The following is a 60948-nucleotide window of genomic DNA, read 5'->3' on the forward strand; positions in this document are numbered from 1 at the left end:
AGTTTCAGTTTTTTCTACACAAAGGCACAGAGTATGGGAAACAAGCAAGATGAATGGGAGCTTTTATTACAGGATGGCAAATATGACCTAGTTGACTAGTAGGCATTACTGAAACCTGGCGGGATGAGACTCATGACTGAAATGTAGGACTTGAGAGTTAATCTGTTTTAAACGTGTAGACCAAACAGGTTGGAAGGATGTATATGTATATGTAAAGGATGTGTACACTCGTGAATAAATCCATGACCTGGAGCATGGAAGACAGATTGAAAGTATATGGTTAAAATTCTAGGAGAGAGAAATAACAGTGACCTCCAAGGCAGACTGAAGACTTGGATGATGCCTTCCGAGGGTAGATTATGAAGCATTCCAAAAGAAGAGATATAGCGGTCATAGAAGACCTCAACTTTCCCAATATCTGTTGGAACTCAAACGCCGCCAAGACTGTAAGGTCTGACAAATTGCTCCATTGCCTTGGAATTCAAGGTTTCTTTAACAGATTGGAGAATTGGGTTAACAAAACGAATTTCAATAGGGAGAAATGTAAGCTTCTGCACTTAGGCAGGAAGTACCTACTTCACAAATATCAGCTGAAGGACACCTGGCTTACTAGGATCTCGCCATCTTAGTGGAACTCAAGCTTCACTTGAGTCAAAGGTGTGATGCAGTTTTTACTGTGTGTGTGTTTAAACCTAATTCTTTATTGGTTTAATTAAATCTGCCTGTAAGCTGCCTTGTTGCTCCCTAGCACAGAAAGGCAGAGAACCTAAGTTTCCTTCAACAGATTCACAAAAAATGGAACACAGCAAAACGCTTTGGTGTCCAACTCTCATTGCAGTGTTGTACCAAAATACTATCAGCAAATTCTGGCCTTGGGGTTTGCAGTCAAGGAAATCAACAAGAATTCCAATCTATTACCTAATGTCACATTAGGATTCCACATCTTTGATAGTTACTTCAGTGAAAGGATGACCTACTGGGCCACTTTGGAGCTGCTCTCTACACACTACAGATTCGTACCCAACTACCAGTGTGACAAACAGAAAAATCTGATGGCCATCACTGGGGGACTTGACTTTGAGGTTTCCCTCCACATGGCAGCCATCTTAACAGGCTACAAGATTCCCCAGGTAAGAGTCAAACATGGTGACTTCCCCTCATTCTTCTTTCCTCTGTCCTGTTGAGAAAAGTTTTGCATTCCATCATAGCCCTCTTGACAATTTCAAATTGTATTTAATAAAAGCTTGAGGAGGAGAATTGCACCGCCTTCATCCATTTCCCAACCTTTGCATGTTCTTCAGAGGGTAACAATGGAGCATTTTGCAGATACAGTTGAACACACCTAGTCTATGTATACGAACAGCTTGGTCTGCTGGCCTTAGGTAGACTCCAACCAGGATGAATTACAGAGGCTGCTCATCAGTTGCTCGTACATTACCTTAATTGATTTGACCTGGAGAGTTTGGGGCTGTCACTGGTGCTGTCAACAGCTCACTGGTTATCTACCGAGTGAAATCAGAGACACAGAGCGAGCTTTTATATTCTTTTACTTTAATCCACAGAAAGACATGGAAGTACACTCTCACTCTTGATCTGCTACCCAACTAGATATTGCTTCCTAGAAATCAGACCCCTCCTGCTGCCTATGGTGGCTGCTAAGAACAATTCTCTTTTGGGTTTTGCTCTGAGACACACAGAACACATCTGGTCCTTTGGGAAGGAGGGGGCTGTGGCAAATTCTTCAGTGACAGCATGTCACTTGGCTGCTGTACTGTTTCTAACGCATCTGACTCCTGTCTCTGCTTACTGCTACCTTCCTCCGGTTCTTCATCACCTATTATTTCCCAGGTCCTTTTTCCTTCTTGGGTGTGACCCATCTCAAACCACCACACCATACTCTCCCCCCTTCCTTCTTTCTGGTAGGTTCTTGGGGTGCTGCTCTCCACCACTCCTCCTCATCTGCCCATTTCCTGATGGGCTTACTGAGACAGTGGGTCCAAAGCACAATGGTTTCATCATTGCAATCCACACATAACCAATGTTTCTACTGCATTAATGGGATTTAAGAGTCCGTTTCCTTCTAGCTCACTTATGGCTCCTTTGCCTTAGAGGATGCTGGTCAAAGCTAATCCACTTCCTTCTACCGGATGGTGCCCAATGAAGCCCATCAGTACACTGGGATTGTTGAGTTACTTCTGCACTTTGGATGGACGTGGGTTGGGTTGCTCGCGGTGGATAGTGAGAGTGGAGAGAAGTTTATGGAAATCCTGAAAACTGCTTTTTCAGAGAAGCATTTGCTTGGCCTTTTCAGAGAGAACTCCAAAAGCCACATATTTTGAAGAGTATTATGACATGTATTCCCAGTGGCTCCAAGCCTATCATGCTATTGCGGAAAGCAAAGCCAATGCTGTCGTTGTCTATGGAGAAGCCAAGTCCATGTTTTATTTGCAAATATTGCTAGCGGCAGGGGAAGCGGAAAATATGACGTCTATGGCCAAGGTATGGATTATGACTGCTCAACTGGATTTCTCAGCAGTGGCCTATAAAATGAGCCAGAGTATGCAACCATTTCATGGCTCCATCTGCTTCACAGTGCACTCAAAGGAGGTGCAAGGATTCAAGACCGTTCTTCACTCCCTCAATCCTTTCATGGCAGGTGAAGATGGTTTTCTTCAGCAGTTCTGGCTGCAGACATTCTATTGTTTCTTTTCAAAATCCAGTACTGAGTTCAGTGAACCCTGCACTGGACAGGAGAAGCTGGATAGCCTCCCCTCGTCTGGCTTTGAGATGAGCATGACTGGCCACAGCTACAGCATCTACAATGCTGTCTATGTTGTGGCACATGCTCTACATGATGCCATGTACAGATCCAGGGCAAAAGACAGAGGAATTGTGAGAAGATGGAGACCGCAGCTTCAGAAATTGCAGCCTTGGCAGGTAATGGTTCTTTTGTTGTTGTAGTATATCTTTTAATTATTATTTCATTTTATATTGTTGATAAAGCAAAGGCAACAATTTTAATAACAGACAAAAATTGAAAGATGAATAACCACACTGTAAAATAGGGAGGTAGGGTTTGTAGTTGCATGTGAGTTAAATAAAGACTTTAAACTCCAAATTAAGTCCAATTGTATCAGATCACAAAGCATAGTTCCAGATTTTTTCAGGTTTTGGGGGAGGGGGTTGTTTTGAAAATGTTGGTTCTGCTGTATATGCCAAATCATATGAAACGGGTCTAGTCGTCAAAATCTCAAATTATTTGTGATTACAGTGGTACCCCGCAAGACGAATGCCTCGCGAGACGAAAAACTCGCAAAACGAAAGGTTTTTTCGTTTTTGAGTTGCCTCGCAAGACGAATTTCCCTATGGGCTTGCGTCGCAAAACGAAGCTTGCCCCGGGGACAGCGGGTCTTCTCTTTTGAAGCAAGGGGTGGCGGGGAGAAGCGATCTTCTCCCCGCAGCCCCAGGTCCGGGGACAGCGGGAAGCACTTCCCGCTGCCCCCGGACCTCTTTTGAAGCAAGGGGCTGCGGGGAGATCGCTTCTCCCCACCGCCCCTTGCTTCAAAAGAGGCCCGGGCCCCCGGACCTCTTTTGAAGCAAGGGGCTGCGGGGAGATCGCTTCTCCCGGTGCTCCGAAGCCGAGCGGGGGGGAGGGAACACCTGCCCCAGCCGCCGGGCTCCGGAGCGCTGCTGCGAAGCAGGGCGGGGGGGCGGGAACACCTGCCCCAGCCACCCCGCTTCGGAACGCAGCTCCGAAGCGGGGCGGGGGGGCGGGAACACCTGCCCCAGCCGCCGGGCTCCGGAGCGCTGCTGCGAAGCCGGGCGGGGGCGGGGGGCGGGAACACCTGCCCCAGCCACCCTGCTTCGGAACGCTGCTCCGAAGCGGGGCGGGGGGGGGCGGGAACACCTGCCCAGCCGCCGGGCTTCGGAGCGCTGCTGCGAAGCCGGGCGGGGCGGGGGGGGGAGGGAACACCTGCCCTAGCCACCCCGCTTCGGAGCGCTGCTGCAAAGCCGGGCGGGGGGGCGGGAACACCTGCCCCAGCCACCCTGCTTCGGAACGCAGCTCCGAAGCGGGGCGGGGGGGGCGGAAACACCTGCCCCAGCCGCCGGGCTCCGGAGCGCTGCTGCGAAGCCGGGCGGGGGGGGCGGGAACACCTGCACCAGCCACCCCGCTTCGGAACGCTGCTGCAAAGCCAGGCAGGGGGGCGGGAACACCTGCCCCGGCCACCCCGCTTCGGAACGCAGCTCCGAAGCGGGGCGGGGGGCGGGAACACCTGCCCCAGCCACCCCGCTTCGGAACGCTGCTCCGAAGCGGGGCGGGGGGGGGCGGGAACACCTGCCCAGCCGCCGGGCTCCGGAGCGCTGCTGCGAAGCCGGGCGGGGGGGCAGGAACACCTGCCCCAGCCACCCCGCTTCGGGAACGCAGCTCCGAAGCGGGGCGGGGGGCGGGAACACCTGCCCCAGCCACCCCGCTTCGGAACACTGCTGCAAAGCCAGGCAGGGGTCGGGAACACCTGCACCAGCCACCCCGCTTCGGAACGCTGCTCCGAAGCGGGGCGGGGGGGCGGGAACACCTGCCCCAGCCGCCTCGCTTCGGAACGCTGCTCCGAAGAGGGGCGGGGGGGCGGGAACACCTGCCCCAGCCACCCCGCTTCGGAGCGCTGCTGCGAAGCCGGGCGGGGGGGCAGGAACACCTGCCCCAGCCACCCCGCTTCGGAACGCTGCTCCGAAGAGGGGCGGGGGGGCGGGAACACCTGCCCCAGCCACCCCGCTTCGGAACGCTGCTCCGAAGAGGGGCGGGGGGGCGGGAACACCTGCCCCAGCCACCCCGCTTCGGAGCGCTGCTGCGAAGCCGGGCGGGGGGGCAGGAACACCTGCCCCAGCCACCCCGCTTCGGGAACGCAGCTCCGAAGCGGGGCGGGGGGCGGGAACACCTGCCCCAGCCACCCCGCTTCGGAACACTGCTGCAAAGCCAGGCAGGGGTCGGGAACACCTGCACCAGCCACCCCGCTTCGGAACGCTGCTCCGAAGCGGGGCGGGGGGGCGGGAACACCTGCCCCAGCCGCCTCGCTTCAGAACGCTGCTCCGAAGAGGGGCGGGGGGGCGGGAACACCTGCCCCAGCCACCCCGCTTCGGAGCGCTGCTGCGAAGCCGGGCGGGGGGGCGGGAACACCTGCCCCAGCCACCCCGCTTCGGGAACGCAGCTCCGAAGCGGGGCGGGGGGGCGGGAACACCGGCCCCAGCCACCGGGCTCCGGAGCGCTGCTGCGAAGCCGGACGGGGGGGGGGCGGAAACACCTGCTCCAGCCACCCCGCTTCGGAACGCTGCTCCGAAGCGGGGCGGGGGGGGGGGGGCGGAACACCTTCTGAAGGTGGGCGGGGGGCGAAAGTCTTTGTCCCCCCTGCCTGCCTTCCCAGGGGCTTTTAAATCGCCCCGGACAGCGGAGAAGTCCTCCGCTGTCCCGGGGCGATTTTAAAATGCCGCCCGCCAGCATTTTAAGATCGCCCGGACAGCGGAGAAGTCCTCCGCTGTCCTGGGGTTTTTTAAAATGCTGGGGGTGGGAAGAAAAGCCCTTGTCCCCCCCCCTCAGCCTTCAGAAGAGGTCCGGGGACAGACTGTCGCCGGACCTGGTCTGAAGGCGGTTTCCCTAGGAACGCATTAATTGATTTTCAATGCATTCCTATGGGAAACCGTGCATCGCAAGACGAAAAACTCGCAAGACGAAGAGACTTGCGGAACGAATTATTTTCGTCTTGCGAGGCACCACTGTATCTTTGTTATACCTATATTCCAGAGTGAGTGGTACAAAGTGTCCAGCATCAGATTTTTGGGCTGTGTTCTATTGAGTTGCAATTACTATGAATGTTGCCACTTTAATCTTGCCAATTTTTTTGGAAACATATTTACAATGGTATCATCAGAAATACACAGTGACATTCATTTTGGACAACAAACCATCTTTTTATAGTAATATTTATCATTTCTGATCATTTCTGAGAAAACCGGATACAACACACTCACCTAAGCTTCAGCTCTTCAAAACAGCTAGGTGTGATATTGTTAATGGCAATTTCTATCTCAACTAGAGTCTTAACAGGAACATCTTTTTTGCCTGTTCCTCCCTCAGTCTAACCCTCCCCCCATTTTCCTGTTCTTTCATTTTTACACTCTTCCTTGAACCTCATGGATGTTTGCATGATGATTTTGGAAGTCCCGTTTAAGCTTTGAAATACATATACAGTGTGGCTTAGTCCTATACAGAAGAATCTACAGAGGAAAGAGAGATCAACATTTACTGTTATTATTGCTATTTTTATTATTTCATGATTATATGAAATCTTGTCTACTGCCTTGGAAGAGGCGATGGCAACTTAAAAGGTGATGCTGAACATAAGATAAGTTTGAGTTTTAAACAATTGTCCTTTTCCTGCCATCTCAATGCAGCTCCACCCATTTCTTCGGAGTGTCTCATTTAACAACAGTGCGGGAGAAGAAGTGTCTTTTAGTGAGAACAGGGAATTAGAAGCTGGGTTTGATATTACCAACTTGGTCACTTTCCCAAATAACTCCTTCATCAGAATGAAGGTTGGATGGATGAATTTGGATGCTCCCCCAGGAAAAGAGTTTTCCATCAATGAAGACAAAATGGTGTGGCACAGGAGTTTTCACCAGGTGGGGCATGATTTCAAGAAATTGCAACTCCAGTGTGTCCTAAATGTGATGCTTGCATCTTGGAAGCCTACCTGAGACATGGATCCTGTATTTTTTCTCGCTTGCTTGTTATGAAAACCTCTATGAATGTTGTGGGGCTCTGATGCCGTGAAGGAGGCCAGGACATAGTTCATTATTATATGCTTGTTTGTTTTTATTGCATTTTTAGTCCACCTTTCCTTTGCTTACTCCCCATTTTATCATAACAACCAACAACCCTTTAAGGTAGTGTAGACTGAGAGCAGCAGTGATTGGTCCAAGGTCACCCAATGAGTTTCATGGCCAAGTGGGGATTTGAACCCTGGTCTTCCACGTCCCTGTCTAGCACATTCTTTAAAGATTTCTAGGCCAGCAGAGTGTGACCTAAGCCTAACCTCCAACCAACTTCTTTGGGGAGAAAGAAAAGGGAGCTGAGCCTGGAGACAGACGAGGCAGACTTCTGCAGAGAATGGCTGGTTTGGAGGCTAGTAATTCTCAAGATATAGTAGCAGAAGTCTGGCAGAGCCCAGTAATATCCTTGGTTTTGAGGCTGCTTAACTTGTGTGACAATTGTCTCTCGGCCCAGTGAATTTAGTCTGGGGTTCTCAGTCCCCAATATTTGTGCTTTTTCAGGTGGAAAAACAGAAGGAACCTGACAGTGTATATGGTAGCTGCTTATTTAAATCGCTTAGTATGTCAAAACATCTTTTCAACTCTACTTTAATCCTTTTGAGTTTTATAAGAAATGTATTTTTCCAAATAATAATAATATTACTGTTCAGGTGAACTCCCTCCCTCCTTTTGATTTTTATTTTTTTAAAAAAACACATTGATATGAGCATAACTTCATTTTCAGAGCCACAAAAACATCTTCTGCCTCATTAGATGCCATTAATGGCTGTTGACAGCTCATTGTTTTCAATTTTCTCTTAATATTCAGCAGGCCATTTCTCCCATCCACTTGATCCCTTGCAGCCCAGAAAATGGAGTTCAGGTTCTCCAAAGGTCCATTATTCCCCCTGTGCTAAATATTTCCTAATGGTTAATTAAAATTCACAGGTGCCACCCCTCTCTCAATGCAACAAAAATTGCCCTTCTGGTACTAGGAGAAAAAAGAAGGAAGGGGAGAAATTCTCCTGCTATGACTGTGCTCCATGTTCAGAAGGCAAGATTTCATACCAGAAAGGTAGGAGACATCAGGTAGCTTTCAGATATGTGCCATATTAGATTTCCTGTGAAGGGTCTGTGGCAGTGTGAAATGTGTCACAGTTGCTGCTATTGATGTAGTTCTGATATCTATGGTCATTGAAGTTCACAAACTTGGAGCTCTTCATTGCAACCAGGTGATGGCCTAGCAACGAGGCCCAGCATTTTCAAAGAGGTGCTTTGCAAGTCCAAATGATCACATGATGGTTGGGGTATACAAAGCACAGGTACCTGCCCTTCACCTAACATCAGAGATGACATCAGATACAGGGCCGGTAGGTGTAACTTGCTAAAATGGCCCCATGGGCCAGAGGTTTTCTATCACTGGATTACCTGGGTGGTGATGGAGATGAGTTGCAGCAGTGCACCTGCAGGGCACAGGCCTCCTGCTGTCCAGACCCACCACCTTACTGTCCAGGCAAGAGACTGTGAGATCATTGTCTGGGGGAGGGGGGTCCGAACCCTTTCTCCCCATGCTAGTCACTCCTGTGTCTGAAAAGGATTGTCTCTTCCACATCCAACTGGTAAGTCCCATACTGCCAGGATGCATACCTACTCTCAAGTTGCACCGGTAAAGGGAATCCATTCTTCTTTTCAGACATGAATGACTGTGTCGGATGCTCAGAAGATCACTATCCAAACAGGAACCAAACACAATGCATTCCAAAGTCCATCAGCTTCTTGACTTTGGAAGAACCGCTTGGGATGAGCTTAGCTTTTGGCTCCGTATTCTCCTCTTTGCTCACCATATTGTCCCTCGCCATCTTTATGAAGCATCAGGACACACCGATTGTCAGGGCCAATAATCGGGACCTCACCTACGTTCTCCTCCTGTCTCTCCTTCTCTGTTTTCTCTGTCCCCTCATCTTCCTCAGCCGACCAGACAGAGTGACCTGCCTTGTCCGACAAATGGCTTTTGGTGTGGTTTTCACAGTGACGGTTTCTTGTGTGTTGGCCAAAACCATTACCGTTGTTCTGGCATTCATGGCCACCAAACCAGGATCCAGAATGAGGAAATGGGTGGGGAAAAGACTAGCAAGCGCCATTGTGTTGACTTGTACTATTATCCAAGCTGGTATTTGCACTGTGTGGCTGGGAACCTCTCCCCCATTTCCCCATTTTGACAAGCATTCTGTGACTGGAGAAATTATTCTGGAATGTAATGAAGGGTCAGCTGCCATGTTTTACTGTGTCCTGGGCTACATGGGCCTCCTGGCCATTGTCAGTTTTGTTGTAGCATTTTTAGCCAGGAAACTGCCTGACAGCTTTAATGAGGCCAAATTCATCACCTTCAGCATGTTGTTATTTTGTAGTGTTTGGATCTCCTTTGTTCCAGTCTACCTGAGCTCCAAGGGAAAACACATGGTGGCTGTGGAGATCTTCTCCATCTTGTTCTCCAGTGCTGGTTTCCCCAAATGCTACATTATCATATTGAGGCCTGATCTGAATGACAAACAGCAGTTAATAAAGAAGAAATAGCAAAGTACCCTGTTGTCACTCTTTTTTGTTACCCCAGAACATGGGTAATGAATTTGCTGCTGACTCCTTGATATAATTTCATTTTATTTGTTTATTGAACTTGCTATGTGCATAAAAAAAAATCAGATGGTTCTCCCTCACCCCGAGATGTGGTCCCCACCTTTGGGAGCCCAAGGGCACAATTGGAAAACTGAGGCACTCTTGTGGACACAAAAAAACATCAATTTCACAGAAGAAAGTGTGGAGATGCCAAGAAACTACACCTCCATTCTTGTAATATGAATCCATTGGTTTGGGTCCTACTCTCTGTAGCAAGAGACAAGTTTGCTGCATCTTCCATGTGACAGCCCTTGAGGTATTTGAAGATGGGTATCATATCTCCTCTCAGTCTCCTTTTTCCAGGCTAAACATACCCAGCTCCCTTAACCGTTGCTCATATGGCTTGGTTTCCCACCCATCATCTTCCTGGCTGCCCTCCTGTACACATGTTCAGCACACATTTTACCTCATGAAAATATAATGGTGGACTTTGCCAAAAGCCTGCCTGAACTCAAAATAGACTATGACCACAGCATTCTCCTGATCCACCACATTTGTAATGCCATAAAAAATAAAATAAATGAGATTGGTCTGGTGTGACTACAACAGGCCCAGGACAGAACCCTTTGGCACCCCTCTGGCATCAGGAGATAATATCCCTATGCTATGAGGAGAAAATGAAAAGGAGGGAAATACCCCTCTTCCCAGAGAGAGTGACAGATGCCACATATACCTATTCTGAGCTCAGAATTGCACATGCAGCTCTCTCTGTGTATGAAGATGTAGTTGAAGAAGAGCCAGGAGATAAATTCCCTACCTCAAGTTTTGTTTTAAATTTTGCCTCCCTTACAAGCCTGTGGTCTGGTCTAGTGCTGCTTTCTTGGAATCAGAGAGTCGTGGCCGAGCTCACAATCCCCTTTGTGTCTCAAACTCTGCTCTTGAATGCACTTTCCTCTTCACAAAGCAGCATGTGAGAAAAGAGGGTTTAGCTGAAATCACAAGGGTAGCCATTGCCCTGAGCACAGTTTTTTCCAGGGCACGTTTTGCTCCTCACACCACCCATGCCAGCCGTCTTCTGCTTTGCAAGTGCAATCCCACATCCCAGCCACTCAAAGCAGTGTGGGGCTGGCAGGGTGTCAGGAGGATGTAATGGACATGTGTCCTTCCTGCTGCGTCCTCCTCATGTCACTCACACAGCTTGTCACGGATGCTTTAGTTGTGACCCCTGCATTCCAGGGGGTCAAGCTTGATGACCTTTGGGGGCTCCTTTCAATTCTACATTTTTTTGTTTATTTAGGTGAATATATAGGGGCCCCCCATGGGACGCGGGTGGCGCTGTGGGTTAAACCTCAGCGCCTAGGACTTGCCGATTGCATGGTCGGCAGCTCGAATCCCCGCGGCGGGGTGTGCTCCCGTCGTTCGGTCCCAGCGCCTGCCAACCTAGCAGTTCGAAAGCACCTCCAGGTGCAAGCAGGTAAATAGGGACCGCTTACCAGCGGGAAGGTAAACGGCGTTCCGTGTGCTGCGCTGGCTCGCCAGATGCAGCTTGTCACGCTGGCCACATGACCCGGAAGTGTCTGTGGACAGCGCTGGCTCCCGGCCTATAGAGTGAGATGAGCGCAGAACCCTAGAGTCTGGCAAGACTGGCCAGGGGTACCTTTACCTTTTACTATAGGGGCCCTAAAAAGGCCTGCAGACAGGGCCCAATGGACCATTTGTCCATCATCACAGCCATGCGTTGAAGTCACTCAGAGTCTGCTCACAATTGTTCCTTTCCAGTCAAATTCTACCAGCGGCTAGAATTCATCTTGGCCCCATGGGTTTACCTGCCCCATGCTTGGCCTCACATAACACCAGCTGATGGACATGTGAATGTGGTTTGGCTCACGAGCCCAATGGAGAGGCTTGGTTGGCCTAACTGCTGCAGGTCAGAAGTCCTTGTTGATTCCCCGCAAGGAGCTTTCTCTACCTGTGTAGATTCTCTTAAGTGATTGACAACTTTTAGGGTTCCGGATTGTGTAAGAAAGTACTGTAAGGACAGCAAGCTACAGAGGCTCTCTTCTGAGAACACAGTAGGTGATGAAACTGGCAGCAGGGATGCAATGGAGGAGAAGGGGCAACAGGCTTGTTCCTGCTCCCCCCTCATTACAATGCCTTGAAAACACTTGAAGGAGGCTGCTGAGGGATTATTCTGTGTGGATCATTGTCTCTGCTACTTCCAATGGACCAGCTGAGGCAAAGGGATCATTATTCTCTCCCCTGTTATTATCAATTACATGGTAATAATCTGCTTCTGATCAGACCTCCATAGACTTCCAGAATCCAGTCTAAAAAGAATTAAAACCCTCTCTGCCATCCCCAGCAAAGGCTAAGGTGCTGCTGACTCATTTAGTGAGCTTTCCCCTGGAGTTGGATCATAGGACTTGGGAATTTAGCTGGTGCATTCGGAGAGTGCCATTTAAGGCAAGCTGCTGTACTGAGGCTGTTTCTAATGCCAATGCTGATTAGCTGTAAACAGGGAAATCTCTGTCTAGGAAATTATATTGTTCCTAGTATGGCAGTGTTGATGCTGTTAATCTTCTCGCTGCCTCAAATGGCGAATCTGTCAAATGTCAGTCGGAGCATCAGTCACCTCCATATCCCACACAAGTACTATCAGCCAGGTGACCTTATCATTGGTGCACTTACTTCTCACATCTTGTCCTCTGTTGACTATGAAACCTTCATACAATGGCCATCCATCCATCAGATTCTTAATCCATTGTAAGTATTTCAATTTTTCAATTCCCATGTGATATTAATTCCTAAATTAGCACGTGGGCTTAGAAATACTCCCTATTTATTTTTGCTATGGGGATTTATTACTTATAGAGAGGGGTGCAAAATATCCCCTCCTTCCACAGAACATCGGATCAGTCTTAGACTTAACCCTCCCCACCACCTGAATTTTAACAGCTAAAATGATCAAGCCAGACAATAAGTTTCTAGTCAAGCCTGTAGGAATGAGGTGGATTATCTAGGATCCAGCGTGGAAGCAAAGAAAGAGAAGTCTTCCAGTGAGATATGACATGATGTTCTGGGTGGTGTGTTTCTCTCTCACCCCCAAGCTCTTGCACCCCACTTTCCAGAGCAGTGCTTAATGGAGAGGAGGAGCCATGGCCACAACAAGTTACATGGGTGTCATAATCTAGAGAGCCCAGCATTCTGATGTCAAGAGGAAATGGGTGAATGGCCAGTAGCAACCATTGGTCTACCTAGAACATGCCTTTCTGCACAGAGTAGTAGTGGCTCTCCAGGATTTCAGACAGGGGTCTGCCCCAGCCCCACCTAAGCAAATGCTCTACCATTGGGCTTTACAGAACCTTTAAAGAAAAAGTATACAGAGTAATTGTCAAAACATTATAGCAACAGAAGGTTGCCTGGTACCGGGGGGCAATAGCTTCATTGATGAATGGGAAAACGGGGGTGGTGCTCCAGAAACCTGCAACAGGGCAGAAAACTACAAGAAGGAAGCAGCTGGAGGGAATGACTCCTAGTTTCAGTTGTCTCTACAAAAAGGCACAGGGTATGGGAAACAAGCAAGATGAATTGGAGCTTTTAATACAGGATGACTAATATGACCTAGAAAGTGAGTAGGCATTGCCTTGGAGTTCAAGGTTTCTTTAACAGATTGGAGAACTGGGTTAACAAAATGAATTTCAATAGGGACAAATGTAAGGTTCTGCACTTAGGAAGGAAGTACAAACTTCACAAATATAAGCTGAAGGATACCTGGCTTACTAGGATCTAGCCATCTTAGTGGAACTTGAGCTTCACTTGAGTTAACAGTGTGATACAGTTTTTGGTGTGTGTGTTTAAACCAAATTCTTTATTGGTTTAATTAAATCTGCCTGTAAGCTCCCTTGTTGCTCCCTAGTACAGAAAGGCAGGGAACCTACGTTTCCTTAAACAGATTGACAAAAAATGGAACACAGCAAAACACTTTGATGTCCAACTCTCATTGCAGTGTTGTACCAAAATACTATCAGCAAATTCTGGCCTTGGTGTTTGCAGTCAAGGAAATCAACAAGAATTCCAATCTATTACCTAATGTCACATTAGGATTCCACATCTTTGATAGTTACTTCAGTGAAAGGATGACCTACTGGGCCACTTTGGAGCTGCTCTCTACACACTATAGATTTGTACCCAACTACCAGTGTGACAAACAGAAAAATCTGATGGCCGTCATTGGGGGACTTGACTTTGAGATTTCTCTCGACATGGCAGCCATCTTAGGTGTCTACAAGATTCCCCAGGTAAGAGTCAAACATGGTGACTTCCCCTCATTCTTCTTTCCTCTGTCCTGTTGATAAAAGTTTTCCATTCCATAATAGCCCCCTTGACAATTTTAGATTGTATTCAATAAAAGCTTTCATTCGCCTTCATCCGTTTCCCAGCCTTTGCATGTTCTTCAGAGGGTATGAATGGAACATTTTGCAGATACACTTATACATACCTAGTCTATGTATGCGAACAGCTTGGTCTGCCGGCCTCAGGTAGACTCCAACCAGGATGAATTACGGAGGCTGCTCATCAGTCGCTTCTACATTACCTTAATTAATCTGACCTGGACAATTTGGGGCTGTCACTGCTGCTGTTAACAGCTCACTGGTTATCTACCTAGTGAAATCAGAGACACAGAGAGAGCTTTTATATTCTTTTACTTTAATTCACAGGAAGACATAAAAGTACACTCTTGAGCTGCCACCAAACCAGCCATTGCTTCCTAGAAATCAGCCCCCTCCTGCTGCCTATGGAGGCTGCTAAGAACAATTATCTTTTGGGTTCTGCAGAGCATGTCTGGTCGTTCTGGAAGGAGGAAGCTCTGACAAACTCTGCTGAGAGAGAATGTCACTTGGCTCCTGTACTGTTTCTAAGAAATCTGACTCTTGTCTTTGTTCATTGCTACCTTGCTCTGGATCTTCATCACCTATTATTTCCCAGGTCCTTTTTCCTTCTTGGGTGTGACCCGTCTCAAACCACCACACCATACTCTCCCCCCTTCCTTCTCTCTGGAAGGTTCTGGGGGTGCTGCTCTCCACCACTCCTCCTCATCTGCCCATTTCCTGATGGGCTTACTGAGACAGTGGGTCCAAAGCACAATTGTTTCATCATTGCTATCCACACATAATCGATGTTTCTACTGCATTAATGGGAAATAACTGTCTGTTTCCTTCTAGCTCACTTATGGCTCCTTTGCCTTAGAGGATGCTGGTCAAAGCCAATCCACTTCCTTCTACCGGATGGTGCCCAATGAAGCCCATCAGTACACTGGGATTGTTGAGTTACTTCTCCACTTTGGATGGACGTGGGTTGGGTTGTTCGCATTGGATAGTGAGAGTGGAGAGAATTTTATGGAAATCCTGCAAACTCTGTTTTTCCAGAGAGGCATTTGCTTGGCATTTTCAGAGAGAACTACAAAAGGCTCATATTTTGAAGAGTATTATGACATGATTCCCCAGTTGCTCCAAGCCTATCATGATATTGCAGAAAGCAAAGCCAGTGCTGTCGTTGTCTATGGAGAAGCCAAGTCCTTCTGTTTTTTGCAACTATGGCTAGCGGCAGGGGGTGCAGAAAACATGACATCTATGGGGAAGGTATGGATTATGAGTGCTCATCTGGATTTCTCAGCAGTGGGCTTTCAAATGAGCCAGGGTATGCAACCATTTCATGGCTCCATATGCTTCACAGTGCACTCAAATGTGGTGCAAGGATTCAAGACCCTTCTTCGCTCCCTCAATCCTTTCATGGCAGGTGAAGATGGTTTTCTTCAGCAGTTCTGGCTCCAGACATTCTATTGTTTCTTTTCAAAATCCAGTACTGAGTTCAGTGAACCCTGCACTGGACAGGAGAAACTGGACAGCCTCCCCTCATCTGGCTTTGAGATGAGCATGACTGGCCACAGCTACAGCATCTACAATGCTGTCTATGTTGTGGCACATGCTCTACATGATGCCATGTACAGATCCAGGGCAAAAGACAGAGGAATTGTGAGAAGATGGAGACCGCAGCTTCAGAAATTGCAGCCTTGGCAGGTAATGGTTCTTTTGTTGTTGTTGTTGTATATATTTTAATTATTATATCATTTTATATTGTTGATAAAACAAAGACAAACTGTCAGGGAACTGCCATCGGCTCAGGGACAAGAGGGGAAAAGCCGAATGGATTACAGAGAGCCCCCAAAGATTGTGGGAAGCAGCACTTCCTCAGCGGAGTAAGGTAGCCACACCTCTAGTGGAGAGGAGATGCAGGGCTCGGAGGAGGCGAGGCCGTGCCAGGACACCTTGCCTGGGCAAAGCGGGGAGGAGAGAGGTCTCCCGTTACCCACGCCTTCCTTGCACAGTAGGCTTCCATGCAGAGTGGGGAGGCGCAGACTGGGCGTCAAGAAACTACTCTGCTGGGGAAGGTTTAAGGACCGCCCACTCTCAGATTCTGCCGGTGAATGAGCAAGACACAGAATAGAGGCGCTCCGCTTTCCAAAGGTTTTTATCACCGATAAGAAAGCTTTAAAACAGACTATTGCAGCATATTGCCTGATTGCTCTCGAGCCACCAACCTATACCTCTAACAAGAACATTTTTGACGACAGGCAAAAATTGAAAGAGGAATAACCAAACTGTAAAATAGGCAGGTAGGATGTGTAGTTGCACGTTGAAGCTGCTGAAGAAAGCATATAGTGTTTTGCTAGAATGGGAAACAAAAGATGAGGAGCTCAAATCGGTCATGATCAAATGGGCACAAGATAGAGGACATAATATACAGTTTGAGGACTGGGGAAAATTGTGGAAAGTAAAGTTGAAATTTACAGATTGTTCTCTTTTGAAAGAAAATTATATGAAAATAATGTATAGATGGTATATTACACCAGGACAGATAGCAAAAATGTATAAAACCGGGTCAAACATATGTTGGAAATGTAAAGAAAAAGAAGGGACTTTTTATCATAAGTGGTGCGAATGTAGAGAAGTTTTAAAAAAATGGGAAATGATATACAATGAATTGAAAAAAAAATGTTTAAAATGGCATTTGTAAAAAAACACCCCAGAAGCATTTTTGTTAGGGATTGTAGGACAAAACCTGCCAAGAAAAACAAAGAATTTATTTATGTATGCTACAATAGTGGCAAGAGTCTTGATAGCACAAGGATGGAAGAATGAGGAAATCCCAATGAAAGAAAAGGCAAGAAAAATTGATGAGCTATGCAGAGTTGGCTAAATGCGACTTTAAGGAAGGATGGGAACTTTTTACAAATTATCTAAAAAGATAACAAAATGAACTGGACCCCTTGGCAGGTTTTGAATAAACATACACAAATTTATTGGTTGATAACATGATAGATCTATAAGGCAAGGATATGTATAATTTTATAACATGCAGAGAATAATATGTGTAGAGAAATCAGAGAGAGGAGGTGAGGGAAGTCCCTGGTTGGGGTGGGGGAGGGATGGAAGGGGGTGGGAAAAAGGGGAAAAAATAATGTATGTGATTATATGGTTTGATAATTTATGTTGAAATTGCTTAATAAAAATATTTTAAAAAAGAATGTGTAGTTGCACATGAGTTAAATACTTTAAAGTCCAAATTAAGTCCAATTTTATCAGATCACTAAGCATAGTTCCAGATTTGCCAGGGTGTTTTGAAAATGTTGGTGCTGCTGTACAGTATATGCTATTTATATTGTGTTGCCTGCTCTACACGATGCCATGTATGTGAGGAGAATCAGAACTTACAGGGTTAAACAGTTCTGTGTGACGTCTCACATTCTGAGGCGTGGTTTGGTTCACATACGGGAATCTTTCTTTGTGTGTGAGTTTCCTTTCGTTTTTGGCTGAGAGGCGAGAAGAATGTCTGCTCTCTCGCCGGGACTGATTTATGATGTTTTTCTTCACATTAAAGGCTGTTAGAGATTAGCAAGAAGCCTGTGTTCAGTCTGATTTATTATCCACACACAAGGCAACACTTTCTACCACTGCTAAGAACTCTGCTAAGAGCTAAGAGCTCAAGTTTTTCCTATCAGCACAAGCGTCCATTGGCACAGGGGAAGTGTGCCGGGCGCCATCTTATCTCACAATGTACAGATTCAGGGTAAAAGACAGGAATGGTGAAAGGTGGGAGGTGGTTGCACAGTGGTACCTCTGTTACGAATGCTTTTGGTTACGAATGCTTTAGGTTACGAACTCCGCTAATCCAGAAGTAGCTGCTCCTGCTTGTGAACTTTGCCCCAGGATGCGAATGGAAATTGTGCACCTCTGGCGGCCCCATTAGTGAAAGGATAAGAATGGGATAAGAATGGATTCAGCTTAAGAACGGACCTCCAGAATGAATGAAGTTCGTAACCAGAGGTACCACAGTAAGCTTGCTCTGAGCCAGCCACATAGATAAGGAAGGATGGGAACATCTGCTGGTCTTTGCATTGCCACAGCCCTAGAAGAGTAGGAAGGGCTGTGTTGGATAAGATGGGACAATCTCACCTTTGAACCATCCCAGGAAGATACCAGTGTTTTGGACTTGGTCAGGAAACCGTCCTGTCAGGTTGCCAGCTGTCAGAGATTCCAGCAGCAGTGGGACACGTTGGGCCTTATCAGGAAGCTGTGTGGGACAGCTCTTTTTCAGAAGCCGAAGAGGCGAATTGCTGAGCTTTACGTGGCAAGTTACCTCCCCCAATGAAATGAAGACACGGACACAATGATATAAGGTTAATGGGCGTGAATGGCCACAACTTTATTGATTACGGAAATTGAAGGTATTGGCCTTAGGCATTGGCTCCTATCAACTACCCGGCATGGTGACCGGGAAGGGTTGAACACAAACCGCGGGAGTCCTGTTGAAGTACGCCAACTAGGATCCCACGGGTGTCACCGCTCAGGGGCGTGCCGGGGGCCCTACCTCACAAGGCTTCGGACAAGGCCACGCCCCCTGGAGTCCTCTACCGGACTACCCCTTCACATTGGGGGAAGGTGATGGCGCATCCTTCCCCCCTCCATTTGTCTAACCATTGCCCCATGCCAATGCCTAACCGCCAATGCCGAGAAAGTTGTGACGATTGCTACGAGGAAGGCGAAAAAACCAAAAGGCAGGAAATTGCGCCAACTTGGAAAAATTCCTACCAGGCCCCTTGCGGCGACCAACCAGAGTCCATAGCAAGGCCAAGTCTAGCTAATCTAAGGGTGGGTGGGATGGGAAAACCACTCTTCAGCTGGGCGAGGGGAAAAAGAGGGCGGTCCCCGGGCGTGCCTGGCCCTAAATAGCCCGGGCCACGCCTCCCCCACCCGCCAATTGGCGGGCTGGGTGGCAGACACGCCCGGGGATTCCCCCAAGTCTCGCGGGGGCAAGGGAAGCCCCCGCGGATGTGGGAGGATCCTGCCCGCAACACCCTCTCCGCTGCAAGGGCGGAAAGGGCTTTGTTCTGTAAATCATAGCTACTTTACTTATCTTGGATGTTATTCTACAAATTATATATGTTATTTAGCTGTTATGTTCTATATTATTAGCTTTATAAAAAGGTAAAGGACCCCTGACAGTTAAGTCCAGTCGCGAACGACTCTGGGGTTGCGGCGCTCATCTCACTTTACTGGCCGAGGGAGCTGATGTTTGTCTGCAGACAGTTTTTCCAGGTCATGTGGCCAGCATGACTAAGTCACATCTGGCGAAACCAGAGCAGCGCACAGAAACGCCGTTTAGCTTCCTTCCCTATTTATCTTCTTGCACTTTGACGTGCTTTCGAACATCTAGGTTAGCAGGAGCAGGGACCGAGCAATGGGAGCTCACCCTGTTGCGGGGATTTGAACCACCGACCTTCTGATCAGCAAGTCCTAGGCTCTGTGGTTTAGACTACAGCGCCACTCGCGTCCCATATTAGCTTTATACATCATATTAATTATTAGATTCAGTTACCAAATAATAAAAGGATCCTTCTTATATCCAGTAGCTTGTCTGCCCTTCCATTCACTGACATCCAAGGAACCCTGTGGTTTCTTGGTGCTTTCCATGGCTGGGTGACCACTAGGTGCAAGACAGGTGCAGACATGGCCATTATTGCTATTATATTTTATGAAATTCTACACACCGCAGTTTAGAGGCAATTGTAATCTAAAAAACAATGCATAAAATTAATTTGAGTTTTAAACAATTGTCCTTTTGGTTCCATTTCAATGCAGCTCCACCCATTACTTAGGAGCATCTCGTTTAACAACAGTGCGGGAGAAGAAGTGTCTTTCAATGAGAATCAGGAATTAGAAACTGGATTCGATATTACCAACTTGGTCACTTTCCCAAATAACTCCTTCATCAGAATGAAGGTTGGATGGATGAATTTGGATGCTCCCCCAGGAAAAGAGTTTTCCATCAATGAAGACAAAATGGTGTGGCACAGGAGTTTTCAACTGGTGGGGAATATTTCAGCAAATTGCAACCTAGAAGTATCCTAAACTAATGTCATTGTGGCATAGTTGGGGTTTGGATCCTGTATACTTTTGCACTTACTTCTTACGCAGGCTTGCACAAATGTAGTGAAGCTGTCAACTAGATTGGGACATTATCTTTTGTTCCAGTGCTAAAGAGAATTATTTAAAATTTTGGAGATGAGCTGAGTGGTATCTAAGTCTAACCTGCAGAAAACCTCTTTAGAAAGCAGGCAAGGGGAGACTTCAGGAGAAAACACTTGGCTGGTTAGGGATAATAATGTTAAAACATGAATGGATCAGAAATTGTACAGCTTCTTCCTTAAATTACACTTAGTCATCCAAAACTGTTCCTTTTAACTGCAGGTTAAAACTCTGGTAAGTTTGCAAAAATGTATTTTTCCAAGCAATTTGGTCATTAAGGTTACTATTCATATCTAATCTCTCCCTTTCAAAAAATATTCTTCTTGAAATGGCCATAACTCCAACTGGGATATAAGGACATATCTAGTCACATTAGTAACAGATGCCATTATGGCTCTTAGTCTGCAGTAAAATGCATTTGCATTCGAAATATTCTTACTATTCAGTGTGCCATTTCTCCAATTCACTCAATTGCTCATAGCCCAGAAAATGGAATTCAGCTTTTCCAAAAGCCAATCATTTTCTGTGCACCTAACTGCTTTCATACTTAATTCAAATTGGCAGGTGCCACCCCCCTCCCTTTGCAACAAAAAATGCCCTCCTGGTTCCAGCAGAAAGAAGAAGGAGGGGGAGAAATTCTGCTGCTATGACTGTGCCCAGTGTCCCGAAGGCAAGATTTCATTTCAGAATGGTATGAGGCACTATATACATGTCGTGTTGTTTTGCTCTCAGCTGTGCAGTTCCTCGCCACAATCAGCCAGTGATCAGGTTTGCAAGGGGACACAGCACTTGGAAACAGACCCAACCATCAACTAATCACCAGGGCTTGCAAAGTGCAATTTTACCTGCCCTACTCCTAACATCCTAGGTGTGATTTGTCCTAAAAAGCATGATGGGCAAGAGGTTCCCTGGCACTAGATTGCCTGGAGAGCGATGGGGGCGGGGGAGTGGAGATTTGTTCTGCCAATGTACCTGTAGAGCACAGGCCTCCCACTGCCCTGCCCTGCCCCCGCATCATCCAGCTAAGCAGCAGAGAAGGGAGCTCCAGGACACTGCCTTCCCATGCAGCTCACTCCTGAGGAACAACTCTAGTACACCCAGGCTGTGTATATATTATAAAAATAGAATAAATTGTGATGATATGCACTGTCCAGACTCTTTATGTTCAAAACAGTTTGACTTTCATAATCATATAACTGAGAAGAACATATCTACAATCTCATACTTATTTCACTTTGTTCCTTATAGTGGGTAAAGGTTTCTCCGTATTAACATCTTGGGATCCTCTTTTCAGCAGTCTCTCTCTCTCTCTCTCTCTCTCTCTCTCTCACACACACACACACACACACACACACACAGGTAAAAAAAACGACAGTTACTCGAATAGCAGTCACAACAGAATGGAATGCCTCTCTCATGTGATTCACAGTCAGCCAATCAAACGAGAGAGCTACTGCTAAAGGAAAACACACAAACAACAATTCAACATAAGCAAACATTCCCATTTCAGGAAATTAAACCCTTATCCTTAATAGATGAGTCCCTTACTGCCTGTAGTATGAGTAGCTCTCATATACAGACCCCTCACCTGCGATATCCCCCTTAGACAGACATGTCTCAGGAGGCCCTGACCCAGCTCACTGGATCCCTCCTTGGTATTTTCAGCTAGCAACTCCTCAAACCTCTTCCACCTTTCATCCTGATCCAACCACCCCTCCAGGACATGTTCTCAGTACTCATGAAAGTAAGACGTAGCTATACTCTGCTGTCAGGAGGGGGCTACAGAGCACCAACCTCCCACACCAACCACTCCTGTGTCTGGTTAGGGACTCCTCTCATACATCCAAGCTGAGGTACTGCACAAATAAAGGTAAAGGTAAAGGGACCCCTGACCATTAGGTCCAGTCGTGGCCAACTCTGGGGTTGTGGCGCACATCTCACTTTACTGGCCGAAGGAGCCGGCGTACAGTTTCCGGGTCATGTGGCCAGCATGACTAAGACGCTTCTGGTGAACCAGAGCAGTGCACGGAAACGCCGTTTAGCTTCCCACCAGAGTGGTACCTGTTTATCTACTTGCACTTTGATGTGCTTTTGAACTGCTAGGTTGGCAGGAGCAGGGACTGAGCAACAGGAGCTCACCCCGTTGCGGGGATTCGAACTGCTGACCTTCTGATTGGCAAGTCCTAGGCTCTGTGGTTTAACCCACAGCCCACGTCCCACTGTACAAGTAGCTGCCCTCAAATACACTTGACTAACATTCATTTCTTTGTTTCCCCCCAGACATGAATGACTGTGTCCGATGCTCAGAAGGTCACTATCCAAACAAAGACCAAACACAATGTATTCCAAAGACAATAAGCTTCTTGATGTTTGAAGAACCTTTGGGGATGAGCTTAGCTTTCCTCTCTGCCTTTTTCTCACTGCTCACAATATTGGTCCTAGTCATTTTCATTACACATCAGAACACACCACTCGTCAGGGCCAACAACCGGAATCTGACTTACATGCTCCTCACCTCTCTTCTGCTCTGCTTTCTCTGCCCCTTCATCTTCATCAGCCCCCCGAGCACAGTGACTTGCCTTCTTCGACAAGTGACTTTTGGTATCATTTTCACAGTGACTGTTTCTTGTGTGTTGGCCAAAACCATCACTGTGGTTCTGGCCTTTGGGGCCACCAAACCAGGATCCAGAATGAGGAAATGGGTGGGGAAAAGACTGGCAAGCACCACTGTGCTTTCTTGTTCCCTTATCCAAATTGGTGTTTGTGCTGTGTGGTTGGGAACATCTCCACCTTTCCCCAATTCTGACTCGCACTCTGTGATGGACAAAATAATCCTAGACTGTAATGAAGGGTCGGTTGTCATGTTTTACTGTGTCCTGGGCTACATGGGCTTCCTTGCCTTTGTCAGTTTTGTTGTAGCATTTTTAGCCCGGAAACTGCCTGACAGCTTTAATGAGGCCAAATTTATCACCTTTAGCATGTTGTTGTTTTGTAGTGTTTGGGTCTCTTTTGTTCCAGTGTACCTGAGCACTAAGGGGAAATACATGGTGGCTGTGGAGATCTTCTCCATCTTGGCCTCCAGTGCTGGCTTATTAGGTTTCATCTTTTCCCCCAAATGCTACATCATTGTGGTGCGGCCTGATCTAAATGACAAACAGCAGTTAATAAGGAGGAAACAGTAGTATATCCCACTGCCAGTCTTTTCTTTCAGACTATAGTTAATATTCATATGCTCTCCATCATACAGTTATTTTGTATTAATTGCTTTGTACCATTTTTTGTTGTCAGCAGTGTCCTCTTTGATATATTAGACCATTAAAGCCTAGGAATTATCCATGTGCTGAAACTACAGATTTGCACTGCTACAGGTGCCACATAGTACCCATTCATTTCATAGTAGATCCGCCCCTGTATAAACCTTCCTATTTTCAAACTGAACTTGCCTTCCCCTAGTTTGTTTTAGTGTAATAGTTAGTAAGCTAAAAAAGGGAGGTTCATGCAGGAAGGTTTAGAGGACAGATAATGCATATTCTATGGTCAGGTGAAGCATTCCTTCTCTGAAAAAAGACAGGCTCACTGTTCTTTTCTTATTCTTTGAAGTTTACTTTGTGTGCCCTTTGTGTGTCGTCTCAGGAATTGACAGAGATGGCTTTTCATGAAACATCACAAAACATGTTTTTCTCCATTCTTCTGATCTTCCCAGCAATAACAGCACCTAGTTATTATCTCATTGGTAATTATCACACTTGTCATCACTGAATCTCTTTTGGATAAGGTCCTCATAGCTTTTGAGAGAATACTAGTCAAAGACTAGTATTAAAGGATCCCTTCCTGCTATTTCAAACAATGGGGAGGGCAGAGGAAGAGGCAGTATTTCCACTTTTCACTTGGAGAGTTGTAAGACAGTCTTTTAATCTGTGGATTGGTGGGATGACATGGCATTTGTGTGAGGGGAAAAGATTCTAGTGAGGTTGGTTCTGAAGCTAACAGGCATGTTCTCGATGGAAGTAAAGGTGTGTGACTAGAAGGAACATTGGCCTCAGTATGCTGCTGATTATTGTGTCCATCCTCTCCTTTCTGCCATGTGTGATGTGCAAACATAACCAACGTTGCACCACCAATCATTCGCTCAGCATTCCACATGAATTCTATCAGCCTGGTGACTTTATAATTGGTGGACTTGCTTCTCATATCTTTGGCTCTTTTGCTAAAGAAGACTTCAGAGAAATCCTTATCACCCATCAAGTCCGTACTTTCTTGTAAGTAGTAATGAAGTACATCAAGGAATCATTTGATTCTGATTCCCCATTCCTAATATTGCTTACTCAGAAATAAGCCCCCATGATTTCAGTGGGATTACCCCCTGCCCCCACAGAGGTAGGAATAAGAGTTAGGTGCTAAACTGAGGAGTTAGCTTAGAGAAGGGAAATGGTGATCTGAAACTGCTAGGAAGATGAGATATCTTGGACTTGCTGATCAGTTCTGATGCCCCATTTCGTCCCTCCCCTTCACAATTCTCTTCCAGGCAGTGCTTCATTAGAGGAGCAAAGGTTTAGTCTTACTTGGAAATCTGAGCTTCCGATGTGGAAGCCCTTCTTGAAATGAGGGGCTTCTGAATTCACTGACGAGCCAAAGAAGTAAGAGAAACAGAGTCCCCAAACAGGTGCAAACACCAGAGTCACTTTCAGATGACTTGTTTATTTAGCATTCATTCATATTAGACACTGCTGGTTTTTAATGAGCATTCATTCTGATTTGTTTGTGTGGAGCTTCAATGATGTGTGAAGCTTGCATTGTCCCACACTTCGCACTGAATTTCCTCATAGGTGTTAGAATCACAACCCAAAACATCGGCAACCTGGAAGCACCCTTGGAGAAGTAACCAACACCCAACTGTTGAAAGCTTCCAGTACCCATCACCAGGCAGGAAGGGAGATATAGGGGATGGGGGAGGTGACAGGATACTCCCCAAAGTGCAAGTGGTAAGATAGCTCTCTGGCTTCACTTTGAGTTCTTGAGAGAGGCTTGCTTTGACCCCAGAGTGTGTTATGGTGAGGGATGGGGAGAGAAATAGAAATTCCACCTGTTTCCATGCTCTCCACAGCTACATCCTGATTTCAGAGGTAAGGGTGCATGTTGGAGGTAAAGTGAGATGCCCTTCTCTGGTCTTAACATGAAAGCAATCCTGAGAAGAGTTTTGGGTGAGGAATCTAACAAATGTAAACAAATTATGCATAGCTCTGATGAGGTAAAGAGTGGCGGCCAATTCAGTAGATGCTCTTGTAAGAGAAGCCACACTTCACAATAGGAATAGGTTACCAAGGGGTAGGATGTTAGAGAAAAGGTGTGAACCCTTCCCTGGTCTAAATATTTAACCAAGCCTGAGAAGAGTTTCTGGTGAGGAATCTTAAAAGCTCATCTTGCCTTTGAAGTAGGGTTTTTAGAGCACCATTTGTTCTCCTCTAAGCCGGGCTATGACAAACACACATGACACCCCAAGTTGAAAATATGTCAAGTTGAAAATGTTTCACGGATCTAGAAATGTTGATTACTATCCTACCTCTCTCTCGTCATTTTCAAATGGATCTGAACCAACAAATGAGTTCTCTGCTAAGATTGATACAAAGCTCTTAAGGAGTAAAGGGGGGGGGCATCCTAAGCAGCAGATAGTATTGGAGGAGCAGCAACATTCTAGCCTCGGAGCAATTTTCCAATGGCTTGCATATCTCTCAGTTATACATCATAAAATTATCTATTGCAGTATTATGCCTAAGAACTATCAGCATATTCTGGCTTTGGTGTTTGCGGTCAAGGAGATCAATGAGAACCCCACGATCTTGCCTAATATCACCTTGGGATTCCACATCTATGACAGTTACACCAATAATAGGATGACCTATCGGGCCATTCTGGACCTTATTTCCATGCATCCCAGATATGTACCCAACTACAGGTGTGGCATTGAAAAAAATCTGATGGCTGTCATTGGGGGACTTGACTTTGGAACATCCCTCTACATGGCAACCATACTGGGTGTCTACAAGATTCCCCAGGTAAAATACTGATTTGGGCACTTCGCAGCTCACTTATTATTATGTTTCTTAACCAGTGTTCGGAGTTTCCGTGCGCTGCTCTGGTTTGCCAGAAGCCGCTTAGTCCTGCTGGCCACATGACCCGGAAGCTGTATGCTGGCTCCCTCGGCCAATAAAGCGAGATGAGCGCCGCAACCCCAGAGTTGGTCATGACTGGACCTAATGGTCAGGGGTCCCTTTACCCTTGACCTTTAACCAGTGTTCACCCAGTGTTCGCCATAGCTCAGTGCAGGCACCTCTCAGTTGGCCACCATTGCCATTCTATGAGAACAAGAGAGAAGTTCAAGTGGGCTCCAGCACCTCTTTTTCTAGAAAAATAGCACTGGGTTTTAAAAACGTAATTTGATGGTAAGTCACTTTAGGAGGTTTTCTATATTTAAAGGATTTAGATATAAAAAAATATAAATAGCTAAAATAATTTTTTTTCTAAGTTCGCCTTGTATCTGAAAGAAAACATGATTGGTGCCTGGTGAGCAATAAATGGGTTGCTGTGACCATAAGGTTGTCTCTGATGTCACCTTTTACACCTTCCATGAGGAGGAAAGAGAGAATAGTCTCCGCCAGGGCCGTCCCTACCATTGTACCAAGTGAACAACCATATCAGGCCGTTCTGATAGGGGTCACATATCAGTGGTGGTTGAGACAAGACACATGACTCTAGTTCTGTAGGCTGCAGTTCAGCCATGGAAACATCAGATGTTTCCAAACCAACCTCTCTCTATCCAGGCAAGCAAGAGGCAGTATTACTGTTCAGAGACACATACTGTACTAGCCAAGTACATGAACTGGAGGAGTGTGTGGCACAGGATGAGTGAGACATGTGTCCTGGGGGCAAGCTCTGTAGAGTATCCCGGGGCAACATAAGGCCCTGGATGTGAGGTTACGCATCCTTCTACAATCCAGTGTCTATGACTTTTTCTTGGATGTTGGAGCTATGTATGCAACACAGCCTCTCCTGGCTCCTATCTTGGGAAATGCAGTTTTCTATCCCACTCTTTTTGACAGAACAGACACCGCATATGAGTTCCTTCTACTACATCCATGAACCAATTTATATTTCTTTATTTCCTTTCAGCTCAGTTATGGCTCCTTTGCTCCACAGAACACGGATCAAAGCCGAGCCACTCCCTTCTACCGGATGGTGCCCAGCGATGACCATCAGTACACTGGGATCGTTGAGTTACTTGTCCACTTTTCATGGACATGGGTAGGATTACTTGTGGCCAATAATGAGAGTGGAGAGAAGTGTCTGCAGACGCTGCAACCTCTGCTTTCCAGTAAACATATTTGCTTAGCCTTCTTAGAGAGAACTTCCCAAGCTAGTTATGAGTATCATAACATTCATTTACTGTATCTCCAAGTGAATCAAGTGATTGTGAAGAGCAAAGCCAGTGCTGTTATTTTATGCGGGATTTCTGCATCCATACTTGTCTTGCAAGAAATGTTAGCACAATGGGAAGGGGGAAATGTGGCTGGGACACCTATGAGGAAAGTGTGGATTCTGACTGCTCAGCTTGATTTCATAGGAATCACTTATCCAACAAGATGGGATATGCAAATCTTCCAAGGTTCCATCTCCTTTACAGTTCATTCAAACAAGGTGCAAAGATTCAGAGCCTTTCTTCAGCTCCTAAACCCCTTTGAGGAAAATGGAGATGGTTTTCTCAAGCAGTTCTGGACCCTGGTTTTTCACTGTTTATTTCCAAACTCCAACATGGAGGAGAAGCCCAATGGAAGCTGCACTGGAGAGGAGAAGCTGGAGGAGCTCCCTTCATCTGATTTTGAGATGAGCATGACTGGCCACAGCTACAGTGTCTATAATGCTGTCTATGCCATGGCACATGCTTTACATAACACATTGTTGCACAGGTACAAGCAGAGGGCAGCAATGGAAGGAGAGATGCAGGAGCTTCCGAAGCTGCAAGCTTGGCAGGTACTGGTTACCATTTGACATGGGCAGGATCATGATGTCCAGGGGTATGTGCAACAGTGCCCTGAAAATTAGTATAGATAACCATACAGCATTTCTCTCATTCAACTTCAATCTCTTCTGTTATTATTATTTCCTTCCTTCTGTGCAATTACCACTCAAGTGTGGCTCCTGTTCATTTTCCCTATAGAGAATTTGAGAAATAAATTTGATGGTTTTTCCAAGAGGCAATATATTGGAACTGATTGTAAGTCAGGCTTCCTCAACCTCGGCCCTCCAGACGTTTTTGGCCTACAACTCCCATGATCCCTAGCTAGCAGGACCAGTGGTCAGGGATCACAATTCACACAGAATTTTTGTTTAAGGTGTTTGGCATAATTTTGGCAACAACTTTATTAAAATACATAAATGTGGGTGGTTGCTTAGGCATTGGTTACGACTATCTGTTCCCGCCCAGGGGCAGAACTGACTTCCAGTTTCCAGTGAAAGCCAGTAAGGGTAAACAAAGAGAACAACAACTACCAGACTTTTAGAAGACATCTGAAGGCAGCCCTGTTTAGGGAGGCTTTTAATGTTTGATGTATCACAGTATTTTAATACTCTTTTGGAAGCCGCCCAGATGGGCGCGGTATAAATAATAAATTATTATTATTATTATTATTATTATTATTATTATTATTATCATCATCATCATCATCAATATTGGGGAGAAAATGGAGCTGGGCACCATACCCTCACCTTTCCCCGCATGCTCCCAGGGCCTTGCGTAACCCAAGCCCCATGCCAGGGATTCGGACGAAAGCATGGTAAGACCCTGGATTCCTTTAAAGGAAATCCCTTGCAGCAGCAGCAGCATTGGAGGGGCAGGCACAGCCAACCCTTACCCCTCCACCAACCAATTTTTAACCAATGCCTAACCACAACTTACAAGTTGTGACGATTTGCTATGCTGTAGGCAAAAACCAAATGGCACCAGCCAATCAGCCAAATGGACAAAATTCCTACCAGGCCCCTGCCCCAAAAGCAGACAACCCCATGACAGGAATAGCAAGGTCAAACACAAGAGCCCTAAGTAAGGGAGGGTGGGCGGGTGATCCGGTGCATGCAGCGAAAGAGAACGCTCAATGCTGCGTGCCCTGTATATAAAACCTTTGATCCATCCCACAACTTGGCAACATCAAAATTTCCCCAGTAACCCAAACAGCCCATTCACCCCCAATGGCCATCTAAACGATCTCGCCCAGCAACAGAGGGCTGGCCTGTCAGACCCCACGGCAACACGTGCTCTCCATGAAGGAGAACGTGCTTTGCCAATCTTTTATCGTTTACATGGGAATTAAATACTAGTTCCTATTTACAGAGTTATGTGGAAGAGAGCTTGGGTTGTTTGACCCTTTAAGTAGTTCTCTTTCCCCTCCTATAAAAACTATGCAATGGACTCTCTTTTACATTTTAAACAGAGAATAAGTTTTATTCAGTGTACTTGCACGGCTTAGATTAAATATACCAAACAGGCAGGTGTTCCTTATGTTACCAATACATCTGACATAGATTTGAACCTAAGACAAAAACTGCTACAGACTGACTAACTCTGAGACCGGAAGCAGCATAACAGAACATAACTGCTGCTCTGTTAAGACTGTTCATAACTGCCATAATTGTACCAACTGAAATAAGTGCCTCCCGCAAAGGACATCACAGAGTTCTCTAGCCCTTGTGAGCATTAAGCCTTTCCTTAGCATTTTGGATGCTTTCATCTCACAGTTTAGGGGCTGGGGGAGTGAGGTCCTCCATTGCTCTTTCCCTTTTACAAGCTCCCATCCCCTTACGCTGCTATTGGGGGCCTTTAAGGCACTTATTGGTTAACGGAAAAGTCCTACCAAGCCAGCAATTCTGGTGGCTTCTCCAATTGCTTTGTGGTTCTCCCGACCAGGGAGAGGGGAGGAAGGGGAGAGTTGTAGCCACCAGTGTTTCTTGTAGTGAAGTGGGCAACAATGAATTCAGTGCCTTTGATGATGAATTTGTTGTGCAAGACGGTCCAGAGTGGAATGGCAAGATGTTACTGAGACTTTTTGGGGCTACTGCATCTGTAATCAAAAGCTTCCACCCTGTGGCTTCAGCCCTTGTAATTGTTTCTTGTTCAGCAGGGAACTATGTGCTTTAGCTTATTTAAAAGGTGTATAAACCACCCTTCAAAATATTTAAAGCTCTAGTCTGAACTTTAAAATCCCTGTCATTTACAGGCAGACGATCTGCCCCAAACTGAGTTCAGTAAGGAGTGACATTCGGGCTTTAATTCAGTGCTCCTTTGTTTCCCTTTCAATGCAGCTTCACCCCTTTCTTAGGAGTGTCTCATTTAACAACAGTGCTGGAGAAAAAGTATCTTTTGGTGAAAACAGGGAATTAGAAACGGGATTTGATATTACGAACTTGGTCACTTTCCCAAATAACTCCTATGTGAGAATCAAGGTTGGGAGGATAGATCTGGAGGCTCCCCCAGGAAAGCAATTTTCCATTCATGAGGACAAAATGGTGTGGCATAAGAGTTTTCTCCAGGTGAGGAATGACAGCAATGTCCATGAGATGTGTGTAAACAAAATATTATTGCATTGCAGATCATGAGTCTAGAGTGTTCCTATCAAAGTGTGGTACATATCTTGAAGCACATGTGGAACATGGAATCCTTATTTTGCTTTTTTATTTTTTTATTTTAATAGAAAGTTAGGACCTGTTACATGTTTGGGTTCAGCATTGTTTTGATCAAATCATAATGAGAAATTTGCATGTTTTCTAGGTCTTCATACTACACCCCTGATTGCTCCTTGTCTTTGGCAGGAAGATATGAAGAAAGCTTTTAAAAGGATTCAGCTGGCACCTCTTTTCAGTTTGGAAATGTGATAATAACACATTGTTCCAAATCCCAGAGAGGCTTCTAAGCATGTTCAGATATGTGTGTTAGACTGCTCCTTACACCCCCCTACTCAGCACAGGAAGATCCGAGGGGGAACAAGTACACCAAGGAGATCTCTGGACATTGGGTGCAGGGCTGGTGAATATTCACCCACCCCTCAATTTGAGGAGGCTCAAAAGAAAGCCATTTTAAGCACCTCCCCACCCCCCAGTTGTGGATAGTGGTATTTTTCTCCCTGACTTGGTTCTAAGGAGATAATTTGCACCTCTTAGTCAATACTAAATTCCCACTGTGCATACAAACTGAGAATGCTTGGAATGTCATGCGTTCCTAATTGTAGCTGAGATAATGGGAGGCAAAGATCCTATACTGCTATATGTGCTAAACTGTTCCCATGCTTATTCCAATGGAAAGGTTCCACCCCATTCTGTGTGTAGCCCAAGTTGCCCTCCTGGATCCAGAAAGAAAAAGAAGGAGGGGGAGAAATTCTGCTGCTATGATTGTGCTCCATGTCCCCAAGGAAGGATTGCTTCCCAGAAGGGTAAGAGACACAACTTTCCCCCCTCCCCCCCTCACATACAGTGGCCAGGCCATCCCGATCCAAATATGTCCACGGTTGACATACCAGATGAAGATGGTAAGAGGCACCAGTAGCTACACATGCTAGTTGGCTTGGGGTTCAAACACATTACACTGTATCTGGTTTGTTGGGAAATATCTAAGATATTTCCAATTTCATCCTAAGAGGTCCATATTGGAGGAATTTGTAGTTGCTCTTTAAGACATGATGAGTCTGCATCTAATCTTTTCTTTTTTACCTCAGACATGAATGACTGTATTGGATGCTCAGAAGATCACTACCCAAACAAGGACCAGACACAATGCATTCCAAAGACAATCAGCTTCCTGACTTTTGGAGAACCACTCGGGATGTCCATAGCATTTCTCTCTCTCCTTTTCTTTCTGCTCACACTTTTGGTCCTAGTAATCTTTGCTAAGCATCAAGACACACCCCTCGTCAGGGCCAACAATCGAGATCTGACCTACACTCTCCTCACGTCTCTTCTCCTTTGCTTTCTCTGCCCCTTCATCTTCCTCAGCCGACCAGACAGAGTGACCTGCCTTGTCCGACAAATGGCTTTTGGTGTGGTTTTCACAGTGACTGTTTCTTGTGTGTTGGCCAAAACCATTACCGTTGTTCTGGCATTCATGGCCACCAAACCAGGATCCAGAATGAGGAAATGGGTGGGGAAAAGACTGGCAAGCGCCATTGTCTTGACTTGTACTATTATCCAAGCTGGTATTTGCACTGTGTGGCTGGGAACCTCTCCCCCATTCCCCCATTTTGACAAGCACTCTGTGATGGGAGAAATTATTCTGGAATGTAATGAAGGGTCAGCTGCCATGTTTTACTGTGTCCTGGGCTACATGGGCCTCCTGGCCACTGTCAGTTTTGTTGTAGCATTTTTAGCCAGGAAACTGCCTGACAGCTTTAATGAGGCCAAATTCATCACCTTCAGCATGTTGTTGTTTTGTAGTGTTTGGATCTCCTTTGTTCCGGTCTACCTGAGCTCCAAGGGAAAACACATGGTGGCTGTGGAGATCTTCTCCATTTTGGCCTCCAGTGCTGGCTTAATGGGTTCCATCTTTGCTCCCAAATGCTACATTATTATGCTGAGGCCTGACCAGAACACCAGAGGGCAATTAATCAGAAACTGAATGAGAGTGAAAAATAATAATTTCACAGGTGTGGCATTTAAAACCAGCCAATCAACCTGTTTGTGTTTCCTTTTTGGTGGTGTTCCAGGACTGTTGCTTAATGGATGATACTTCACAAATGGTACCAGAACATCCATTTCCTATCACAGAACACCTCAGGTTGTAGTCTTACAATTACTTGGGAATCATCTCCATTGAAATTAATGAAATTCACTATGTGTATATAGGATTACAGTTTCAATAAAATATTCTAGTATGCAAAGGAAGCAATCACATACAAAAGAAGATGGTGTAAAGCAAGTCCAGCATAAGATATATGTCAGGGAACTGACATCGGACCCAGAGGCGGAGGGAAGGCTCCCAAGTGATGCTGGAGAGGGACCCAGCAGGGAGAGAGGCAGCTCATCATCAGCTGGGGAAGGTAATCAGCACAACACCAGGGATAAAGGGGGGCAGATGGGGGAATCGGCGAGGGGGCTCCAGGACTCCTCGCCAGACACCAGCGGGGAGAGCACGGGTCCTCCGCTACCCACGCCCTCCCTGCGCAGAAGACTTCCGTGCAGGGAGAGTAGGAGGAGACTTGGCGTCAAACAGCTTTTATGTTGGAAAGGTTTAAGAAACGCCCACTGACGGATTCTGCCAGTGACTGAGGCAGCCACGAAATGAAGGGCTGTCCAGATAGAAAGGTTTAACAAGGCAACACAGCCAGGAGTGGCGGCAACTTACGCACGAGCAACCCCTATATTCATTACAATATACAAGTGTAAACTACTCCAGATGCAAGCCCAATTCAGCAGCAGCACTATTGTGGCCTGAGGAGGCCTAACTTGGCAAAAGAGAACAAACCTCTAAAGTATTGTGGGAGTTATAACATCCTATTTGACAGCTTAACTTACTCCGCTTTGCCAAGTTACATGATGAAACGGACAGGACATTTATTTACTTATTTAGCCTATCTCCTTTTCACAGTGTTGGGAAAAAGCACCAAGGCAAAAGCCAGCTCCAGATGGCTGGAATGCAAAACAGGATGCTGTTGTTTTGCACTGTACTGTTGGAGAAAAGGTGGAGCCTATTCTCTGTACTGAGCACCAGATGTTAGCTCAGTGTGTCATGTGACCTGTGCTGGAAGTACAGGGGTGGAGTTAGAGTCTCTTCTGATGGAGTCTGAAGGGAACAGACGCATTTCTATGTACTGATGAGTGACAGGAATAAACATGTAAAAAGGACTCCTGTCTGTCTCATTTCCCCTTCCTGGGGACAGTGCAGGGAGGGAGAGAAGAAGAGAGAAGCAGAGGGTGTGTTCTCCACGTCTGATTGATGAGGAGAATTGCCGGAGTTATGACCTAGCCTGCCGGGAGACGCAGCGGAGAGGTCATCAAGTATCCAGCTTAATTGCCTGGGGGAGGCCAGTTACCTCTGACTGTAAGCTGAGATACTAACATATGGCAGCCTTCGGATGGTTGCGATTCATCGGACATCTGCATGAGAGGCTGGTGGAATGTCCTCCTCTGCTCCAAGGGAGAAAGCAAGCGTCTGAGAGAAGCCAGAGGCTCAACAGACGGCTGGTGGAAAGAGGAAAGTGTTTCCAAGCAACGGAGATCAAGGTATGCTGCATTTCGGGCTAAAAGTGTGAACGCAGGTTGATTAATTCCCTGGTTCACGGGAGCTGCGTATTGGAAAAATACAGCTCCGGGAGGAAAGGCCTGCAGCTCGAAGCTGAAGCCTGCATTCCACAAATTCTTGTGGTTTCAGATAAGAAGTCCTGAATGCACTCTTGCTAAGTAACGAGCGTGGAAAGTTACTGGCTACGCAGATGGATTGTGAGGCTGGGAAAGCGAAACAAAACCACGGAGTGTGTTTTGACTACACGTTTGAGAGCTCTTGGAAGGGACTTTCCAAAGCAGCCAGAGTTCAGCTGCCAGGTGCAAGAGCGTAAACAACTTGCAGTTTGCCTGCCTGAGACAGAAAAAAAAACAACAACTGTTGGATTCTACAGTTTGTTTGAGAGTGTAAGCCAGAGGCTTGGCTTCAAAATGGATGCCAAGAAAGGGGGAGCCCTGCCCTGTTCATCTCCCCTGACCAGAGACAGTTATTCATCAGGGTCTGGATGGATAACTACCCCAGAAGGGGTGAGCCAAGATGATGCTGGCCAAGTTCCTAAGAGATCATCGAAAGCTGAGGAGAGCTTTGACCCCAGAGGGGAGAGTGCAGGAACTGTGGCTGTTGGAACTGTTGGTGTTCCTGAACAAGGTGCAATGAGTGTTGCTGACAGGGGGAGGGTAGAACAAAGTTCACATCTTCCCACTGCTGAATCTACTGGAGAGCATGGAGTAGCACTGAGTGCTGTCCGATGCTACAATTGTGGACAGACTGGGCATCTACAGCGGAACTGTAAGAAGCCACGACAGTCAAGAGGAGCAAAGAGCAGCTCTACGAAGCCTGAGGCGTCAGGCAAAAGCCGTACCAAGTGCCAGGTGAAACCTGCAAAGGCTATGATGGCGAAAGGAACCACGCCAGATGTTGGGAACGCCTTCATAATCGACACGGGATGTACAAAACATTTATGCCCGAACAGAGGACTGTTTTCGACGTTGAAGAAGCAAAGCTTCACTGTGAAACAGGCCAATGGTCAAGAGCTGGAAGCAACTGGAATTGGGACTGTGTATCTTGAGAGTCTGAACTTGACTATAAGCGATGTTTACCTGGTTCCAGAACTGAGATTTAATCTGCTGAGCGTGTCGCAGATTGCAAAGAAAGGACTGAAACTGTCCTATGATGCTAAAAGCTGCAAGATCTACAAAGATGGAGAACTGTTTCTTACTGCCAGAGAGAAAGATGGACTGTATTTGTTGACTTTTGATCAAAGTGATTACATGAAATGTAATTCTTCTGATTCTAACGTAATCTCTCTTGCAGGTGTGACCAAGAGCGCCCGGAAGGTGCCGAAGGTCGACAGAGCGTTTCAGCGGGTGTATGCTGATGTGATTGGTCCTCTAGAACCATCTAGGGGCAATGCAAAATATTACCTTTTGTGTGTGGATTGTTTCACAAATTATTCTTGGGTTTATATGATGGAGAAACCGCAAGAAACTTTAGAAAAGTTTCAGGAGTTTTGTGACAAGGTTAAAAATATGCATGATGCTAACATTGATTGTCTTTTCACAGATGAGAAGCAAATTTTTCTGTTACAGAAGTTTCAGAAGTTCCTGGATGGAAAAGGGATAGACCACAAAGTTGCTGTTTCGACTGAAGCGTGGAACAGGGGGGTCTGTGTTAGAGTGAACAAAGAATTGCAAAAGGGGATGAATGCGCAATTGCTGAGTTCACATTTGCCACATGAATATTGGGCCGAATTGCTAGCATCCTATCTTCATGTGTGGTTGAGAAAAGTCTCAACAGAGTTGGGGTGTTCTCCTTTTGAGAAGCTGTTCAATAGAAAACCTTCTGTTGCCTATTTTAAGGTTTTCGGGTCTCATGTGAGAACAGAAGCTCCAGGTGGAGTAAAGAATGCCAGAGGCATTTTTGTGGGATATGAAAAGGGTCTCTACAGAGTAATTTTGTCTGAATCTGGTCAGGTGATTCTCACAAGGTTCCTAGAGAGTGCTGCGGAGCAAGAGCGGGTTGTAGAACACACATTTCCCACAGGTGACGATTCAGATGATGATGATTTTTCTGATGTCACAGATTACAGTGGTACTGATGATGATGACACTGATAGCTCAGAGAGTTCAGTTGTAACAGTCATTGAGAGAAAATCTCACACAATGGATAGACCTTCACAGATGAAGGAAGAACCACTGTTAGCCATTGCTACTGGTTCTCAACAGAGTCCAGAGGTTGAACCAGTGAGCAGAGAGGATCAGAACCTCATACGCAGGTCTGAGAGAGTTACAAAGGGTGTACCACCAAAGAGGTACTCAAAAGAGTTTGCTAACTTAGCTGTTGCATGTGTTGCTATTGTTAACAACTCAAAGCAGGTTAAAGCAGTGTCTAAGTCAGAGACAAAGACACAACAGAGAGTAGCAAGCCAAGGGAATGCAGAAGCACTCATTCCTTGGAAACCAGACAACCAGAGAGGTACACTGGTGAAACCAGTGGTGGGAAGTTCCAAGGGTGGAACTGAAACAACAGGGGAATGTTATATGTATAACAACTGTTTGTTTTCTTCTCTGGATCATGTTTTGCCAATTGATGCTTTTGGGGGAGTATGTTGGGAAAAAGCACCAAGGCAAAGGCCAGCTCCAGATGGCTGGAATGCAAAACAGGATGCTGTTGTTTTGCACTGTACTGTTGGAGAAAAGGTGGAGCCTATTCTCTGTACTGAGCACCAGATGTTAGCTCAGTGTGTCATGTGACCTGTGCTGGAAGTACAGGGGTGGAGTTAGAGTCTCTTCTGATGGAGTCTGAAGGGAACAGACGCATTTCTATGTACTGATGAGTGACAGGAATAAACATGTAAAAAGGACTCCTGTCTGTCTCATTTCCCCTTCCTGGGGACAATGCAGGGAGGGAGAGAAGAAGAGAGAAGCAGAGGGTGTGTTCTCCACGTCTGATTGATGAGGAGAATCACCGGAGTTATGACCTAGCCTGCCGGGAGACGCAGCGGAGAGGTCATCAAGTATCCAGCTTAATTGCCTGGGGGAGGCCAGTTACCTCTGACTGTAAGGTGAGATACTAACATGTTTCTTGTGTGTTGGCCAAAACCATCACTGTGGTTCTGGCCTTTGGGGCCACCAAACCAGGATCCAGAATGAGAAAATGGGTGGGGAAAAGACTGGCAAGCACCACTGTGCTTTCTTGCTCCCTTATCCAAATTGGTATTTGTGCTGTGTGGTTGGGAACATCTCCACCTTTCCCCAATTCTGACTCGCACTCTGTGATGGACAAAATAATACTAGACTGTCATGAAGGGTCGGTTGTCATGTTTTACTGTGTCCTGGGCTACATGGGCTTCCTTGCCTTTGTCAGTTTTGTTGTAGCATTTTTAGCCCGGAAACTGCCTGACAGCTTTAATGAGGCCAAATTTATCACCTTTAGCATGTTGTTGTTTTGTAGTGTTTGGGTCTCTTTTGTTCCAGTGTACCTGAGCACCAAGGGGAAATACATGGTGGCTGTGGAGATCTTCTCCATCTTGGCCTCCAGTGCTGGCTTATTAGGTTTCATCTTTGCCCACAAATGCTACATCATTGTGTTGCGGCCTGATCTAAATGACAAACAGCAGTTAATAAGGAGGAAACAGTAGTATATCCCACTGCCAGTCTTTTCTTTCAGACTACTCTATAGTTAATATTCATATGCTCTCCATCATACAGTTATTTTATATTAATTGCTTTGTACCATTTTTGTTGTCAGCAGTGTCCTCTTTGATGTATTAGACCATTAAAGCCTAGGAATTATCCATGTGCTGAAACTACAGATTGGCACTGCTACAGGTGCCACATAGTACCCATTCATTTCCTAGTAGATCCGCCCCTGTATAAACCTTCCTATTTTCAAATCGAACCTGCCTTCCCCTAGTTTGTTTTAGTGTAATAGTCAGTAAGCTAAAAAAGGGAGGTTCATGCAGGAAGGTTTAGAGGACAGATAATGCATATTCTATGGTCAAGTGAAGCATTCCTTCTCTGAAAAAAGACAGGCTCACTGTTCTTTTCTTATTCTTTGTAGTTTACTTTGTGTGCCCTTTGTGTGTCGTCTCAGGAATTGACAGAGATGGCTTTTCATGAAACATCACAAAACATGTTTTTCTCCATTCTTCTGATCTTCCCAGCAATTACAGCACCTAGTTATTATCTCATTGGTAATTATCACACTTGTCATCACTGAATCTCCTTTGGATAAGGTTCTCATAGATTTTGAAAGAATACTATACAAAGACTAGTATTAAAGAATCCCTTCCTGCCATTTCAAACAATGGGGAGGGCAGAGGAAGAGGCAGTATTTCCACTTTTCACTTGGAGAGTTGTAAGACAGTCTTTTAATCTGTGGATTGGTGGAATGACATGGCATTTGTGTGAGGGCAAAAGTTTCTAGTGAGGTTGGTTCTGAAGCTAACAGGCATGTTCTCGATGGAAGTAAAGATGTGTGACTAGAAGGAACATTTGCCTCAGTATGCTGCTGATTATTGTGTACATCCTCTACTTTCTGCCACATGTGATGTGCAAACATAACCAACGTTGCACCACCAATCATTCGCTCAGCATTCCACATGAATTCTATCAGCCTGGTGACTTTATAATTGGTGGACTTGCTTCTCATATCTTTGGCTCTTTTGCTAAAGAAGACTTCAGAGAAATCCTTATCACCCATCAAGTCCGTACTTTCTTGTAAGTAGTAAGCACGTACACATCAACAAATCATTTGATTCTGATTCCCCAATGCTAACCATAAATTTCGGTAGGATTCCCTCCCCCCCCCCGTCAGAGGTATGAATAGTAGAGGTGCTAAACTGAGGAGTTAGCTTAGAGAAGGGAAATGGTGATCTGAAACTGCTAGTAAGATGAGATAGCTTGGACTTGCTGATCAGTTCTGATCCCCCATTTCCTCCCTCCTCTTCACAATTTTCTTCCAGGCAGTGCTTTATTAGAAGAGCAAAGGTTTAGTCTTACTTGGAAATCTGAGCTTCCGCTGTGGAAGCCCTTCTTGAAATGAGGGGCTTCTGAATGCACTGAAGAGCCAAAGAAGTAAGAGAAGCAGAGTCCCCAAACAGGTGCAAACACCAGAGTCACTTTCAGATGACTTGTTTATTTAGCATTCATCCATATTAGACAGTGTTGGCTTTTTAATGAGCACTCATTCTGATTAGTTTGTGTGGAGCTTAAATAATGTGTGAAGCTTGCATTGTCCCACACTTCACACTGAATTTCCTCATAGGTGTTAGAATCACAACCCAAAACATTGGAAGCACCCTCGGAGAAGTAATCAACATCCAACAGTTGAAAGCTTCCAGTACCCATCACCAGGCAGGAGGGGAGATATAGGGGATGGGGGAGGTGACAGGATACTCCCCAAAGTGCAAGTGGTAAAATAGCTCTCTGGTTTCACTTTGAGTTCTTGAGAGAGGCTTGCTTTGACCCCAGAGTGTGTTATGGTGAGGGATGGGGAGAGAAATAGAAATTCCACCTGTTTCTATGCTCTCCACAGCACCATCCTGATTTCAGAGGTAAGGGAGCATGTTGGAGGTAAAGTGAGGTGCCCTTCTCTGGTCTTAACATTAAAGCAATCCTGACAAGAGTTTTGGGTGAGGAATCTAACAAATGTAAACAAATTATGCATAGCTCTGATGAGGTAAAGAGTGGCGGCCAATTCAGTAGATACTCTTGTAAGAGCAGCCACACTACAGTATAGGCAAAGGCTCCCAAAGGATAGCATGTTGGAGAAGAGGTGTGAGCCCTTCCCTGGTCTATCCCTTGGAATATTAAACCAAGCCGGAGAAGAGTTTTTGGTGAGGAATCTTAAAAGCTGATCTTACCTTTGAAGTAGGCTTTAAGAGCCCCATTTGTTCTCCTCCAAGCCAGGCTATGACAAACACACATGGCATCCCAAGTTGAAAATATGTCAAGCTGAAAATGTTTCACAGATCTAGAAATGTTGGTTACTATCCTTCCTCTATCCATTACAGTATTATGCCTAAGAACTATCAGCATATTCTGGCTTTGGTGTTTGCGGTCAAGGAGATCAATGAGAACCCCACGATCTTGCCTAATATCACCTTGGGATTCCACATCTATGACAGTTACACCAGTAAAAGGATGACCTACCGGGCCATTCTGGACCTTATTTCCATGCATCCCAACTACAGGTGTGGAATTGAAAAAAATCTGATGACTGTCATTGGGGGTCTTGACTTTGGAACATCCCTTTACATAGCAACCATATTGGGTGTCTACAAGATTCCCCAGGTAAAATACTGATTTGGGCACTTCGCAGCTCACTTATTATTATGTTTCCTAACCAGTGTTCGGCATTTCCGTGCGCTGCTCTGGTTCGCCAGAAGCGGCTTAGTCCTGCTGGCGACATGACCCAGAAGCTGTATGCTGGCTCCCTTGGCCAATAAAGCGAGATGAGCGCCGCAACCCCAGAGTAGGTCACGACTGGACCTAATGGTCAGGGGTCCCTTTACCCTTGACCTTTAACCAGTGTTCACCCAGTGTTTGCCATAGCTCAGTGCAGGCACCTCTCAGTTGGGCACCAATGCCATTCTATGAGAACAAGAGAGAAGTTCATGGTGGGCTCCAGCACCTCTTTTTCTAGAAAAATAGCACTGGGTTTTAAAAACGTAATTTAATGGTAAGTAACTTTAGGAGGTTTTCTATATTTAAAGGATTTAGATATATAAAAATATAAATAGCTAAAATATTTTTTTTTTATAAGTTCACCTTGCATCTGAAAGAAAACATTACTGGTGCCTGGTGAGCTATAAATGGATTGCTGTGACCAAAAGGTTGTCTCTGATGTCACCTTTTACACCTTCCATGAGGAGGAAAGTGAGAGAATAGCCTGTCGACATGCAGAGGGCCGGGAGGCCAGCTGGCTAGCCCCGGCTGGGCCGTCTCCTTCCAGTGGCCTGGTGCGAAGACCACCGCCTCTGCTCCGACATAAATCAGTGAGCCGGGCTTCACAGCCAGGGCACACAATCAGCAGATCGAAATGTGCACACGGAATGGGCGTGAAGCTTGTGGAAGCATACTAAAGCTAAAGATTTATTAATCATAAATCAGGACAAAGAAACATGTCATCTCTCTCTCGCATGTTGTCTCAGAGAGAACGGCAAAAGCAAAAGCAATACACACAATGGAAGTTCCCAGCATACTGTGCTGGAACGTAAACAGACATGTGACACGTAACAATCCCATGTCTGTTCCTTAAGGTGGAATGGAAATGTCAACATAGCCTCTGCCAGGGCCGCCTCTACCATAGTATCAAGTAAACAACCATATCAGGCCGTTTCTGATGGCCTGGGATTCGGACTCGGAGGCTGAACCTGAGGAATCGCAGCCTGCACAGGATTCCCTGCCTCCAGAACCAGCTGAGCCGGGGCTGGGGCATGAGCCTGAATGGTCCTCACCTGTGCTGGGTCCTCAGGTGCAGGCACCAGCTGAGTCTGCTCTGGCTCCTGAGGTGTTGGAGGACCCATTGCCCGCAGGTGCTCCACTCTCAGCCCCGTTAGTAATAATAATAATAATAATAATAATAATAATAATAATAATAATAAATTTTATTTATATCCCGCCCTCCCCAGCCGAAGCCGGGCTCAGGGCGGCTAACAACACTAAAATAGTGCAACATTATAAAAACATCATAAGAATTAATTAAAATCAAAAATTGATGGCAACCATAAACTAAAGTATTGTAAAGATTGCCAAAGGAGGGAGTCAGGCTGTGCCCTAACCAAAGGCCTGGTGGAACAGCTCTGTCTTGCAGGCCCTGCGGAAAGATGTCAAGTCCTGCAGGGCCCTTGTCTCTTGTGACAGAGCGTTCCACCAGGTTGGAGCCGCAGCCGAAAAAGCCCTGGCTCTAGTTGAGGCCAGCCTAACCTCTCTGTGGCCTGGGACCTTCAAGATGTTTTTATTTGAGGACCGTAAGTTTCTCTGTGGGGCATACCAGGAGAGGCGGTCCCGTAGATACGAGGGTCCTAGGCCGTATAGGGCTTTGAAGGTTAAAACCAGCACCTTAAACCTGATCCTGTACTCCACCGGGAGCCAGTGCAGCTGGTATAGCACTGGATGAATGTGATCCCGCAGCGAAGACCCCATAAGGAGTCTCGCTGCGGCATTCTGCACCCGCTGGAGTTTCTGGGTCAGTCTCAAGGGCAGCCCCACGTAGAGCGAGTTACAATAATCCAGTCTGGAGGTGACCGTCGCGTGGATCACAGTGGCTAGGTCAGGGCGAGAGAGGTAAGGGGCCAACTGCTTAGCTTGGCGGAGATGAAAAAATGCCGCCTTTGTTATAGCTGCAATCTGCGCCTCCATGGAGAGGGAGGTATCGAAGATTACACCCAAACTCTTAACGGACGGTGCTGGCACTAATTGCACCCCCGCAAGAGATGGGAGTTGCCCCCTCAATCCCATATCGTCCCGTCCCAGCCAGAGGACCTCTGTCTTCGAAGGATTTAACTTCAACCGGCTCCCACGTAACCATCCAGCCACAGCTTCCAAGCATCTGATCAGTGTGTCTGGGGCCGAGTCAGGATGGCCATCCATCAACAGATAGAGTTGGGTGTCATCGGCATACTGATGGCAGCCCAGCCCAAAACTCTGGACAAGCTGGGCGAGGGGGCGCATAAAGATGTTAAAAAGCATCGGGGAGAGAATCGCACCCTGAGGCACTCCACACACCAAGGAGTGGCGGGATGACAGTTCCCCCCCAAGCGCCACCCTCTGTCCCCGACCAGAGAGAAACGAGCGCAGCCATTGAAGGACTGTGCCCTGGATCCCCACGTCGGCGAGGCGGTGGTCCAGAAGTTCGTGATCGACCATGTCGAAAGCTGCTGACAGATCTAGAAGAATCAGCAGCCCCGACCCGCCTCGATCCAGCTGTCTACGAAGATCATCTGTTAGGGCAACCAGAGCCGTCTCGGTCCCATGACCAGCGCGGAAGCCGGACTGGAATGGATCCAGAGCCGATGTTTCATCCAGAAACCTACCAAGCTGTTCAGCAACCGCTCTCTCAATCACCTTACCCAGGAATGGAAGATTCGAAACTGGGCGGTAATTGGATAGATCTAAGGGATCTAATGATGTTTTCTTTAAGAGCGGGCGCACCACTGCCTCCTTCAGTTCCCCTGGGAATGTCCCGGTGCCAAGGGACAAATTGATGATATCCCCCAGGGGGGCCCGCACCTCGTCTGGACATGCTCTAATCAGCCAAGACGGGCACGGGTAGAGAGGGCAAGTGGTGGGCTTTCCAGCTCGGAGGAGTCTGTCCACATCGGCTGGGGATATCCGGTCAAAGTGGTCCAATACTGGACCCGAGGACAGTCGAGGGGCCTCCAGTTCCTTTATTGTATCCAAATTGGCAGGGAGGTCATGGCGGAGTGACAGGATCTTCTCCGCAAAAAAGCTCGCAAATGCCTCACAGCTGTGTGTCGAATTGTTATTTAAATTTGGCTGTCCTTCGAGGGACGTTAAAGACCGAATTATACTGAATAATTGTGCCGGGCGAGAGCTAGCGGATGCAATGGAGGCCGAGAAGTAGGACTTCTTAGCGGCCTTCACTGCCATCTCGTAGGTTTTCATAAAAACCCTATAAGATGTTCTTGAGGCTCCGTCACGGGCACCCCGCCACACTCGCTCTAGCCGTCTGAGGTCCCGCTTCATTTTCCGGAGCTCCTCAGTAAACCAGGGAGCCTGGTTTCTGCGGGGTCGCAGAGGGTGCTTAGGTGCGATCTCATTGATGGCTGCCAGGAGCTGGGTATTCCAGCCCTCAACAAGCTCAGTCAATGAGTTGCCAGGGGGAGAAAGGTCCCGCAAGGCTTGACGGAATCTATCAGGGTCCATCAGCCTCCGCGGGCGAGCCCAAATCGGCTCACCACCTAAGCAGGGTGGGGGTGGAACATCAACCCTGGCTTTCGTTAGGGGAAGCTGAGGTTGCCTCTGGGTCCGGTAACCCTCCAGCCTCTCCTAAGTTCCCGCAGGAGGAGTGCTTGCCTCCGGGCCAGGAGAGGTGAGGCACCTGTGGACTGGGGCCGCCCTATGCCTTGGGGCAGAGAAAAGTCAGCCAGTCCCAAGTTGTGGGAGCAACATTGTTGGTAGCCAGTTCCTGCCTGCACCCTGTCCTGCTTGTCTGCCAGAGCTCCTGACCTCACCCGACTCCCTGCCTGGGACCCAGCTTCAGCTTTGACGGACTGCCTCCATACTGCATGCCCTCGACTTTGGACTGGACTCGGACCTCACCTCATGGTTAACCTGTGGGACCAGCCCAGCACACCGTTCTTCTTAAATCAGTGCTAGGGGCAAAGCCAGTGCTGTTATTTTCTGCGGGAATTCTGCATCCATACTTGCCTTACAACCAATGTTAGCACAATGTGAAAGGGAAAATGTGGCTGGGACACCTATGAGGAAAGTGTGGATTCTGACTGCTCAGCTTGATTTCATAGGAACCACTTATCCAACAAGATGGGATATGCAAGTCTTCCAAGGTTCCATCTCCTTTACAGTTCATTCAAACGTGGTGCAAAGATTCAGAGCCTTTCTTCAGCTCCTAAACCCCTTTGAGGAAAATGGAGATGACTTTCTCAAGCAGTTCTGGACCCTGGTTTTTCACTGTTTATTTCCAAACTCCAACACAGAGGAGAAGCCCAGTGGAACCTGCACTGGAGAGGAGAAGCTGGAGGATCTCCCTTCATCTGATTTTGAGATGAGCATGACTGGCCACAGCTACAGTGTCTATAATGCTGTCTATGCCATGGCACATGCTTTACATAACACATTGTTGCACAGGTCCAAACAGAGGGCAGCGATGGAAGGAGAGATGCAGGAGCTTCCGAAGCTGCAAGCTTTGCAGGTACTGGTTACCATTTGACATGGGCAGGATCATGATGTCCAGGGGTATGTGCAACAGTGCCCTGAAAATTAGTATAGATAACCATACAGCATTTCTCTCATTCATCTTCAGTCTCTTCTATTATTAATTCCTTCTCTGCAATAAACGCTCAGTGTGGCTCATTTGCATTTTCCCTATAGAGAATTTGAGAAATAAATTTGATGGTTTTTCCAAGACACAATATATTGGAAGTGACTGTCTAAGTCAGGCTTCCTCAACCTTGGCCCTCCAGTTGTTTTTGGCCTAGAACTCCCATGATCCCTAGCTAGCAGGACCAGTGGTCAGGGATGATGGGAACTGTAGTCTCAAAACATCTGGAGGGCCGAGGTTGTGGGCGAGATCCCATCTCTCCTCATTGCCCATGGTGTCTGCCAGAACTGCAAAGCCATTGCAGACAGGGATTTGAAAAGGGAAGTTATCATTTGCCAGGAAATAGACCTCATTCTCTGATCGTTTATGTAGGAATTAAACACTAGTTCCTATTTACAGAGTTATGTGGAAGAAAGCTTGGGTTGTTTGACCCTTTAAGTAATTCCCTTTCCCCTCCTATAAAAACTATGCAATGGACTCTCTTTCACATTTTAAACAGAGAATACGTTTTACTCAGTGTACTTGCACAGGTTAGATTAAATATACCAAACAGGCAGGTGTTCCTTATGTTACCAATACATCTGACATAGATTTGAACCTAAGACAAAAACTGCTACAGACTGACTAACTCTGAGACAGGAAGCAGCATAACAGAACATAACTGCTGCTCTGTTAAGACTGTTCATAACTGCCATAATTGTACCAACTGAAATAAGTGCCTCCCGCAAAGGATATCACAGAGTTCTCTAGCCCTTGTGAGCATTAAGCCTTTCCTTAGCATTTTGGATGCTTTCATCTCACAGTTTAGGGGCTGGGGGAGTGAGGTCCTCCATTGCTCTTTCCCTTTTACAAGCTCTCATCCCCTTACGCTGCTATCGGGGGCCTTTAAGACACTTATTGGTTAGTTGGAAAAGTCCTACCAAGCCAGCAATTCTGGTGGCTTCTCCAATTGCTCTGTGGTTCTTCTGACCAGGGAGAGGGGAGGAAGGGGAGAGTTGTAGCCACCAGTGTTTCTTGTAGTGAAGTGGGCAACAATGAATTCAGTGCCTTTGATGATGAATTTGTTGTGCAAGACGGTCCAGAGTGGAATGGCAAGATGTTATTGAGACTTTTTGGGGCTACTGCATCTGTAATCAAAAGCTTCCACCCTGTGGCTTTAGCCCTTGTAATTGTTTCTTGTTCAGCAGAGAACTATGTGCTTTAGCTTATTTAAAAGGTGTATAAACCACCCTTCAAAAGATTTAAAGCTCTAGTCTGAGCTTTAAAATCCCTGTCATTTACAGGCAGACGATCTGCCCCAAACTGAGTTCAGTAAGAAGTGACATTAGGGCTTTAATTCATTGCTCCTTTGTTTCCCTTTCAATGCAGCTTTACCCCTTTCTTAGGAGTGTATCATTTAACAACAGTGCTGGAGAAAAAGTATCTTTTGGTGAAAACAGGGAATTAGAAACAGGATTTGATATTACGAACTTGGTCATTTCCCCAAATAACTCCTATGTGAGAATCAAGGTTGGGAGGATAGATTTGGAGGCTCCCCCAGGAAAGCAATTTTCCATTCATGAGGACAAAATGGTGTGGCATAAAAGTTTTCTCCAGGTGAGGAATGACAGCAATGTCCATGAGATGTGGGTAAACAAAATATTATTGCATTGCAGATCATGAGTCTAGTGTGTTCCTATCAAAGTGTGGTACATATCTTGAAGCACATGTGGAACATGGAATCCTTATTTTGCTTTTTTATTTTTTTAGGACCTGTTACCCAGTATGTTTTATAGGTCTTCATACTACACCCCTGATTCCTCATTGTCTTTGGCAGGAAGATATGAAGGAAGCTTCTAAAAGGAGTCAGCTGAAGCCTCTTTTCAGTTGGGAAATGTGATAATAACACAATGTTCCAAATCCCAGAGAGGCTTCTAAGCATGTTCAGATATGTGTGTTAGACTGCTCCTTACACCCCCCTACTCAGCACAGGAAGATCAGAGGGGGAACAAGTACACCAAGGAGGTCTCTGGACATTGAGTGCAGGGCTGGTGAATATTCACCCACTCCTCAATTTGAGCCCCTGTGCATTTTCTGTAGTGCCTGAAGGAGGCTCAAAAGAAAGCCATTTTAAGCACCTCCCCACCCCCCAATTGTGGATAGTGGTATTTTTCTCCCTTACTTGGTTCTAAGGAGGTCATTCGTACCTCTTAGTCAATACTAAAATCCCACTGCGCATACAATACTGAGAATGCTTGGAATGACATGCGTTCCTAATTGTAGCTGAGATAATGGGAGGCAAAGATCCTATACTGCTATATGTGCTAAACTGTTCCCATGCTTATTCCAATGGAAAGGTTCCACCCCATTCTGTGTGTAGCCCAAGTTGCCCTCCTGGATCCAGAAAGAAAAAGAAGGAGGGGGAGAAATTCTGCTGCTATGATTGTGCTCCATGTCCCGAAGGAAGGATTGCTTCCCAGAAGGGTAAGAGACACAACTCTCCCCCCTCCCCCCCTCACACACTACAGTGGCCAGGCCATCCCGATCCAAATATGTCCACAGTTGACATACCAGATGAAGATGGTAAGAGGCTCCAGTAGCTACACATGCTAGTTGGCTTGGGGTTCAAACACATTACACTGTATCTGGTTTGTTGGGAAATAGCTAAGATATTTCCAATTTCATCCTAAGAGGTCCATATTGGAGGAATTTGTAGTTGCTCTTTAAGACATGATGAGTCTGCATCTAATCTTTTCTTTTTTACCTCAGACATGAATGACTGTATTGGATGCTCAGAAGATCACTATCCAAACAAGGACCAAACACAATGCATTCCAAAGACAATCAGCTTCCTGACTTTTGGAGAACCACTTGGGTTCTCCTCCTTTGCTTTCTCTGCCCCTTCATCTTCCTCAGCCAACCAGAACGAGTGAGCTGCCTGCTCCGACAAATGACTTTTGGTGTCGTTTTCACTGTGACAGTTTCTTGTGTGTTGGCTAAAACCGTCACCGTTGTTTTGGCCTTTGTGGCCACCAAATCAGGTTCCAGAATGAGGAAATGGGTAGGGAAAAGACTGGCAAGTGCCATTGTGTTGACTTGTACTATTATCCAAGCTGGTATTTGCAGTGTGTGGCTGGGAACCTCTCCCCCATTTCCTCATTTTGACAAGCATTATGTGACGGGAGAAATCATTCTGGAATGTAATGAAGGGTCAGCTGCCTTGTTTTACTGTGTCCTGGGCTACATGGGGTTTCTGGCCATTGTCAGCTTTGCTGTAGCATTTTTAGCCAGGAAACTGCCTGACAGCTTTAATGAAGCCAAATTTATCACCTTCAGCATGTTTTTATTTTGTAGTGTTTGGATCTCCTTTGTTCCAAGGGAAAACACATGGTGGCTGTGGAGATCTTCTCCATTTTGGCCTCCAGTGCTGGCTTAATGGGTTCCATTTTTGCTCCCAAATGCTACATTGTTATGCTGAGGCCTGACCTAAACATCAGAGAGCAATTAATGAGAAACTGAATTAGATTTTTTTTAGAGGCGGGGCATTTAAAAGCAACCAACCAAGCAACCCATTTTCTTCTTCTTCATGGTTCCCCATGTTTGTTGTGTCATGGTTGATACTTCACAAATCATACCGGAACATTGTTGTCCTTTCACAAACGATCTCAGGCTACAGTTTTACAATTAATTGGCAATAATATCCATGGAAGTTACTGCAGTTCACTACATGTATATGGGATTGCAGTTTTAATAAAATATTCTAGTATACATTGTATACACAATATTTACTCACGATATATTTGTATTACCCAACATTTAGCAAGAGGAGATTTATTTCGAAGGAACGTTCACAAATGTTTGTTTTATTTCCAAATCCTTTTCCTCAGCCATGAGGCCAGGTCACTATGACAGCATAAACACATTGTATGAGCTACATGTAAATGCTGTCAATAAGAAACTACACATACATACCCTTTTTATTTTACCTTATTTTACCATATCTTATTCTTATAATATATCTAGTCATATGGTGTACGTGTGATAAAAAATCAAAGGAATTGAGATCAACATTTTGTTTTGATCCACCATGTGTTCAGAATATTTGGACATGCAGCTCTCTGTGTGTATGAAGAAGTATTTGAAGAAGAGCCAGGAGATAAATTCCCTACCTCAAGTTTTGTTTTAAATTTTGCCTGCCTTACATGCCTGTGGTCTGAAGTCTAGGGCTGCTTCCTTGGAATCCGAGAGTCATGGCGGAGCTCACAATCCCCTTTGTGTCTCAAACTCTGCTCTTGAATGCACTTTCCTCTTCACAAAGCAGCATGTGAGAAAAGAGGGTTTAGGTGAAATCACAAGAGCAGTCTTTGCCCCAGGCACAGTTTTTTCCAGGGCATGTTTTGCTCCTCACACCACCCATACCAGCCCGGTTCTGCTTTGCAAGTCCGATCCCACATCCCAGCCTCTCAAAGCAGCATGGGGCTGGCAGGGCGTCAGGAGGATGTAATGGGCATGTGCCCTTCCTGCTGCGTCCTCCTCATGTCACCCACCCAACCCGTCACGGATGCTTTAGTTGTGATCCCTGCATTCCAGGGGGTGGAGCTTGATGACCTTTGGGGGCACCTTTCATTTCTACAATTTTTTGTTTATTTAGGTGAATATATACAGGGGCCCTAAAAAGGCCTGCAGACAGGCAAGTCCATCATCACAGCCATGCGTTGAAGTCACTCAGTCTGCTCACAATTGTTCCTTTCCAGCCAAATTCTACCAGTGGCTAGAATTCATCTTGGCCCCATGGGTTTACCTGCCCCATGCCTGGCCTCACATAACATCAGCTGATGGACATTTGAATGTGGTTTGGACCATGAGCCCAATGGAGAGGCTTGGTTGGCCTAACTGCTGCAGGTCAGAGGTCCTTGTTGATTCCCAGCAAGGAGCTTTCTCTACCTGTGTAGATTCTCTTGAGTGATTGACAACTTTTAGGGTTCTGGATTATGTAAGAAAGTACAGTGAGTAGAGAAAGCTGCAGAGGCTCTCTTCTGGGAGCACAGTAGGTGATGAAACTGGCAGCAGGGATGCAATGGAGGGGAAGGGGCAACAGGCTTATTCCTGCTCCCCCCTCATTACAATGCCTTGAAAACACTTGAAGGAGGCTGCTGAGGGATTATTCTGTGTGGATCATTGTCTCTGTTACTTCCAATGGACCAGCTGAGGTAAAGAGATCATTATTCTCTCTCCTGTTATTATCAATTACATGGTAATAATCTGCTTCTGATTAGACCTCCATAGACTTCCAGAATCCAGTCTAAAAAGAATTAAAACCCTCTCTGCCATCCCCAGCAAATGCTAAGGTGCTGCCGACTCGTTTAGTGAGCTTTCCCCTGGAGTTGGATCCTAGGTCTTGGGAATTTAGCTGGTGCATTCAGAGAGTGCCATTTAAGGCAAGCTAATGTACTGAGGCTGTTTCTAATGCCAATGCTGATTAGCTGTAAACAGGGAAATCTCTGTCTAGGGCAATGTATTGTTCCTAGTATGGCAGTGTTGATGCTGTTAATCTTCTCGCTGCCTCAAATGGTGAATCTGTCAAATGTCAATCGGAGCATCAGTCACCTCCACATCCCTCACAAGTACTATCAGCCAGGTGACCTTATCATTGGTGCACTTGCTTCTCACATCGTGTCCTCTGTTGACTATGAAACCTTCATACAATGGCCATCCATCCATCAGATTCTTAATCCATTGTAAGTATTGCAAATTTTCAATTCCCATGTGATATTAATTCCTAAGTTGCCATGTGGGCTCATAAATACATCGTATTTATTTTCGCTATGGGGATTTATTACTTATAGGTAGGGGTGCAAAATATGCCCAGAACATAGGATCAGTCTTAGACTTAACCCTCCCCACCACCTGAATTTTAACATCTAAAATGATCAAGACAGACAATAAATTTCTAGTCACATTTGTAGGAATGAGGTGGATTATCTAGGATCCAGCTTTGAAGCAAAGAAAGAGCAGTCTTTCAGTGAGATACCACATTATGTTCTGGGTGGTGTGTTTCTCTCTCACCCCAAAGCTCCCCCACCCCATTTTCCAGAGCAGTGCTTAATGGAGAGGAGGAGCCATGGCCACGACCAGTCACATGGGTGTCATAATCTAGAGAGCCCAGCATTCTGATGTCAACAGGAAATGGGTGACTGGCCAGTAGGAACCATTGGTCTACCTAGCTCAGGTCTGTCTACACAGAGTAGCAGTGGCTCTCCAGGATTTCAGACAGGGGTCTGCCCCAGCCCCACCTAAGCAAATGCTCTACCATTGGGTTTTACAGAATCTTCAAAGAAAAAGTACACAGAGTAATTGTCAAAACATTACAGGCAACATAAGGTTGCCTGATATCGGGGGCAATTGATGCATGGGAAACTGAGGTCGGGCTCCAGAAACCTGCAAAAGGGCAACAAACTACAAGAAGGAAGCAGCTGGAGAGAATGACTCCTAGTTTCAGTTTTCTCTACACAAAGGCACAGAGTATGGGAAACAAGCAAGATGAATGGGAGCTTTTAATACAGGATGGCAAATATGACCTAGTAGGTTAGTAGGCATTACTGAACCCTGGTGGGATGGGACTCATGACTGAAATGTAGGACCTGAGGGGTAATCTGTTTTAAAGGTGTAGACCAAACAGGAAGGGAGGAGGAGCATTATATGTAAAGGATGTGTACACTTGTGAATAAATCCATGACCTGCAGCATGGAAAACAGATTGAAAGTATATGGTTAAAATCGTAGGAGGGAGAAATAACAGTGACCTCCAAGCCAGACTGAAGACTTGGATGATGCCTTCCTAGAGTAGATTATGAAACATTCCAAAAGAAGAGATACAGTGGTCATAGGGGACCTCAACTTCCCCAATATCTGTTGGAACTCAAACTCTGCCAAGAATGTAAGGTCCGACAAATTGCTCCATTGCCTCAGAATTCAAGGTTTTTTTAACTGATTGGAGAACTGGGTTAACAAAATGAATTTCAATAGGGACAAATGTAAGGTTCTGCACTTAGGCAGGAAGTACAAACTTCACAAATATAAGCTGAAGGACACCTGGCTTACTAGGATCTAGCCATCTTAGTGTAACTCAAGCTTCACTTGAGTCAAAGGTGTGATTCAGTTTTTGGTGTGTGTGTGTTTAAACCAAATTCTTTATTGGTTTAATTAAATCTGCCTGTAAGCTGCCTTGTTGCTCCCTAGCACAGAAAGGCAGGGAACCTAAGTTTCCTTAAACAAATTCACAAAAAATGGTACACAGCAAAACACTTTGATGTCCAACTCTCATTGCAGTGTTGTACCAAAATACTATCAGCAAATTCTGGCCTTGGTGTTTGCAGTCAAGGAAATCAACAAGAATTCCAATCTATTACCTAATGTCACATTAGGATTCCACATCTTTGATAGTTACTTCAGTGAAAGGATGACCTACTGGGCCACTTTGGAGCTGCTCTCTACACACTACAGATTCGTACCCAACTACCAGTGTGACAAACAGAAAAATCTGAGGGCAGTCATTGGGGGACTTGACTTTGAGATTTCCCTCCACATGGCAGCCATCTTAGGTGTCTACAAGATTCCCCAGGTAAGAGTCAAACATGGTGACTTCCCCTCATTCTTCTTTCCTCTGTCCTGTCGAGAAAAGTTTTGCATTCCATCATAGCCCTCTTGACAATTTCAGATTGTATTCAATAAAAGCTTTCATCCACCTTCATCCATTTCCCAACGTGTGCACGTTCTTCAGAGGGTATGAATGGAGCATTTTGCAGATAGTTGAACACACCTAGTCTATGTATGCGAACAGCTTGGTCTGCCGGCCTTAGGTAGACTCCAACCAGGATGATTTGCGGAGGCTGCTCAATAGTCGCTTCCACATTACTTTAATTAATTTGACCTGGAGAGTTTGGGGCTGTCACTGTTGCCGTCAACAGCTCACTGGTTATCTACCTAGTGAAATCAGAGACACAGAGAGAGCTTTTATATTCTTTTACTTTAATTCACAGGAAGACATGAAAGTACACTCACTCTTGAGCTGCCACCAAACCAGCCATTGCTTCCTAGAAATCAGACCCCTCCTGCTGCCTATGGTGGCTGCTAAGAACAATTCTCTTTTGGGTTCTGCTCTGAGACACACAGAACACATCTGGCCCTTTGGGAAGGAGGGGGCTCTGGCAAACTCTTCAGTGACAGCATGTCACTTGGCTGCTGTACTGTTTCTAATGTATCTGACTCCTGTCTCTGTTTACTGCTACCTTGCTCCTGTTCTTCTTCACCTATTGTTTCCCTAGTCCTTTTTCCTTCTCGGGTGTGACCCATCTCAAACCACCACACCATACTCTCCCCCCTTCCTTCTCCCTGGAAGGTTCTTGGGGTGCTGCTCTCCACCACTCCTCCTCATCTGCCCATTCCCTAACGGGCTTACTAAGGCAGTGGGTCCAAAGCACAATGGTTTCATCACTGCTATCCACACATAATCAATGTTTCTACTGCATTAATGGGAATTAAGTATCCGTTTCCTTCTAGCTCACTTATGGCTCCTTTGCCCCAGAGGATGCTGGTCCAAGTCAATCCACTTCCTTCTACCGGATGGTGCCCAATGAAGCTCATCAGTACACTGGGATTGTCAAGTTACTTCTGCAGTTTGGATGGACGTGGGTTGGGTTGCTCGCTGTGGATAGTAAGAGTGGAGAAAAATTTATGGAAATCCTGCAAACTCAGCTTTTCCAGAAAGGCATTTGCTTGGCCTTTTCAGAGAGAACTTCAAAAGGCACATATTTTGAAGAGTATTATGACAGGATCTCCCAGTGGCTCCAAGCCTATCTTGCTATTGCGGAAAGCAAAGCCAATGCTGTCGTTGTCTATGGAGAAGGCAAGTCCATGCTTTCTTTGCAGCTATTGCTCGCGGCAGGGGAAGCGGAAAACGTGACATCTATGGAGAAGGTATGGATTATGACTGCTCAACTGGATTTCTCAGCAGTGGCCTTTCGAACAAGCCAGGATATGCAACCATTTCATGGCTCCATCTGCTTCACAGTGCACTCCAAGGAGGTGCAAGGATTCAAGACCCTACTTCGCTCCCTCAATCCTTTCATGGCAGGTGAAGATGGTTTTCTTCAGCAGTTCTGGCTGCAGACATTCTATTGTTTCTTTTCCAAATCCAGTACTGAGTTCAGTGAACCCTGCACTGGACAGGAGAAACTGGACAGCCTCCCCTCGTCTGGCTTTGAGATAAGCATGACTGGCCACACCTACAGCATCTACAATGCCGTCTATGTTGTGGCACATGCTCTACATGATGCCATGTACGGATCCAGGGCAAAAGACAGAGGAATTGTGAGAAGATGGAGACCGCAGCTTCAGAAATTGCAGCCTTGGCAGGTAATGGCTCTTTTTTTATTATATTATTTCATTTTATATTGTTGATAAAGCAAAGACAACAATTTTAACAACAGACAAAAATTGAAAGAAGAATAACCAAACTGTAAAATAGGCAGGTAGGATGTGTAGTTGCACGTGAGTTAAATAAAGACTTTAAAGTCCAAATTAAATCCAATTTTATCAGATCGCCAAGCATAGTTCCAGATTTGCCAGATTTGTGGGGGGTTGTTTTGAAATACTGGTTCTGCTGTATATGCCAAATCATATAAAATGTGTCTAGTCCTTGTCGAAATCTCAAATTATTTGTGATTATCTTTGTTATAGCTATATTCCAGAGTGAGTGGTACAAAGTGTCCAGCATCAGATTTTTGGGCTGTGTTCTATTGAGTTGCAATTACCATGAATGCTGCCACTTTAATCTTGCCAATTTTTTTTTGGCAACATATTTACAATGGTATCATCAGAAATACACAGTGACGTTCATTTTGGACGACAAAGCACCTTTTTATAGTAATATTTATCATTTCTGAGAAAATCGGATACAACCCGCTCACCTGCGCTTCAGCTCTTCAAAATAGCTAGGTGTGATATTGTCAATGGCAATTTCTATCTCAACTAGAGTCTTAATAGGAACGCCTGTTTTGCCTGTTCCTCCCTCAGTCTAACCTCCCCCCCCATTTTCCTGTTCTTTCATTTTTACCCTTTCTGCATTGAACTTCATGGATGTTTGCATGATGATTTTGGAAGTCCTGTTTAAGCTTTGTTTTGTTTTCTTACAATTAATTTTTATTCAGTTTCCAATATACATTCCATCCATATTTAACATCCACTTCTAACATATACATCTTTTAGACTTCCCTCAGCCTATCTGACAATTTTCCATATAATCACAATTACTCACATTTCTTAAATTTATATTGCACTTTAACAATAGTTTCAATTATGTTCAACAATAGTTTCAATTATGTTCAACAATAGTTTTAATTATGTTTCCTGCTTGGCAGGGGGTTGGACTCGATGGCCCTTGTGGTCTCTTCCAACTCTATGATTCTATGATTCTATGAACAATCTTAATCTTATCATATCTTTTAAGCAACATTTCTATCCATCGTTTTCACAGAGCTTCTTGAAAGCCAAAAAGCGTTATTTGCTCCTCACATACATTTTTGGTATACTCTGTGAATTTATTCCAGTCCTCGGTGAATCTCTGATCACGCTGGTTCCGAATTTCCCCCGTTAATTTGTCCATTTCTGCATATTCCATCAGTTTCATTCTCCATTCTCCCCTCGTCGGCATTTCTTCCTGTTTCCATTTCTGGGCCATCAAAATTCTAGCTGCTGTCACTGCATACCTAAATAATGTCACATCATTCTTTTTAATTTCATTCCCTAATATTCCTAATAAAAATGCTTCTGGTTTCTTAACAAAAGTATATTTCAACATTTTCTTCATCTCATTATAAATCATTTCCCAGAAGCCTTTCACTTTCTTACACTCCCACCACATGTGATAAAATGTTCCTTCTTTTTCCTGACATTTCCAACATTTATTACTGACTTTATACATCTTACCAAGTTTCACTGGTGTTACATACCATCTATACATCATTTTCATAACATTTTCTTTTATTGTAGTGCATGCACTGAATTTCATTCCTTCTTTCCACAATTTTACCCACTCATCAAATTGTATATTATAGCCAAAATCTTTGGCCCACTGAATCATAATTGATTTTACTTCCTCATCCTTTGTATGCCACTCAAGTAATAATTTATACATTTTTGATAAAAATTTAACATCACTATTCAAGATTTCTTGATGAAACCTAGATTTCTTTTCCTGAAAACCTCTTTCTGACAACTCTTTTTTGAACATTGCATTTAACTGAAAATAGTGCAACCAGTCACTCACATTTTCTTTAACTTCTTCATATGGTCTCAGTTTCCATTTATTACCTTCTTTAATTATCAAATTCTCATAAGTAATCCATCTCCCTGTCATATTGATCTTTTTCACACTCATTATCTCCAATGGTGATAGCCAATATGGAGTTTTAAACTCTAATAAATTTTTATACCTATTCCAGACTTCAATCAACGATCCTCTAAAGATGTGGTTTTCAAAACCTTTATGCACTCTATTCTTTTCACACCATAAATACGCGTGCCAACCGAATCTATTATCATAACCTTCAAAGTCCAACAATTCTGTGTTTTCTAACTTTATCCATTCTTTCACCCAGCAAAGACACAAAGCTTCATAATATAGCTTTAAATCTGGCAGGGGAAGTCCTGTTTAAGCTTTGAAATACATATACAGTGTGCCTTAGTCCTATACGGAGGAATCTACAGAGGAAAGAGAGATCTACATTTACTGTTATTATTGCTATTGTTATTATTTTGTGATTATATGAAATCTTGTCTACTGCCTTGGAAGAGGCATTGACACATTAAAAGGCGATGCCGAACATAAGATAAGGTTGAGTTTTAAACAATTGTCCTTTTCCTGCCATCTCAATGCAGCTCCACCCATTTCTTAGGAGTGTCTCATTTAACAACAGTGCGGGAGAAGAAGTGTCTTTTAGTGAGAACAGGGAATTAGAAGCTGGATTTGATATTACCAACTTGGTCACTTTCCCAAATAACTCCTTCATCAGAATGAAGGTTGGATGGATGAATTTGGATGCTCCCCCAGGAAAAGAGTTTTCCATCAATGAAGACAAAATGGTGTGGCACAGGAGTTTTCACCAGGTGGGGCATGATTTCAGGAAATTGCAACTCCAGTGTGTCCTAAAGGAGATGCTTGCGTCTTGGAAGCCTACCTGAGACATGGATCCTGTATTTTCCCCCACTTGTTGTTTATGAAAACCTCTATGAATGTTGTGGGGCTCTGGTGCCCTGAAGGAGGCCAGGACATAGTTCATTATTATATACTTGTTTATTGCATTTTTAGTCCACCTTTCCTCTAAGGAGCTCCAGGCTGTGTGCTTACTTCCTGTTTTATCCTAACAACAACCCTGTAAGGCAGTGTAGACTGGGAGAAGCAGTGAGTGGCCCAAGGTCACCCAATGAGTTTCATTTGAACCCTGGTCTTCCACTTCCCTGTCTAGCACATTCTTTATAGATTTCTAGGCCAGCAGAGTGTGACCTAAGCCTAACCTCCAACCAACTTCTTTGGGGAGAAAGAAAAGGGAGGTGAGCCTGGAGACAGACGAGGCAGACTTCTGCAGAGAATGCCTGGTTTGGAGGTCAGTAATTCTCAAGATATACTAGCAGAAGTCTGGCAGAGTCCAGCACTATCCTTGGTTTTGAGGCTGCTTAAGTTGTGGAATGTGCGTGGCACTGTGGTCTAAACCACAGAGCCTAGGACTTGCCGATCAGAAGGTTGGCAGTTTGAATCCCAGTGACAGGGTGAGCTCCGGTTGCTCGGTCCCTGCTCCTGCCAACCTAGCAGTTCAAAAGCATTTCAAAGTGCAAGTAGAGAAGTAGGTACTGCTCCAGCGGGAAGTTAAACAGCGTTTCCATGTGCTGCTCTGGTTCACCAGAAGCGGCTTAGTTATGCTGGCCACATGACCCGGAAGCTGTACGCCGGCTCCCTCGGCCAATAAAGCAAGATGAGCACCGCTACCCCAGAGTCATCCATGACTGGACATAACAGTCAGGGGTCCCCTTACCCTAACTTCTGTTAGCCCAGTGTATTTAGTCTGGGGTTCTCAGTCCCCAACATTTGTGTTATTCAGCTGGAAAAACTGAAGGAACCTGAAAGTGTATACAGTAGCTGCTTATTTAAATCACTTAGGATGTCAAAACATCCTTTCAACTCTACTTTGAAACCTTTTGAATTTTATAAGAAACGTATTTTTCCAAATAATAGTATTACTGTTCAGGTGAACTCCCTCCCTCCCTTTGATTTTTTTTTTAAAAAAACACACACATTGAAATGGCCATAACTTCCTTTTCAAAGTCACAAAAACATCTTCTGTCTCATTAGATGCCATTAATGACTGTTGACAGCTCATTGTTTTCAAAATTCTCTTAATATTCAGCAGGCAATTTCTCCCATCCACTTGATCCCTTGCAGCCCAGAAAATGGAGTTCAGGTTCTCCAAAGGTCCATTCTTCAACCTGTGCTAAACATTTCCTAATGGTTAATTATAATTCACAGGTGCCACCCCTCTCTCAATGCAACAAAAATTGCCCTTCTGGTACTAGGAGAAAAAAGAAGGAAGGGGAGAAATTTTGCTGCTATGACTGTGCTCCGTGTTCAGAAGGCAAGATTTCATACCAGAAAGGTAGGAGACATCAGGTAGCTTTCAGATATGTGCCATATTAGATTTCCTGTGAAGGGTCTGTGGCAGTGTGAAAGGTGTCATAGTTGCTGCTATTGATGTAGTTCTGATATCTATGGTCATTGAAGTTCACAGACTTGGAGCTCTTCATTGCAACCAGGTGATGGCCCAGCAACGAGGCCCAGCATTTTCAAAGAGGTGCTTTGCAAGCCCAAATGATCAGATTATGGTTGGGGTTTACAAAGCACACTGTTACCTGTCCTTCACCTAACTTCAGAGATGACATCAGATACAGGGCCGGTAGGTATAACTTGCTAAAATGGCCCCATGGGCCAGAGGTTTTCTATCACTGGATTACCTGGGTGGTGATGGAGATGAGTTGCACCGGTGCACCTGTAAAGCACAGGCCTCCTGCTCTCCAGACCCACCACCTTACTGTCCAGGCAAGCGACTGAGAGATCATTGTCTGGGGGAGGGGGGTCCACAGCCCTTTCTCCCCATGCTAGTCACTCCTGTGTCTGAAAAGGATTGTCTCTTGCACATCCAACTGGTAAGTCCCATACTGCCAGGAGGATGCATACCTACTCTCAAGTTGCACCCTTATAGGGAATCCTTTCTTCTTTTCAGACATGAATGACTGTGTCGGATGCTCAGAAGATCACTATCCAAACAGGAACCAAACACAATGCATTCCAAAGTCCATCAGCTTCTTGACTTTGGAAGAACCGCTTGGGATGAGCTTAGCTTTTGGCTCCGTATTCTCCTCTTTGCTCACCATATTGTCCCTCGCCATCTTTATGAAGCATCAGGACACACCGATTGTCAGGGCCAATAATCGGGACCTCACCTACGTTCTCCTCCTGTCTCTCCTTCTCTGTTTTCTCTGTCCCCTCATCTTCCTCAGCCGACCAGACAGAGTGACCTGCCTTGTCCGACAAATGGCTTTTGGTGTGGTTTTCACAGTGACTGTTTCTTGTGTGTTGGCCAAAACCATTACCGTTGTTCTGGCATTCATGGCCACCAAACCAGGATCCAGAATGAGGAAATGGGTGGGGAAAAGACTGGCAAGCGCCATTGTCTTCACTTGTACTATTATCCAAGCTGGTATTTGCACTGTGTGGCTGGGAACCTCTCCCCCATTCCCCCATTTTGACAAGCACTCTGTGATGGGAGAAATCATTCTGGAATGTAATGAAGGGTCAGCTGCCATGTTTTACTGTGTCCTGGGCTACATGGGCCTCCTGGCCATTGTCAGTTTTGTTGTAGCATTTTTAGCCAGGAAACTGCCTGACAGCTTCAATGAGGCCAAATTCATCACCTTCAGCATGTTGTTGTTTTGTAGTGTTTGGATCTCCTTTGTTCCAGTCTACCTGAGCTCCAAGGGAAAACACATGGTGGCTGTGGAGATCTTCTCCATCTTGGTCTCCAGTGCTGGTTTACTGGGTTCCATCTTTTTCCCGAAATGCTACATTATCATATTAAGGCCTGATCTGAATGACAAACAGCAGTTAATAAAGAAGAAATAGCAAAGTACTCTGTTGTCACTATTTTCTGTTACCCCGGAATATGGGTAATGATTTTGCTGCTGACTTCATGATATAATTTTATTGTATTTATTTGTTGAACTTGCTTTGCACATTAAAAAAAATTAGGTGGTTCCCCGCCCCCCCCCCGAGTTGTGGTCCCCACTTTTGTGAGCCCAAGGGCACAATTGGAAAACTAAGGAATTCTTGTGGACACAAAAAACCACCAATTTTACAGAGGAAAGTGTAGAGATGCCCAGAAACTCCACCTCCATCCTTTCTTGTAACTTGAATCCATTGGTTTGGGTCCTACTCTCTGTAGCAGGAGAAAAGCTTGCTGCATCTTCTTTATGACAGCCCTTGAGATATTTGAAGATGGGTATCATATCTCCTCTCAGTCTCCTTTTTCCAGGCTAAACATACCCAGCTCCCTCAGCTGTTGCTCATAAGGCTTGGTTTCCC

The 60948-nt window shown here is 45.6% G+C and overlaps 4 protein-coding genes and 1 long non-coding RNA gene across 7 annotated transcripts; all 5 read left to right on the forward strand.

Annotated features, from left to right (window-relative positions):
* Window positions 1–1120: 1120 nt before the first annotated feature.
* On the forward strand, window positions 1121–9375 carry LOC309516623 (vomeronasal type-2 receptor 26-like; the record flags this gene model as incomplete). Its single annotated transcript, XM_082195382.1, has 5 exons — window positions 1121–1130; window positions 2721–2937; window positions 6445–6672; window positions 7750–7876; window positions 8495–9375. The coding sequence occupies exons 2-5, from the start codon at window positions 2788–2790 to the stop codon at window positions 9373–9375; spliced, it is 1386 nt and encodes a 461-aa protein (XP_082051508.1). The 5' UTR covers window positions 1121–1130; window positions 2721–2787.
* A 3967-nt stretch (window positions 9376–13342) lies between these two features.
* Window positions 13343–23196, forward strand: LOC309517602 (vomeronasal type-2 receptor 26-like). Its single transcript, XM_082196834.1, has 4 exons — window positions 13343–13712; window positions 14637–15491; window positions 20565–20691; window positions 22281–23196. Exons 1-4 carry the CDS (start codon window positions 13401–13403, stop codon window positions 23180–23182), a joined length of 2196 nt encoding a protein of 731 aa, XP_082052960.1. The 5' UTR covers window positions 13343–13400; the 3' UTR covers window positions 23183–23196.
* Window positions 23197–23613: 417 nt separating this feature from the next.
* LOC309517600 (vomeronasal type-2 receptor 26-like) lies at window positions 23614–32963 on the forward strand. Of its 3 annotated transcripts, XM_082196830.1 has the most exons (7): window positions 23614–23733; window positions 24134–24259; window positions 25762–26053; window positions 27168–28025; window positions 30351–30578; window positions 31348–31474; window positions 31757–32963. In XM_082196830.1, exons 3-7 carry the CDS (start codon window positions 25766–25768, stop codon window positions 32650–32652), a joined length of 2397 nt encoding a protein of 798 aa, XP_082052956.1. In that variant the 5' UTR covers window positions 23614–23733; window positions 24134–24259; window positions 25762–25765; the 3' UTR covers window positions 32653–32963. The 3 variants fall into 3 exon arrangements, with proteins under 3 accessions (XP_082052956.1, XP_082052958.1, XP_082052957.1); XM_082196832.1 differs by lacking the exons at window positions 23614–23733; window positions 24134–24259; window positions 25762–26053 and adding an exon at window positions 24753–24982; XM_082196831.1 differs by lacking the exons at window positions 23614–23733; window positions 24134–24259 and having other exon boundaries at window positions 25747–26053.
* A 1502-nt stretch (window positions 32964–34465) lies between these two features.
* On the forward strand, window positions 34466–60489 carry LOC309516624 (vomeronasal type-2 receptor 26-like; the record flags this gene model as incomplete). The annotated part of the gene is made up of 8 exons (XM_082195383.1): window positions 34466–34584; window positions 38730–38975; window positions 40271–40550; window positions 51467–51602; window positions 54274–54674; window positions 57198–57425; window positions 58840–58966; window positions 59591–60489. The coding sequence occupies 8 exons, from the start codon at window positions 34466–34468 to the stop codon at window positions 60487–60489; spliced, it is 2436 nt and encodes an 811-aa protein (XP_082051509.1).
* On the forward strand, window positions 45812–48130 carry LOC309517604. The gene is made up of 4 exons (XR_014213209.1): window positions 45812–46182; window positions 46651–46878; window positions 47619–47745; window positions 48031–48130. It is a non-coding gene; the product is annotated as an uncharacterized lncRNA (long non-coding RNA).
* Window positions 60490–60948: the final 459 nt, after the last annotated feature.

This window comes from Podarcis vaucheri (genome assembly GCF_965113315.1).
Source record: "Podarcis vaucheri genome assembly, chromosome: 13".
In the NCBI taxonomy this organism is placed as follows: domain Eukaryota; kingdom Metazoa; phylum Chordata; class Lepidosauria; order Squamata; family Lacertidae; genus Podarcis; species Podarcis vaucheri.

Excerpts from the sequence above, each read along its gene's own strand:
- LOC309517602 (XM_082196834.1), top strand. The coding sequence starts at position 13,401 with ATGTCCAACTCTCATTGCAGTGTTGTACCAAAATACTATCAGCAAATT. Across the intron at positions 15,492-20,564 it reads AGAAATTGCAGCCTTGGCAG|GTGCCACCCCCCTCCCTTTG; the intron begins GTAATGGTTCTT and ends TCAAATTGGCAG. Across the intron at positions 20,692-22,280 it reads CAAGATTTCATTTCAGAATG|ACATGAATGACTGTGTCCGA; the intron begins GTATGAGGCACT and ends GTTTCCCCCCAG.
- LOC309517600 (XM_082196830.1), top strand. The coding sequence starts at position 25,766 with ATGCCTAAGAACTATCAGCATATTCTGGCTTTGGTGTTTGCGGTCAAG. Across the intron at positions 26,054-27,167 it reads GTGTCTACAAGATTCCCCAG|CTCAGTTATGGCTCCTTTGC; the intron begins GTAAAATACTGA and ends ATTTCCTTTCAG. Across the intron at positions 28,026-30,350 it reads CGAAGCTGCAAGCTTGGCAG|CTTCACCCCTTTCTTAGGAG; the intron begins GTACTGGTTACC and ends CTTTCAATGCAG.